Below are 72,089 nucleotides of genomic sequence, written 5' to 3'. Positions count from 1 at the left end.
AGTCCACAGAATATTGGGAACAAAATCCCTAATGTTCAAAATGAAAATTGTTACAAATAATCTATGTACATTCTGTAATTTGGAAGTTGAAAATATAATTCACTTGTTCTGGAACTGTCCATATACCCAAGAAATTATTAAATTTGTTGTTGATATTGTTCGTAGAAGTAGACCAAGCATACATATTCCCATTACATGTCAGGATCTAGTACTTGGAATTATTAATCCAAAAATGAATGATTTAAATATAGTTTGCCTAGAGCTTAAACGGTATATCTTTCATTGTCAAAGAAAAAACAGAATCCCCTCAAAGTACGGACTTGTAAACAGAATGAAACAAACTTTTGAAATTTACAAAAGCACAATTAAATCAGATGAAGAATTAAAAATATGGTCCCTTGTGAAAATATTTACTGACATCACATATAATGACATAACTAACCATAACACATAATTCAACTAATACATATGAATTTGTTTTGTTGTTCTTGTAAACTCTGCATTATCAGCTTGCGTATATAATGCAATTCAGCACCCATACTAATTTTTTTTTTTTTTTTTTTTTTTTTTTTTTTTTCTAATGTGCAATTTTTTATGTTAAATGATATGTACATACTTATATTCAACACTAATTTAGTTTGTATTGAACAAACTAGTGTATGTTGTTGTTGTTACATACTTGTACTATAACTCAATTATAATTGTATATGAATGTATGTTTGAATTTAATTACCAAATTGCTATACATGAACTACTTTGTTATATGAAATTCATAATGTATGTAATATTCTACGGAGTGAATAAAATTTTGCAGGTAAAAAAAAAAAAAAAAAAAAAAAAAAAAAAAAAAAAAAAAAAAAAAAAAAAAAAAATAAATTGCATCTTATTGTATCAATGATGATTGACAATAATAGCTGGTATCATGCTTATCAGAAATCTCTATTTCGAATTTAGATCGGGTGTATAAGTGTTAGTACATCTTTCGATGGCAAATGAGTATCATGGTAAAGTTATCAAAGTTATGTCTTCCCTATGTTTAAATGATAAAATAATTGCAACATAATCAGCACCGTTTAAGTAATCACCTCATTAAACTTAGCACATGTAGTTTTATTACACAATACAAAACACAACGCCAAATTGTTATTTCTGAGTTCGGGTTTAGATAAAAATAAAATTCTTTATCTACTTTTTATAGTAGTGAGGGCTAATGAAACTTGTGTCTGATGTATGTATTATATGATTATAATAATGCAACATGATCAAAGCTTTGTACGGTCTTATGAATAACGAATGCTGTTCAATTCTTTCAACCAAAGTTGTATAATCAATTCTTATCGATGATATTAAATATATATATATATATATATATATATATATATGTAGTATTAGAATATTTATCAATCTTAAGCTGTAGCTGTAATTACAATGACAAGTGTTTCCCTTACGTATTCATGCAATACAGCGACATTTGTTTCCCATATGGGCTCGTGTTATTATAGGTGTATTTTGAACTGAAATATATTAAATCAATACTTTAAATCACTGCTTGTGCATGTGTATACAATAAAAATGGCACACAGCCAAAACTTCATTTAAGAAATATAATATTAGTTTTCAAGAATATATCTTCTGAAAACTTGTAGCGGATTTGCAAGTGCTCATTTATCTTTTGAATGTTTATGCTTTTTGGTGTAACAAATAGTGTAGTTAGTTCCATTAATTGTGTGTGTTTATTGTTTGTACCTGTTTGTTGCTTCTGTTACTTTTTAGGAGATCCTCCTTATTGCATTCGAATCGCACTTTCTCGTACATATTACTATAATTGATTGGGCGATGCACTTTCTCGTACATATTACTATAGTTGATTGGGCGATCTTTCTCGTACATATTACTATAATTGATTGGGCGATGCTTTTTGTGAATGTGTTCCCTTAAACTATTATAATTAAATTGAAGACGCATACAGTGTAAGAATTAAATGCTTCAAATATGTAAACATATAAAAGATCAAAATTGTGACATATTCTGTGTTCAAGATACAAGACTATTTTCAAGAAAATTGGCATGATTGATTATGAATTTCTTTCAACCTGTGACAATGTCAATTGAGCTTTAGAGCCAAATCTGCATTATGAAAAATATTAAACTGTGAATTATAATAATGCAAGAAAAACAGTTATAAAACTTATTGCAGAAATGACTCCTGCGGACTCGTCCAGAGTTAACCACCCTGTTCTAAAACGACATACATAAATACAAACAAGCCCCTTACAGAAATTTAGATTTAACTGTATCCCTTTATCACCGCTCGTACTACCAGCAGTCCTTTGATTTAAACATTTTACCTAGATTCCAACCTGATCACTCAATTGTAATCATGTCGTTACAATTTACTAATTTCAGCGATGGTAAATGTATATGGAAGCTTAATAAAAAGACCAAGACATACAATTCCAGATTGACTATCAACTTGTACTTGAAGATGTTAAAATAAGAGACATATCTATAGTTTCGAGTCCTTATAAACATTAATCACTAACAGTTGTGAAGAGCAACACAAAGTAGAAAACAAACTCAAATATGAAATGTCCAATACATTAATATTTTAAAACCTGAACTTAAAACATATATGATGGAAATTTAAATGGTCCGTTATAAGGTCTAAAGCTGATTTGTTTTTTGTTTTTAAACCTATTAATTCAAGCTCGATTGCATAACAAGCCTAAGCTTATATGAAATGCTCTCGAGTCCGTTTTCTTGGTGTCTATGGGGGAGATCTAAAGAACGCTCCAACAGCGGGGATCGAACCCGTGACCTCCCGATCGGTAGGCGGACACCATATCCACTACACCACGGCGATCAAAGATGAATGTTTAAACACCCTTTAAACGTTTTGTAACCTTGAACAAAATAAGTATACGATACAAACTATCAACAATTTAATTAATGAAAATAAAATAATAATATATAAGCAATCAGACATTTTAAAAGAAGCCTCATTATTTGTTTACAACAATACACCAGTCTTACGATTTTAACAATAACGATTAAACTTCAATTGCAATGTTAATGTCATAGACATACTTAAACGTTCAAGTTGACAGTATTGAATGGCCATTTCCACTAAAGAAGGCTTCTTTTATTTTGAAAACAAAAACGTCGAAAATAATACAAGACCATGTTCATTAAGTTTTACATTTACATTGTTCTGATATATTTGTCAGAAGTTGGAATCTGTGTTTTCAGAGCTAAGCATCTTGAATATATAAGCGAAACTGTAGCCATTTCTCAAACACAAGGCAAAATTACATACATTACAAAAGGTGATAATCCCAGATGACTTTTACAGAATTTGCGGAAAATAACGATACTGAATACTGTATATAATATCGGCTCTGGATATATTGAGAACATGTTTAAGCTATATATATTGTTGCACTAATAAGCAAGCACCAAACTCGAATTGTTCAGGGTAGGTTAATAGTGGAGAACAGAAAACTCATTAACGATAAACTTGATAACACAGATGCTATCGATATCCCCAATCTGCTTTTATTAAAATATTTTGAAAAGGCCTTTGAGTGAAAATCATATGATTTTTTTTTTATCGGACTTAACGTTTTTGTATTGCCTTCACATTACAAACGGTACGATGTATTGATAAAACAGAAATTCGGCGGCCACAGTAAACTAAACATGCAACGTGAGACCACTCAATGCGTCGTAAAAGGTCATGATCTGCAGCACGAGCTGAAGCGCTACCGCTTGGACATTTCGTACTAGCCGATATAAGGTTGCTAGGCTTAAGAGAAACATAAGCAGGGGAAGGGATTACGATACGGTTCAGCGGTGAGAATTATATGAATCGCAACTGGTTTTCGTTTCTTATTATGTCAGCGGTAATTAAGAGCGCCATCAGTTGCAACCCAGTCTCCAGCAGAATCATTTCCATTCGTCTCTCAGTGAGACCTCACATCATTACCAGCATACAAGTCTTCGCACCAACAGTTGCCTACGAAGACGAGGAACCGTTCGTTTAAGAATAAAAGCGCATTACAGTCAAGGTCCCAACACAGAGAGTCGCACTGTCCAAGGTACTTGATAGCAAAATTAGGACCAGATTCATACCAAGACTGGTCAGGGACAATTAGTAGAGTTATCTTAGGTGAGACCAACGGCCAAGGTTTGAGTTCGCAAGAAGCCACTTACTAAGCCTTGCCAACACGCTGCACACGCACCAACCGTCAAGAACAGCAATATGGCATGCCCCAATCGGGACAGTACGCAACTAGATCGATTTCGTACTGGCGCCGCAAGATTTCAAGTCCAGCATCAACAAGGTAAACACAAGAACGCTTTATGATATCGACGTCAAACAACAACATCAAAATGTTCTACTTCAATCGGTCAAACAAGTGCTTTAGGGAGATAAAAGGAAGAACAAACTCGGACCAAAGTCATGAAGTCATGTGACCATAGAAGAGGAACGAGGCGTGAGATGACAAAACACTAGACCAGCCGTTGCTTTAGGGCAATTATCAGAAAACAAACATGAAGGTGATGAGAAAGATGAAAGAGACCATGGTGGAATACATTGATGAGCAATGTAAAACATCGACAAAAAGATTATTACATGCAGCAGTAAGAAGGCATACAACACTCTCAAAACCCTCACGAAGACCAGTCAGACCAAGGTCAGTGTTGTAGCAGACGCTGAAGACAATATGACCGCAGTTGCCACTGCCCTAAACAGGTTGACTAACAACTGCAGAGACCCACTTAATTCAGATTCCTGTCTATTACAGAACGATCGCAGAAGCGGACGACGAAAGTCCGTCAATACGTAAGGCAGAGGTGGAGAAGGCAGTGTCTTGTCTTAGGGCAAGAACATTTTTGGGAGGTTGCAATGTCTCTGTTGTGCAAGAATTTACGCATCGTAAGCCTTATCAGTCATCCCATCAAAGTCATAATACACATCATCCTCATTCGATTGAAAAGTAAGGCCGAAAACTGCTGGTCGAAAATAAGGCTGGATTCAGAGCGTTGAGGAGCACAGTGGAGCAGATACTCAACTATCAAGACATAATTGCGAATCATTAGCAACACCAACGCAAACTTTTCCATAACTTAATCGACTTTAAAAAGACTATCGACCGCATGTGGCGTGATGGTCTAAGGCACGTTATTAAAGTATTCAACATGGACGAAAAACTGGTGCATGAAATCCAATAACACTTTGGAAACGCCAGCAGCGAAGTACTTCTAAATGGAAAGTTTAGGGGGGACGTCTTCGTGACATCAGTGGGCGTCAGTCAGGGGTGTCTTCTGTCTCTCTCTTTCGTCCTGTTTATTATTTTCATTGAGAAAATAAAGCGGGATACTCTTTATGTTATATACATCTCTATCTCCATAGGTGGAGGACCCATCTCGAACTTGAGATTCGCTGATGAAATGTACCTTATAGTGATACCAACAGTAAACTTCAAGATCTCACCAACTGACCCTATGTAAGAACATGAGCATAAGGGAATGGAAGTCAGTACGGAGAAGTCGAAAATATTGATGAGTGAACGACGCACACCATTGTAGATATCACCATGAACGGCGAGAAACTGAAATTAATGACCATCTTCGAGTACTTGGTGCAACCCTGTTAAGGGATGGTATCACTACCGATTAGATACCAATAATAATTACCATGGTGACCGCAGCGATGGCCAGACTTGACCTTTAAGCCGGACATAGAAATAGGATACATATATTAACAATAAATATCTGAATATTGCTACTCATCGTCAACACGGGGATCGCGCCCAACGAGTACGTTGGAAAATTGCTGGAACACTTTTTGGCCCACGAGAGCCGCTGATAGTGATCGTCAAACACCTTAAGCTGGCTTGATTCAGACACCTCACCAGACCAGACTCCCTGTGCACGTCTGGTATCCAGGGCACGCTAGAGGGAGGTCGACGTCACGGACGTTTGAAGAAAAGCTGGATAGCCATTGTGAAAGATTGGATCTCTTACGAAGGATGAATTACTCTCAGCAGCACAAAACAGATCAGACTGGAAGAGGAAGATCTGTATCGATGTCCCTTATATTCTATAAACGGCACTACCAGTTAAGGAAATGATGATGGTGATGAAAATCGGCGGTCATGAAATGTGGTTTTTATCAGAAGTGTTCAATACAAATTGGGTTGCAGACAAGGGGATACTTTCAGTTGCCTCATGTTCATGCTTTTCGCTGATTGATGATACCAATCAGACACTTCTATACTCTTGTATTGATATCCAGCATATTTCAATGAAATCTAAGATTTATTGTATAACTTCAAAAGTTCCTCTAGATTTAAAATTAATTTCGACAAAACGAAAGTGTTGATAGGTTAAGCAAAAAAAGCTCCGAAAGCATTAACATTTGATGGACATTTAATAAGAACCAACAAACATATGGCATGTTTGGCTTACCATTTCATATTGATCTTTCAAAAAGACCTGGAACTTAACTATGTTGACAAAGTTGTCAAAATTAAAGCCGTATTGTCATTGTCATTGTATTGTCATTGTGCACCATGTTATCTATTTAGTATGATGCGTTATGCGTATTTATCGGGAACAGAAGGGTTTCATAAATTGTTGGGAAGCACGAGATTTACATTTTTCTTCACATATGTAATTATTGATCTTGTAACCCTGGTATAATTCATAAAATATATGTTAAGATTGTACATCATATCATCAGCAGACATGCAGGTTTCATTTTTCCTATCAATATATATTGGATTATAAAAAAATAGAAAATTCAACAAATTGTTTGTGTTTAGTTTCTATTTTTTATAATAAAGTGATGCGCTTGTAAAACATGTACCACAATACCCAAAAAGGGTTTGAAGCATAATGATAAGTGCAATTATAGAGTGTGTAGGTCTCAAGCTACAGTTGTGTTATATGTATCGAATTTCCTCTAAAGGATTGAATTATTGTAACCAGGAAAGTTTCAGTACTGGAATAAATGCATTCATTTAAATTGATCATGTTTAATACCCTGCATCAATTTCTAAACTATATTTGACAACTTTCTTGATGATCATCATGATGACGAAGATGACAATGATGATAATTAGGGGAGGAGGAGAAGGAGGGGAAAGAGTAGAGGAGGGCAGGAGGAGGACGAGAAGGAGGAATTTACTAATAATAGTATTAACACAAATGATGACAACAATAATACAGTAATCATAATTATAACTAATCATAATAATTATATAGCACCACTGCTACTACTTCTTCTTCTACTACTACTACTACTTCTTATAATGGATAAGTGATAATAATAATAATAATAATAATAATAATAATAATAATAATAATAATAATAATAATAATAATAATAATAAATACAATAATAATAATAACAATAATAATACTACTTGTTATTATTATAGTAATACAACTTAAACTAACACGGTTAAGTATTCGTATTTCGCAAATTGTAAATTGTTGTTATATAAAACTGAATCACCCAGAGTTTGAAATAATTTGCTTTTTATTCGTAGAGATCAAACAATAGGTTATTTACAGCCCATGAAAAAAGCAATATAATGTACAGGCTTTGTCAAAAGCTAGAAATGTCACACAGTTTTCGATATTCACAAAACCAAAACAACATAATGATCCGCGGCTCTTTTACAACCCAATAGACAAGCACAGTTAAACAGCATTTATTGTATGAAATCATATAGTTACTTTATATTTTGAATCTGATTCAATGTGGTTGCATGAGAAATAGAAACGAATAACGGCATACTTATAAACATGCACGTTTAATATGAAGGCCCTAATTGCGGTCTTGTATGTGTACAAACTGAGTCTGGGCATTAGAACAAGCTACATCGCCTATGCTATCATTAAAACAATTTGTTTAAATAATAAATATGATGTTGTTTCAACACTATCAATCTTAATTTCCCCTGAAAAGATATCTGATTATTTCAGGATGGTTACTTTATCGCTGGATTATGTTGACTTTCCCTTATGATTATTTCATTAAAAGGTATCTAGATCTGTCTCTGAGTACCGAACAATCCAATCACACATTGATCAGTTGGTCAATGGTTTCCCGCACCCAAATAGCTTTGTAATAATGTTCTGATTTTTTGTTTATAAAATTCATATGTGTTTATGCTTTAGTGTCTGTAGCACCAGGGATATATTTGTATGTTAACGGAATATATTTTATTATACAAAATGATGCTAAAATATCTTATTCATCACAATTTACATAATTAAAAAGAAAAATTGGAGTTCATATGTTGATTTATTATATCGTAAACTCTTTCTTGCAAACGTTTTTTATGCAAAAACTTCCCTTACGTCTGAATTGACATAAATTATATATACGGAGTAGAATGATTAACAGTATGATAAGTAATTTATTCATAAACCAAGATATAATATATAAGTTTAGTAATTAGAGTAATTGCGGTAGCCTCTGTTTAACTTTTAACTGTCGAAGTTATAGACAGAAAAGGAACTTTCGCGTCCTTCATTAGTTTGTTTTATACAACTTCATCATAGTGGAATTTTTATTAATTCATTCGTTAAGGTAGGTGGCAATACATAGTTTCGATTTGTATATGGGGCAGTAAATCTGTGAAACTAGGAATTTCACGACATTCTGAAATGAAATATGATTTTCTTTAGTGCTCTTGAAGGCCTATATAACAACTGTGTAAAAGTGTGTCACCATGTTCAGTCATTTCGCGAAATTCTTGGAAAAAAAGGCATTGCATGAAGTCCATAAGTGAAATAGTCATTTCAAGAAAACCCTAATTGTTTCACATATTTCAGATATTTCCATTGTCTCAAAACTTAAATGTGTCGTAAATTTACACACTGTTATTCAATGATGTATTTACTTAAGAAAAGCACCAAAAGCACAAATAAATAAACATTTTTGTTGTATAGGTGCTGTGCCTCGGCTAGACATTTACGATCTTACTATTTCGGCTTAATAATAAAAAAATCGAACTGCTCTTAATGGTATTGTCGAACATTTTAAACGTGCGTTTCATACTGTTGCTATAATGACACACAGATATATATATATATATATATATATATATATATATATATATATATATATATATATATATATATATATATATATATATATATATATATATATATATATAATTTTAGGCATTGCGAAAGTGTTACCATGTTTACATCAAATAACGTCACAACGCGTGAGTTAAAATACACCACCTCAGTGTAATTCCAAACACGTGTTTTCGTTAAAATTAGCTGACCATGGCATATGCATATGTTAAATAATTACGCGTTCTGTTCATTGCTATTTAAGATATCCTTCAAATTGGATTGTATTAAAATTTGGACTGGATTCACGATTATGCGTTAAAATGTTGACACTTTTCGAGTTATTCTCCAGTATGAAATACATACTGGTAATGTACCAAATTCTAGCCTGTACGATCAATGTCGTTTATGTTCCAGGGCTTTAGATAACTTTTGGGGTATATTGGGTAAATTACCCCCTGTTTCTGACAATAGGGCTTTTGTAAATTCAATAGAGTTTTAGCAAAAATTTTCATCCCCTACTTTTGAGCTAAATTTAGTTTTTTAACTCAATTTGGTTAGTTAGGGAATGAAATATATAATATAATAAAAATCTACTAAGGTTACTATATTATTTATACAAATGGATTTCAAAAAAGTAGTGTACATAACAAGAAACAATTACGAGTGGCCATTTTGATTATTTCAGAAAATGAATGTAGAAATCGGACCGGTCTACGAATAATTACAATAATACCCCAAAGATTGATAACCGCTGAAAAGACTGCTTTCTTTTCTTCATAGGACGGCATATAAACTATGTATCTATAAACTAACAGTCTAAAAAAATGCGCCCGGTGTTCGTAAGAATTGCGTTTCGTGACGCAATGTTTTTACGGGAATTAAGTTATTAAATTTGTATTTGCGCTTGTGTACGCTTTATTTTGAATTTAATTACGTTTTTGGTTATTTTAATTGCGTTATAACGCAAATACGCTTGTTATCTATAGCCTAGTGTAAGTTTCATTACCGCCAGTTTGGCTTAAAATGACACAACAATGTGATTTTGTACCAATATTTATTGTTGTAAAGTTTTATTGTGAACAGTGCTTAACTTTGTAAGATCTTGAAAAGTAAAACATCGAAAAGTGACCAGAATCACCCACACCACCAGTATGTAACTTATCATATAACTAGTTAATTAATGTTGGGAACAACACAAAATAGCAAAGGTTAAAAAAAATACTTACATTTTCGCATGTCTGCAATGGTTTTTAGTTTTTGATAATTGCAAATACAAACGTGAAATGATCGTTAATAATTTTTTTCATCCTTAATGTGTACGCTGATGGTGTTATTTGTTTGCAATAACTGATAATTGGAAACATTTGCACGTTTTCTTCTGTACAGTAGGAATTAAATAACAAGTAGGTGCAATTTGTGATAATTATTTTCTAAAATAAAAGAAGTCCCCGTAAAGTGCGAAGAGTAAGATAGCAATGAAAGTACAAAACTCTTTATCAATATCAAGCAACGTACCCACCCGAACTTCAATGCTAATCAGTTTTTGTTATTATTTTTTAATTGATGAATTTACGCAGGATGAGAGCTTTTGCTGATTGAAGTTGCAGAAGACCATATGTTTTATGTTATCACAGATCTGATAGGATAGTCAACAATATGTGGTATGTTATCACAGATCTGATTGGATAGTCAGCAATATGTTAACTAATCAAAGGCGTTAACAATGTATTGGCAAATCTGATTTAACCAGGTCAGTTACAGCTGGCGCAGTCTACCGACTCGCCAGCGTCATTGACAGGTATCTTGCACTTGAATACCCTCGTGTATTGATTTGCTTAGTCGCTCCCTACTGTGAACATGCGCGTGTTATCTACAGTTTGCAAATGGATTTACTCTGAAATTAGTGCGAAGTTTTTTCTCTCCTTCTGTATTAAAAAAAGCGAAGTTTGCTCCCCGTGGATGAACTTTTTTTGCCTCAGTCGCCCGACACCTGCCAAGCAGCGAATTGTTTTCCAAATTTGGGAAAAGTACCAGTCCCAGCCCAATTGGTTAAAATGTGTGCAAAAAAACTGAAATTTGGAAATTTTTCATCGTGAAGGCTTCAGATTGGGAATTTGGTGTTTTTGATTTTTTTGCTCACAAATACTTTTAAATTGATAAGTGTTGTCAAGTTGACAATATTATATTAACTTAGGTTCAAGCCATAGGGCTGCATAGGTAAAATAACTAAATGTTGCATTAAAAAAAATAATTTAAACCTGCAATTCTGATTTTTTGGACAGCAGTTCGGAAATTTGCATTTTTTTCACAATTGGGAAAGAACCGTTTTCCGAAACTCTATACAGAAGGAAACAAATCGCTGCAAAGTTTAATGAAGGTTGGAAATAAATGAGGCCACTAGACTGTATACAAGTTTTACTCACAGTATATAGTTACCCAGTTTTTGAGACTTTGTGACCAAGTTTAACACTCAAGCAATATATAACTAGTATACTAATCTGACCAAGTTTCATGAAGATAGGGAAAAAACATGTGACCTCTAGAGTTTCAACAAGCTTTTCCTTTAATTTGACCTTGGGAACTACATTTTAATCTCAGGCGAAACAGTCTGTAGATAGTCTCAACAAATGACCTTCAGAGTGTTCACAAGTTTTACTAAAATGTATTATAAGAAATACTGCCATTTTCAATGGACCATACATATTTGTACTCAGTTGAGATATCATAAGACCAAATGTTGTAATTATAATCAAGTTTCATAATAGTTGGCAAAACAATTATTGAGTGTTAAGAAGGTTTCACTATAGGCATACCAAGAAAACTGTCAAGCCCCCTGGTGGTCAAGTATTTCAATGGACTGGAACCATACATAAACGTGGGCAGAGAAAACATTGAGGCAAACATTTTGAAAAACGTTTCATTTAGATGGGGCATTGTATGTAACACCACAATGTTTCAATATAACCATTTATTATATACCTGTTTAATGTTTTTAACAAAATACAGGTTGTATCAATCGTTGAAATAAAAAATCCCGTATTACGCTACTCGCTGTTTCCAATTCCGTATTACCATACTAGCCGGACTACTTCGACCCATTTAATGACGTCACATTACACGCACCGAAAATTGAAATATTTTATATTACAAAATATATTACGTAGAACATCGTGTGACGTCATTTCTGTGACAAAACACAATAGTTGTATCTAAACTCTGTAAGGACATGTCGGACGTGGTGTTTTTTAGCAGTAAACTATGTGTTTAAAACGTATTTTGGAGTGTGTGCTTATCATGCATAAATGTATATTTCGATAGGAATACAATAAAATAGTGTGGTTTAAACAAAGTTTCGATAACGACATGGGAGATAGAAGTTGAAATGCATATCGTTTAAACGTTTTTGTTATAAACATCGGATTAAAGTTGCCAACTTAATTGTTATAAAAATTGGATTTACGATGGCATTAAGGTAAGCGTTCGTAAACCCGTGTTTCCCGGTTCGAATGTTTACACGTTAATTTACATAAACTGTATTCATACGCGTCTTAAATAAACTATGGAGTACCGTTTTAGTCATTGTTTTGTCAGTTTTGTTAAAGTAAAAAAAACATTTGTTAACTGTTTTCGTTAGTTGTTGTATATAATAAAAGGAATATAACGCTAGTCAATTGTTCCAAGAAGTTGTATCACTCTCATGGCTTGTGCTATTTCGCATCCCACTCGAGGCTCCGCCTCTCGTGTGATACGTCATCACACAAGCCACTCGAGTGATACAAACTCTTGGAACAATTGACTAGCGTAATATTCCGTATATATTAGAAACTGCTCAACTCCCTTGGGGCTATGCTTATAAACAGCCCGTTACCGCTTTCGAACTCAACCGAGATTTCATTGGGAAACATTTTTCGACAACTTTTCATGAAGATTATGAATAAATGTGCCCTTTACTGAGTTAAAATGGCAAATTGTAGACAAAAAGCGCACAACAGACAAAAGGGGATCATAAAAGCTCACCCATAGCTTTGTTATGCGCAGGTAAGCTAAACATGTATATTATGCGTAATAACTCAACATATTTATCTTAGAAATTACAGAATGGTATTCAGTGGAAAGGACGCTGTCATTTTAAGAAGAACAAATCACCCCAACAGACGTAAGGCTAGACACAAGTGTAAAAATGAAGTGCAAATAAAGTAGTTATTACCGTACCTTTATACTTATATATAAATATAAATATATATATATATATATATATATATATATATATATATATATATATATATATATATATATATATATATATATATATATATATATATATATATATATATATAAATTTGTAAATTGTATTAATGTATAGAAAAGCACAGTATTTAAACCGTGGTTTAAACGTTCCATGGGTTCTTATTATCAAATTGACAGCATGTAACCTTTATATCAGGACTTCTTGCTTGAGAATCTGTAAGCTTTAAGAGAACACTTACCTTTTGAACCTGAATAATAACAATTTATTCCTATAACTAATCTTTTTCAAGGAAGAACACTAAGTACTATGACCCTGGTACATAGATTTATGGGGGGAAAATAAGATTAAAAACATCATATACAATTGCATTTCACTACAAGAATTTAGCCCAAAAACATTTTCAATGGTACTTCTTTGAACAACTCAGGTAATCAGATTTAAGCAGAGATTTTTCTTTTCAAAAGGCAAGTATTTGCAAAACATAATACCAACAGTGAAAACTATACTCTGTGGCGTTACACGTATCCTTACACAGGGTGTTTAGAATTGTGGAAGAAATACTTTTTGTCATATTTTGTCTCAGTATAAAAGTAGCATTTCAGAGGTCATTAGAACCCAGAAAATGGCTTGTTTATACATGTGTATGGAAATTGCTTGACCCCTTGAATGTCTATGTCGGATAATTCTCAGTCTTTGGGAACATAAGAGCCTGTCGGTACAAGCGGTGAACTCCTTGTCAGCAATCATCAGTCTGCATTATATACTCTATTGCCTGTGATCTGAACAATTGTAAACAATTAAAGGTTTTCTATTCACATCTTAAATCAGTTCTAGGTCATTGAAAGTGTTATCAAACATTTTTTTTCCTAGATTAGTGATCAAGTGCTCAAATTGAGCTGGAAATCGTTAGTAAGTATTGTTAAAATATCATGAAACATTTTATCATAACATGTACTGGCCCTTTATTGGCCATGTAATATTACTGGTGACATACCCACCACATTTAAATCAGAGTATGCAAAATCACAGACTTTTCATATGTAACCAAGCTGATAAAGTCAATCACATATTGTAGCTACCGGTATCTTAGTTTGAAGTAAATGTTCAAAGTCAACTATCTGGCCTAAGATGTTTCGACAATAAATGATGTTGATAACCCAAAATGTCCTATGGACGTTCTAACATTTAACCTGTTTTTTCATGTCAGGTGATTTTATGACATGATATCATTCTTATAGGTGAAGTGGATGTAAGATAATTGAACTATTATCTGACTTTATCTTTAAAAAAATGCATTTATAGAAGATCTGATGTTTAAACTATTTGTACTTTGCCCTAACATGTGATATACAGATAAAGATTGCAAAATATTTGTCTGAAAAGAAGTTAATATTAGTGTGTAGGCAATCTTTCGTTTGATTTTCATATCACAGTGGACACACTGATACCACGAATAAAATAGAACAAGCTAATTTTTTCTTACAAATTCAATAAATGACATGTGACTGAAAAATGGCAACAATAGTTTTGGTTTCATGTTCATTTTAAAACATAACTATTATTACACTATACAGTATTTTGTGATTGCGCAAAAGTTGAAAAAAATAATATTTTCGATAGATTTTATAGATTTTCTTATGATCTAGAAACTTTCTTTATAGAAGCAGTTCATGTTATGAACTTTTTATGTTATCACTTTCTGCAAGCCGACTAAATGGTACAAATTTTGCTTATTAAAAGTTTGGAATTAATAAGTACAGTTTTCCATTTTATCGCTTTATATTTTCACTTTATTTTAGACCTCCATAAACAGAGTGTTGTAACACGATTTTGAAATAGCTGTTGTTTCTTGTTATTCATACTGCTTTTTAGAGCAGATAATTGGTCACAAATTCTGTATAGGTACGTTGTGGCGACTTTAGATAATGTCCAAATATATCTTTGTGCGTTACTTAATTTGACGATAGTCTACAAGTTCATGTTGTTGACATACATGTATGACTGTTATGCGATAGCATTCGCATGCTTTTATTAAAAGTTCATTTTGAATTATATAATGTAGAACGGTAACTTTTTCTTCCGTCGACTTTTTTAACCAATCACGCACTCGAATGACTATTGCCGCTTATTTTAACATGAGTGGTCCATAAATATACAACACCATGATAGGTATCACAGTTCCTTAGTGAATAGTATGGACATGTGACTTGGAGAAACAAGAAGTACGTTGTTAAATTAGGAGTTTCCATGATGTGTTACGTTAAATGTCACATTGTAACAGAGTACTGAGCAAAAGATGGACATGTTTTAAATCTTTTATCTCATAGTCGAAAAATCTTTTTTTTATAAATATTGTTTTCACTTCTAAAAATAAATAACATTAACATGTTTTCTTTTATTTCTTTGACGATTTAATTTATCACACACAAAATGTTTGTTTGTGCAGTAACGATTTCCCAGTCAGTGTGATGAGGATGTTGGCATCAAATAATGTCAAATAACGGTAAAGAATGTGATTGTTTGTATTTTTATACATCTACGATTCAATCTGACAGATATCAACATACAGGTATATGGTATATGGAAATACGCATTCAAGTAGCAAGGATAATTACATATCTCGAGGGAAAACTTCATATATACCCCCTTAAAAAATGTCGTATCTGGAGTATCTTAATGTTTCGTATGAATTGTGTTAATTGTTTTTGAGAAACTATCTTATCTCGATATATTTAAAGACAAAGCAAATTACAGCAGTTTCCAACATAAAAATACGTAAAGTAATGCTGATGATGACCATTTGACAAAAATTTCCTAATTTCAGCAGCTTTTAAAAAAAGTACTGAATTTTTTTCCTTCTCCTGAAATGTGAAGACGCACGGAGCCGACGATATGTTGGTTAATATGTTTGTAAAGATGTTTCATTGAATGGTCCGTACAACATGAAACACAGCTAAAGATCTCAATTAAATCTAATATACTTATTTTATTTAAAACAAATGTTAGTAGATGTGATATAGGAAAAAACAGACATTTACAATGTTTAGTGGATAAGGAAATAAAACAATATGCCTAGACAAGTCTATGCAACATCAAAAGTGGTGGGTCATATCTAGAGTGGCGGTTCATTTCAAAGTTTGAATATGTTTTATGTAAAAACAATTTATGATAGAGTTCAATTCTTTTAACAAGACTAAACTATGAATTCATAAGGCGCAACCGACGTATTTGGGATATCGAGATGAGTGTTCCCGTATTTGTACACCATTATATCCATCAAATCTGACCTTGATTTACTCGATTCGATTCTAACGCATACGCCGTCAGGGGAGGCAAAATAGGTAGCGTGTTATGGTTACTTTGGCAGATACGAGATGGTTTGGATTTTTTACCCTGGTTAGAATAAGTATAACACAAAGTTGAGTATCGAGCAATTGCTTACTATTCCATTAGAAATGAAATACCTTAGTAACTGAATTTCTTGATGCCGTTATTCTCGATAAAAACCTTGTTCTGTTTTACCGAATGAAAAAATAACACATATATAGTATGGTGACCAATGTTTTGTAGTGCATTTGTTCAATAATGCATTAACTGGTTCTTGGTTAACCATTCAAACAAAAGGGTACTATTGGTCAACTCAATTCTATAGTATGTTCTGGTTAATTCTATAGGCCAATTCATGCGAAACTCAAACAAACTTTACTACAACATCATCCACATCAACGATGTATTATGCAAAATACCAACGGAAAATGAACCACTTACATGTCATATAATAAAGAAAACATCTTACTTTATATCATATTAAAATAGTTCATGCATTTTAAGATGAACATTCTTTTACAATAAGCGGTCAGTTTGTTTAGCCTATTTAGTAGACGTCATGTGTGATAGTTATATTAATTATGCGTCTGATACGTACTAACTACCTGACATACTAAGGGTATTATTGTTGTGTCTGTGTTTCTGTCAAATGTCTCATTGTAATTATGTTAAGCTTAAGCTTAATGAAAAGTCTCGAGTTAAGTGAATTTATTTAAAGAATATTTGCATTTGATTATAGCTATGCCTCGCAATAGTCCCCTTTTAAGTGCCTGGTGAAATTAATATATCTGCATTTCCAATTTGATAACATTTCAAAGACTTTTTTTTTATATCTTATTTACAGCTTAATTAACTTTATATTCTGTTCGAAAAATAGTGTGTTTAAAAGTATCTGCATTCGTTTGTTAAACGAGTGGATTGATTTTGAGTGCGTTTCCTGTTTTTCGACCGTAGTCAATATGAAGGAATGTTTGCTGCATTTGCGAATAGGAACTGAACGCCATGTATCGGGAAAAATGATTTTTGTATTGCAATATTGACCCGCATACGCTGTTTGTTTCATTTGTCATCTCTATCTTCGAAAACATAGCGTCCCCTCTCCGCAGCGTCAAAGAACTACTACCCGAGACCATTTTGCCGGATATCGCAGCTTTCGTTTTCGCTGAGTCCATGTTTAAAATCTTCAACTTCGTTACTTTAGTATGTTTTTTCTGGCCTTAAAATGACACGCAATGGTTTTAAACTTATTGTGAGCATTTCCGAGCAAAGATTGCAAAGCGATTCATTGTCACAATGATGACGACTGACAAACCAACACTTCAGTTATTAAGCTAAAACCTCATTACACAACATTATCATTAATTTGTTTCATGAATCTTTCTAGATGTTCAAAATATAACGGGTCTAAACATTTGTAAATGAGCGTTCAAACGTATTAAAACGATATGTTTAATGTATAGACTGCCATCATTTAATACACTGATTATGCCAATTAGGAAATGCAAATTATTTAAAGTCTTAAAAAATTATAAAGTGTTTGTATTTAGTTGAATTCACCGAACAAGCATTTGTTCTAACCTCGAATGTTTCGCATTTATTTTATGTGATCTCTTTGGCATCGATATGAGCATGTTTTCGCATTTCCGATCTTTGAATAAGGAACAAGGGCGAAGACGCAAAAGTTTAAAGCGAAGACACGGGATACACATCTATATAAATATCTTACATCGATATAAATATCTTTATATATATATATAAATATAATAATATATATTTACATATATATTTATATATATAATATATGTATATATATTTTTATTTGAATTTGGCGGGGAGGGAAGAAAAGGGTGAACGAACAACCCAATAGGAACCTTTCTCTCAATCTTTCTTTCATTCAAACATAAAACATAAATAACAATTGGATACGGTAAACAGTGCTCACACGAAAGCACGTGCAGCAGTTGGATAACTTCGGCCGACTTCGTAGATATACATTGTTAAATGTATAAATCCGAAGTATTCCGATTCACCCAACAACAGCAGACGACACAATGACAAATCACCTTGACAAAGACAAACGAGGACAAACGGAAAAGTCGGCGCATGCGCGATGACAATTATACGTTCGCGTGCACTTTAACAATGGAACGGCGCATGCAAATTCAATATAGGTAAAAACTGACATATAGAAAATGTCGAACTGTGACAAAATAATATATAATATTTGTATTCATGTATTGGTTAAATGACAGTAAAAAATAACATTTGCATATATGACATGTTTAGAAGCAAAAGACGCCAATTTAACGTAATTGATTTATTCAAACTAAAATATTCAAATGCATTAAAAAATAACTTACTTAAAAGCCAGACTCTTCTACCTGCTCGACCATCATGAACAACCACCCAGCTATTTATGGAGTAATGTTTGTATTTGATTTCCTTCTTATCAAAGACCTATAGATTACACAGATTGGACACAAGATCTCGTCTTCGCGATAGCGATATGCGATAATATCTAACGGCGGACGCGGGTTACGTGACATCGATTTTGGAGATGCCGGTGTACCTGTAGATTTTCCCCTGTTCCAGCTACTGTCGGCCATTTTGTTTTAAGCAATCAATTATTGGCAAAGTCGGTCGCCGCAAACAGACATATTGAATATTTTTTTGTGTAGATAAAAATAAGTTTTTATTTTCTTTGTTGATAATGCTTCAGGTTTTGGTAGTTATTATTCTTATGTATTATTAATTTTTCGGAATTTGAAAGAGAACAATGGATTTGTTCATTTTCGATAATTTTTGAAAAATTGAAAGGCCCGAACGATTTTTGTCAAAAACTTCTTCATTTCTCATCACAGATTGATTAAGTAAGATGGTTATGCTAGGTGAGCTGTTAATTTAGGTATGATTTATAAAAAGTAGACGAAAATAAGGCATTTTAAAGGATTTTGCCTTTGTACAATTTTAAACTGTTATTTTATTCAATCATTTTCACACCTGTCGCCAGAGTGGTTTGTTTCTTTTTTTTAAACTTTTCTATTTCTCATCCCAAATCGTTGAAGTATGATTTTAATGCTAGGAGAGATGTTAATCTAAGTATCAATTACAAAAACGTAGAAGAAAATGTTCAATTTAAAGGATTTGGCCTTATACAATGTTGGTACCATTTTAAGCTCTTTTCCTCTGTTGTACACGATTGCTGTCAAACGTGTTTTTGTTCTTTTTGATAAACTTTTTTCATTTTTCATCCCAAATAGATACAGTCAGATTTTTATGCTTGGTGATATGTTTATCTAGGTTTGAATTAAACAAACTGGAGGAAAATGTTCATTGTAAAGGATTTTGGCCTTGTACAAAGTTGGTACAATTTTTAGCTCTTATACCCTATTGTACACACCTGTCGTCAAACGTGCTTTGGTTCATTGTGAAAACCTTTGTCATTTTTCATACAAACATAACATCTCCTTCAGTTCGCTAATTGATCCGACAATTAACACGCGCGTGAAATGTTTGTTTTGTTTTCTTTTCGCGAAATCCTAGTCCACGACACTTAGAGCTTTTATTAATTACCAATAGAAAAAAAAATTGGTTACAAACAAAACTTTAATAACTTATAACTCATGAATAAAATCTAAATAAAAAAAAACAGAATTAAAAAATTGAAATAATCCACAGAATCAATATTGAAATAAGACTCACTGAAACCGTTTTTGGGTCGAACAATCATAGCATTTATTATACTGTAATGTTGTTTTTATCCGAAACCTAGATCTATGTTTCCACATTTATCTATCCGTTTTGAAATAATATTATTTTATAAGGTTTTAAATGTTTGAATTAAAAATGTATACAAGAAAATTTTATCAGCAAAAGCCTTTCAAATAAATTATTCAACGGCATTCTCGCCGCGATTTGGAAATTCTTATAGCGCTATTACTTCAACGATCGCGGCATTATAAATTTTTATTTTAGGTTAATAGAATCGAGATTTTGTAAAAGCATAATTACTCATGTTTCAATGAAACTTTATTTTATAAAAATCGGATCATTATTGACCAAGTTACAGCCGCCTTTTTATAGCGCCGTAACATTTTCGCATAACTTTGCTCGATAATCGTAACCGTTGCTACTGGACACGTCGCTATCTTATCGCAATCGTGATACATCGGCTATCTTCGGACTCCTCCGATTGATTTATGGAATAAATCGTCTGCTGATCCAAAGTGGTCTTATCAGTTTCTCGACCACGTGACCCCGCCGCGAGATAGCCCGATAAGGCGCGAAGTTTCCAATCTGTGTATTCTATAGGTCTTTGTTCTTATCGACCAAAAGATATGCGTAGTCTGGTATCCTAATTTCGCTTACGTCGTTTAAATCTGCGTCAAAACAATACTTATAATCATAAGCTTTAAACCCCAGTTCAAACCGTGTTTAAGGTTTAAAAGATGTTCAAAACTGTGACTCGCGGAATCGTTGAGAATGTTTTGCACAGTAGGAACCTTTTGTACCATTATGTTCATCACAAATGCTCACATATTTCATATAATATTGTTCGTGGTAAAGATACAATATATTTAACTTCTTTGATCAATGTGTTGCATTGAATTTGTTGTGTTTCAATTTGTTTAACCATACACATGGTCCATGTAAACTAATTTGAAAGTGTTGTTTAGTTAATATATTCATGCACAAACGACAGTTTGTAGAATATACATATGCGGCTAGAATAGAAACGATAGATAATCTACTAATATACTCTTTGCTACTAAAAACAATTAATTTTGCACGTGGTTTTACATGTTTTGTTCACTAAGTCAAAGGCTGATAGCCTGAAAGAACCAGACAAGCACACACAGACACATACTTTAAAAAAAATGCAATTATTAAACATAGAAAATAAGAGTTACAATAAAAATATATCGGAATAACATTGTTTGTTTTCGTTGGCCCCAATTGTTTACGTTTGGTTGCGTTTATTTTGCGAGAATCGGGCGATACTTTGCACACTAAGGTTTCTTTTGGTGAGCGAAAAAATATCAATATCTTCTTAGACCCTGGCGTTTCAAATATAACACGAGTCCATTTTTTAATCAATAAATGGATATGCTACTTTTTTAATTAGCTACATCATACAGTCAATTTGCTATATTTTAATCAGTTTACACACGAATGTTAAGGGTATTTGTACATACGAACGCATGCAAAACTATATTTATTACATGATAAACATATGTAGGCTCAAATCTTATAGCAACACATACTTTTGTGATGATTTTGGCCGGTATTTTATCCTTTAGGTTCATTATTCTTTGAGTATATTCATATTGTTTACATCAAAACGAAAGTACGTTTCCCGTTGGCAAATCGTTAACTTTTCGGTAAGATCCACGCACATAGTATGTGCATTTAAGATTGATCATTGTATTTTCATGTACATAATTTAATTATTTAATAATACAAGTCGGTTACAAACATGCACAATATGTTTTTGCAGGATATAGTAGTAGTATAATACAGTTACTGTTTGAAACGGTAGGGTTGTGTTTTCATGAAATAGTAGGGTTGTGTCTTTAACATGGTGGCCACGTGAACCATAAGAATATAAAGCGCTGCTATACTGGGAGCAGGCAGTCTGCGTTCGATTGCCGATCAGAGCACATCGGTAAATACGTTGCATTAATTAGAGACCTTATACAATTGGAATTATCTGGGACTTTGGATGCCTTTTGAGTAGAAGTGACCCAAGCAACTTTGCGCATTACACCATAACTTGCTGGGTAGCTTCAATAGAGACTCATACCTTTGTCCGGGTTACAGGGTTTTATTGGTGATTTAAGACGGTGCACCAGTCTGGTCTCGTAGGTCAGCCTGAGTCTATCAAGCTACTGATTGTCGCTTGTATAACACTGACCGATTGTCTTCCTTGCATAACGCAGAGGGGGGACATTGATTGTCTTCCTTGCGTAACGCAGAGGGGAGACACTGCAGACTCTTTGGTATAAGTGCAAGTCGACCCAAGTCGATTCAAGCCAACCCAAGAAGACCCAAGTCAACCCAAGTTGACTCAAGTCATCCCACGTTGACCCAAGTCAACCCAAGACGACCCAAGTCGACTCAAGTCAACCCAAGACACCGCAAGTCGAACCAAGTCGACCCAAGTCAACACGAGTCGACCCAAGTCAACCCAAGTCGACCCAAGTCGACCCCAGTCAACCCAAGTCGACCCAAGTCGACTCAAGTCATCCCAAGACACTCCAAGTCAAACCAAGTCGACCCAAGTCAACCTGAGTCGACCCAAGTCAACCTAAGTCGACCAAAGTCGACCCAAATCAACCCAAGTCGCCCAAGTCGATCCAAGTCAACCCAAGACACCCCAAGTCGAACCAAGTCGACCCAAGTCAACCCAAGTCGACCCAAGTCAACCCAAGTCGACCCAAGTCAACCCAAGTCGACCCAAGTCGACCCTGGTCAACCCAAGACACCCTAGGTGACCCAAGTGATAAAAACAATCAAATTCGCACAGGGCATACGGAACCGGCTTGTATAGAGGCAAATTATATTATTTGTTTATCAAATCAGACGGCTAATGAAAGCCCGAGGAAAAGCCATTATATATATATCCCGAAGGAACGGAAGACACGTTACAAAATTGGTGGCAGCGGTGGGATATATTGGGACGACCTTTAAAGCATCCCGACCCAGCGTCACAATGGCTTCACATAAAAAACAAAGCAACTTGGATAGGATAAGAGCCAAACTTGAGCATGTCAAGCAAGAAAATGCTAGACTAAAGCTTGAATCCGAGATCACTGGTATTGAAAGGGAATTGGAACTTGCTGCAAATACATCGACATCGACGTCCACACCCAAACCGTTGTTTGCCAAAGCTCCTTGGTCAGTAACTTTAAAGTGTACTAAAACCCCGACTCATGGTGACAATTACCAGCCTGACGAAGCGATGTCGCCGGAAAGGTTTATAACCACCCGAAGAAAGGGTATACCAAGGGCTCTTGATGAGACTCAGGGAAAGTCCAAGCCATCAGTCATGATGAAGCCTGCCACGTACGATGGTACGAGGTCTTGGCAAGATTATAAAGCCCACTTTGATGCATGTGCTAAGATAAACAAATGGACCGAGTCAGAAATTAGGTTGTATCTGGCAGTATCTTTGAGGGGACAGGCACAGGGTGTGTTTGGTAATCTTCCTGCAAAGGCACACGACTATAGTGCCTTGGTACAAGCCCTACAGGAAAGATTTCTTCCGCCGAACCAAACGGAATTGTACAGGGTGCAATTAAGAGAACGCCGACAGCGGGCCTCTGAACAGCTATCTGAGTTAGCCCAGGATATTCGCAGGCTTACTAACCTGGCATATCTCAATGCCCCTGCTGATGTACGCGAGACACTAGCAAAGGAACAGTTCATAGATTCCTTTCATAGCACTGAGTTACGAATACGAACCAAGCAAGCACGTCCGATCAGTCTCAATGATGCTGTTCGACACGCCGTAGAGATGGACGCATCCTACAGGGCTGAGAAGAAAACCGTCAGTAGTAGTTCGGTAAGGATACTTCAATGAATCCAACCATGGGTGATGACATCAAAACACTTTCAAAAACCTTACATGATTTGCAAAAAGAATTCCGGCAATTGAAAAACGAGCAGAGAAATCCCAAACCACCCACGTTTGGTGGTAAACGAAAATATTGGAATAACCGATATTCGAAACAGGGTGGACAGTTTCACTCCAAGTCAGATACAAACCAACGTTTACCTCGCCAGGACAGCACCACCAAACCAAACCACTCGTCTGTGAAAACTTCATCATATAATGGGTCCGGGTTGTACTCCCTGCGAAGATAAATGGATGCGACATAGATTGTTTGGTAGATACAGGCGAAACACTCTCATTAGTCTCAGACAGACTTTGGATGCTGATATATGGTCAAACAAAATACCTCAAATTCTTCCAGAGGGATATTGTGTCTGCAGCTGGTACACCCCTGTCTATAAAGGTACAAGGCAGCATAAGTATTGACGTACATGGGTCGACCTACAACATGGATGTTGTTGTTGCCGATATTGATACCGATGTTATCCTTGGGCTAGATTTCTTAAAGATTCACAAATGTAAGATTGACATGGACACTGAATCTATTGAAACCCTGGGCAAAAGGTGTCCATTAGTTTCAAGTGGCACTTTAGGTTGCTACAGGGTGATCGTCAGTGAAGTTGTCAAAATACCAGCAATGTCAGAGATGATGATACCTGCAGAGGTAACGTCTGAGGATATTCTAAAGGAAGGTATGTGCTTGATAGAGCAAGCTCAAAGATCGTATGACATGGGCAGAGGTATTGTCGCAAAGTGCTTAGTACGAGGTCAACAAAAATTCCCTGTACGTATACTTAATCCTACCCAGGAAGAGCAAATACTTTTCCCGCGGACTGTGATTGCTACAGCCAGCCCCGTTCTATCTATACACACAGTTAAAGTAGATGAGTTCACAAAGCCTCATGAGGTACCGAATTATACAGTCGTGCTGTGAGTGGATTAAATAAGGAACAGGCCAAACAGGTTGGAAAACTCCTTAGAAAGTTCGAGGACGTGTTTTCCACAGGCGATTATGATATTGGTAGGACAAGTATAAGCAAGCATAAGATACCCACAGGTGACACGCAACCAATCAAACAACCACCGCGTCGTGTCCCTGTGAACATGACGAACGAGGTGGACGCACAAATCAATGACATGCTCGATAGAGAAGTTATTCGACCATCCAAGAGTACGTAGTCAAGCAGTATCGTTCTTGTAAAAAAGAAGGATGTAAAGCAACGCTTCTGCATTGACTATCGGCGGTTTAACGATGTTACAATTAAGGATGCCTACCCTCTTCCTAGGGTGGATGAATCTCTAGACCACTTGTCCGATATTGGATGGTTTTCGTCCTTGGATATGAATGCAGGCTACTGGCAGGTGGAGGTTGAGGAAACTGACAAGCCTAAAACGGCTTTTTTCAGTCGAAGAGGTCTGTTTGAGTTCCAGGTCATGCCCTTTGGGTTATGCAACGCACCTGCGACATTTGAACGTTTGATGGAGATAGTGTTAGCAGGTTTACACTGGGAAATATGTTTGATTTATTAAGATGACGTGATTGTCACTGGGAATACATTTGACGATATGTTGACAAATTTGAGTACTGTGCTAGAAAGGTTTAGAGAGGTTGGGCTGAAACTTAAACCTAACAAGCGCCATCTGTTTGCGGAAGAAGTCGAATTCTTAGGCCACCTAATATCATCACAAGGGATACGTACTGACCCGAAGAAAACTGAAGCTATACGAACCTGGCCGATTCACGGATGCCTGCGTGATGTACCCTCATTCTTGGGACTCTGTAGTTACTACAGGCGTTTCATGAACCGGTTTGCGGAGCTAGCGAAACCGCTACACCGACTTACCGAAAAAGACGTGAAGTTTGACTGGACACCTGACTGCATGCTTTCATTCGAGTCATTAAAGCAGAAACTGACGGAAGCCCCAGTACTGAGTCACCCGGACTTTTGTGAACCTTTTATCCTAGACACTGACGCGAGTGAAATGGCCATAGCAGCCGACTGTCACAAAAGCAGAATGGGGAGGAGAAGGTCGTTGCCTTCGCTAGTCGAGCTCTGCAAGTCGGAACGCAAGTACTGTGTGACACGCAAAGAGTTGCTTGCAGTGGTTCACTTCGTCAAGTACTACCGGCATTATTTGTACGGAAGACAGTTCCTGTTACGAACAGACCATAGCTCACTCCGTTGGATCATGAACTTTAAAGATCCAGAGGGTCAGTTAGCTAGGTGGCTCGAGATATTATCTGTTTATGACATGAAAATTGAGCACAGGCCAGGTAGGTTACATGGAAATGCTGATGCTTTGAGCAGAAGGGTATGTAAGCAATGTGGTTGTGACTGTCCGGTGATGGACAAGGTTTAAACTTTGGGAGTGTGTACGCTTGGAGAAGTGTTGGAGTCTGAAGATCCCAATGACGTCCTTATTCATATTCAATCGTGCCAAAGCAATGATGCCGATATAGCCACCATAAGAGAATGGCTATCACGAATTAATCGCCCAAGCCATACTGAAATTGAGCCTCGAAGTAAATATCTGAAATCCCTGTGGAACCAATGGGAGCGCTTACATGTAAAGGATGATATTGTGGTGAGAAGATGGGACGTTATTGATACTAAGACTATACAATGGCAGGCAGTGTTGCCTTTGAGTAGGAGAAGAGAGGTATTGAGATATGCACATGCCATTAAGGCCTCAGGACATCTTGGAATAAAGAAGACGTTGGCAAAGATTAGGCAACGCTTCTATTGGCCAGGTCTACAACACGATGATAAAATCTACGTCAATGGGTGTGAAACTTGTGCTAAGCGAAAAGGTCCCAACAAAACTAATCGGGCACCAATGCAGGTGACAAGAAGTGGCTATACACTAGAGCGTATAGCAGTAGACATTTTGGGAGAATTGCCAATGACCGAGAATGGAAATAAGTACATCCTAGTGGTGTCCGACTATTTTACCAAGTGGACAGAAGCCTATGCAATCCAAAATATGGAGGCAGCAACTGTTGCTCGGGCCATTGTGGAACAATTCGTGTCGCGATTTAGTGTACCAAGGAAAGTGCATTCCGATCAAGGATCACAATTCACCAGTAAGCTGTTTACAGAAATGTGTCGACTCTTACAAATAGAGAAAACGAGAACAACACCGTACCATCCGGAATCGGACGGGATGGTTGAGCGGTTCAATCGGACTTTGTGTGCAATGCTCAGTGCATTTGTCAATGAAAACCATCGAGACTGGGATGATCCTTACCATTCGATATGATGGCTTACAGGTCATCGGAGCACGAAACTACTGGTGTCACCCCAAATCTTTTGATGCTTGGACGTGAAAGGACTATTCCCTTGGACTAAGCATACGAAATGCCAGCAAATGCTAAATCTACACCACTAAACGAATGGGTTTGGCTGTTACAAGAACAGCTTGAACACGCTCACGCCTTTGTTCGTACATATTCTGGGGAGGCAATTGAGAGACAGAAACAGTATCATGACAAATCACTGGCCTAGGAGAATTTCAAAGTAGGTGATTCAGTATATGTGTTCTTTCCGGTTTAACGCTCAGAGTGGTCTCCGAAGTTTACTTCTTTTTGGCGTGAACCATTTCAGATTCTTGAAAAAGTGGCAACCGTCTTGTATAAGGTGAATTGTGGTAGGTCCGGATCTGAGTAGGTCATACATACAAATAGATTGAGGAAAGTGAGACCTTAAGTGCTGTTGGGTGAGTCGGACACACATATCCCCGATTCTATGACAACTCAGGACAATACTGAGGCATCAGACATCGGATTATGCGAGTCAGGTGTACACGATGTTATTAACCACGATGACATTAGTTCATTAGGTAAAAAAAGGCATAAACCACTTTGGCATAACGATTATGTTTTTTTGCTTTCAGTGTCAAGATGCCTAACACCAAAATCAAGCCCAGAACAAGAGCCCTATGTCCTCTGTGCAAGGATGAGGTTCTACCTGGAGAACGGTTCGAGCTGCACGTTACACAGTGCGCAATGAATCCAAAAAGACACACGTGCTATGAGTGGAAAAGACTACAAGGAACTGGTGTACCTAAAACGTCACGTGAAGCTAACGGGACATACTCAAGCGCCATCCATGAAAAGTGCAAAAACACCCAAAACACCCGGGGACGACACGGTGGGTAGCGACAGCAGTTGGGATAGCGACCCCGAAGTTGGTGTAGAGGAAGAACCTTGCATAGATTTTAACGTAGGAAGAATAATCAATAAACGGACGGCGCCAGAACCAGTCATGGCTCCTAAGAAGCCGCATCTGGCCGTGGAGCAGGCATGCAGCTCCTGGATGGGAAACGAGGTCAGCTGTGATCGCCCACTTGAAACTGCCGCTCCAGACAATCCTTCGATGAGAAGACAGGTCCCCACGGTGGTTGGCGGTAACGTACAGACCCAGACAGACGAACCTGGGGTAAAAAAATGCGATGTGTGCGATATCACCTTCAGTAACCAGGCCATGATGTTCGTACACAAGGGTTGCCACTGTGTCGACAATCCTATGAGATGTAATGTCTGCGGTGAAAGATGCCATGACGCGATTGGTTTCTATATCCACATAACCATGGGGCATACTGCCAAATGACTGAGACACATTTAGAATTGTTAAAGTTAGCTGTATAGTTTATTGTTACTGTTTCTTGTTCATTGTTTCATCAGGTCACATTCATGTTGTTTTGATCTCGTTTTACTCAACAGGATACTAGTCATTTTTTAACTTTAAATCTCATGTTTTTGTTGTATACGATTGTTTTTGTATGACTACTGGAAGTAGTACGTGGTTCGTCAATTAAAGATGTTATTGACACATTTGTTTTACTTTTAGATATGAAATATTGTAAGCGGGACGCTTGAAATAGGAGGCGTGGGTAGTGTGACGATTTTGGCCGGTATTTTATCCTTTAGGTTCATTATTCTTTGAGTACATTCATATTGTTTACATCAAAACGAAAGTACGTTTCCCGTTGGCAAAAATCGTTAACTTTTTGGTAAGTTCCACGCACATAGTATGTGCATTAAAGATTGATCATTGTATTTTCATGTACATAATTTAATTATTTAATAATACAAGTCGGTTACAAACATGCACAATATGTTTTTGCAGGATATAGTAGTAGTATAATACAGTTACTGCTTGAAACGGTAGGGTTGTGTTTTCATGAAATAGTAGGGTTGTGTCTTTAACAAGGTGGTCACGTGAACCATAAGTAAATAAAGCGCTGCTATACTGGGAGCAGGCAGTCTGCGTTCGATTGCCGATCAGAGCACATCGTTAAATACTTTGCATTAATTAGAGACCTTATACCATTGGAATTATCTGGGACTTTGGATGCCTTTTGAGTAGAAGTGACCCAAGCAACTTTGCGCATTACACCATAACTCGCTGGGTAGCTTCAATAGAGACTCATGCCTTTGTCCGGGTCACAGGTTTTTATTGGTGATATAAGACGATGCACGAGTCTGGTCTCGTAGGTCAGCCTGAGTCTGTCAAGCTACTGATTGTCGCATGTACAACACTGACCGATTGTCTTCCTTGCATAACGCAGAGGGGGGACATTGATTGTCTTCCTTGCGTAACGCAGAGGGGAGACACTACAGACTCTTTGGTATAAGTGCAAGTCGACCCAAGTCGACTCAAGCCAACCCAAGACGACCCAAGTCAACCCAAGTTGACTCAAGTCATCCCACGTTGACCCAAGTCAACCCAAGACGACCCAAGTCGACCCAAGTCGACTCAAGTCAACCCAAGACACCCCAAGTCGAACCAAGTCGACCCAAGTCAACCCGAGTCGACCCAAGTCAACCCAAGTCGACCCAAGTCAATCCGAGTCGACCCAAGTCGACTCAAGTCATCCCAAGACACCCCAAGTCAACCCAAGACGACCCAAGTCGACCCAAGTCGACTCAAGTCAACCCAAGACACCCCAAGTCGAACCAAGTCGACCCAAGTCAACCCGAGTCGACCCAAGTCAACCCAAGTCTACCCAAGTCGACCCAAGTCGACCCAAATCGACCCAAGTCAACCCAAGTCGACCCAAGTCGACCCAAGTCGACCCAAGTCGACCTAAGTCAACCCAAGACACCCCAAGTCGAACCAAGTCGACCCAAGTCAACCCAAGTCGACCCAAATCAACCAAGTCGACCCAAGTCAACCCAAGTCGACCCAAGTCAACCCAAGACCCTCTAGGTGACCCAAGTGATCAAAGCAATTCAAGTCGCACAGGGCACACGGGACCGGCTTGTATAGAGGCAAATTATATTCTTTTTTTATCAAATCACACGGCTAAGGAAAGCCCGAGGAAAAGCCATTATATATATATATATATATATATATATATATATATATATATATATATATATATATATATATATATATATATATATATATATATACCGAAGAAACGGTAGACACGTTACACTTTCACTGTTATAGTATTGAACTATCATTGTTAGATATTAAATAATAATTAATGTATTGTAGTGTGTTGATCTATTTTTGATTTTTTACTTAATTGTCGAACCCAGATTTTGATCTTTCACAACATGTTATTAAACCGGTAAGCCCTTATGAAATATCCGAATAGAAAACTGGATGATTCCCTTAAAGCATGCTTATCTTTTTCGAGACATATGGGGAATCAGTGGTAAATTTAATCTATTTAGTTCATTCACGATCTTAACTAATACAACATTATTGGCGTCGCACTGAAGTGCGGCGACTAGTATGTAATACTTATTTTCGCTCGCGGGAGGAGAAGTTATTTTACGGATCAATGTATATATTTTTATTGTCAGAATATCTTGCATAGTGGTGATTTTTTGTGTAAATTAGTGTAAATAATTACTGCATTTGTGCCTATTACATTTACTACAACATTTATTGCCAATAATACAAAGCTAATTCTTTTAATTAATAACTGATCGCAAGGACTGGGCAATAATAAAAGATCACAGGGACTGGGCAAATACGCGAACCGGTGAAACTTTCTGGTTTTGTAAAAAAAAAAAAACTAATCAAAATATATTTATTTTGTGGTTTTTCTAATAATAGCGCAGACTTTTGCTGTTCAAGTTTTGGTTAACGCGTATTTTCTTCAATTTTACAAGACGACAGCGATTACACGGTTTATTGCTTTATTGATAACCGTTAAACTGCAGTCACTTATTAATATCTTGTTATGTATTAAAATTCAAGACCAATGTTTCTTTTGAGGATAAGCAAACAAAGGGCTGATCATATATATGGTCGCTTTTAATTTGTATGCTCCCAAAAAAAAAATTGGGGGGAGCATATAGTCGCCGCTTCGTTAGTACGTCCGTCCGTCCTTCCGTGTGTCCGTGTGTCCAACCGTGCACAATTTTTGTCCGGGCTATTTCTCAGCAACTAATGACCGGATTTCAATTAAACTTTATGGGAAGCTTCACTACCAAGAGGAGATGTGCATATTATCAGCGGGTTCTGGTCGGGTGATTTTTCACAGAGTTATGGCCCTTTGAAATTGTCCATCAACTGTACATATGGTGCAATTCTTGTCCGGGCTATTTCTCAGCAACTAATGACCGGAATTCAATGAAACTTTATGGGAAGCTTCACTACCAAGAGGAGATGTGCATATTATCATCGGGTTCTGGTCAGATAATTTTTCACAGAGTTATGGCCCTTTGAAATTGTCCATTAACTGTACATATAGTGCAATTCTTGTCCGGGCTATTTATCAGAACTAATGACCGGAATTCAATTAAACTTTATAGGAAACAAAAACAACAGCACGTAATCACTGCGTAAAAAGGCATAGATTTTTTTAGTACTTATTCCAACGGAATTATTTCTGCTTTACAACAGTGTGTGTATCTAGATGCGCAATTTAACATAAACAAATTCCCCGTAAATCATCGCTTTACGTATTTTTTCGATTTTGTTTTACGCGTGTGACAGTCTTAACGGCAACTGGTTACATTCGAATGTTCAAATTTGTAGTATTATTGCAGTTGTATCTTACAGTTAAAACATGTTCCATATCACGAAAACGAGATTAGATTTAAAAAGAAAGTCTGTGTATTCCTTTTAAATCGAACTTCTTTTCAAGACGTGTTGGATCCATTAAAATGTCATTCGTTGTAAGTTTTCCCTTTTTTTATTGCTAATGGCATAAAACAACATCCGAACAATTTACGGAGTGTCCTGCATATTCAACTTCGTCAACGTATTGCTTGCACAGTAAACGGATACACTTAACGTCTACGATTAGTTGGTCTCCCGTATTTCCAGGCTTCATGTTTCCTTGGTTTCAGGTCTTCTTGTTTGGTTTGTTGTGTATCTTTAGGTTTTTTGACTTTTGGTCGCATTAATCCGAGTACCTCATTTAATTGTTCTTTTAACTCTGAAGCCAAACCATCCAGTTTGCCTTCCAGTTTACTGACCTTTTCATGCGTTTCACCTACTATCGCCGCTAGTTGTACATCCTTAGCATGTAGTTTCTCATAAAGTTCTTTCTCTTTTGCTTTAAGCGTTTTTAGTTCTTTCAAGGTTAGTCGCAACTCTTTTTGTTGTAATTCTTATCAGCACTTGGTATTCTCTTTTTTCTTTTTACGTTTGCCAATTCTATCTCGAGTTCCTCAAGTTTTTTTCCAAGGTTTGGATTCTATTGTGATTTTCCTCTAGTGCAATATCTTTTGCAACAAGTTCGCCACTGTACGCATTAAGCTTTTCTTTCATTTTTTCATTGTCTTTCTTTTTCTGGCCAAGAGCTTTTCTGAGTGCTGTGGTTTCATTTTCTTTCTCTGTCAATTGTTGGCGGGATTTCTTTTTAAGTTTATCTTCTTCATTTCGGAAGAATTCTACCTCACTTGTTACCTTTTTTAATTCATTATTTAATTTTTCAATCCGTTTGTGGAGCGTCCATAAGTCATCATTCTCACAGACGTTACTTCCATTAACTTGTAAATTCGACGAACTGTCAGTCTGAAATTACAAACCTAGTCACTAGTAATGTGATTATGTTTTCCGAAAACCGTTGCCATGTATGAGTATGGATAATGTTGTCTAGCATGTCCAGTCAGATTTGAATTTTACTATCATATTACATCATAAAATTTGACTTCTGGGACTTAGTACGTTTTTACCCCAGGGGGATTATTTTCTTTGGGAACTCCGAATATTAAAGCCAGTTTTGTGGCTTTACACAAGAAGGTGTTTTTTTTAAGTTCACTATATATAGGTCATTTTTAAATCGTGGACCCCATGGCGGGACCACTGTTGACCACAGGGGCATTATTTGAACATACTGTGTATAGGACTTGTAGAAAATGCTTAATACTTTATAAAAAAATTAATGGGCTTTGCTTTCAGTCAAGCAGATTTTGAAAATTGTCTGTGTGAAAGCCAATTTAAAACTGGTGATCCCGCTCACTTTTGACTAGAAGTGCATAATTTAAGCAAACGTTATTGCGGACGTCTGGATAAATGTTAAAACCAAGTACAACCGCTATTGACTTTGAAGTTTAGGACAAGAAAATTCGTGTTTGAGGTTTCGGGTTTTCTCAATCGCTGTTGCAGAGATTAATTATTTTGACAGGTAGTTCAGTTATAAGTGTATGTAAAACTGGTTTGACCCAGCTTTTTGCCCTATGAGGAAAGATACTTTATTAAAGGTTTTCCCTATATAAGTGTATGCATTGGTAACCTCCCGACCCTGTTACAAACTAAGCATGTAAGCCATTTGATTTGTTGTTGGAGACAATATTTTTTTTAACTTTGCCATATATATGTCATAAATATGGTGACTCCAGGACAAAGGCAGTTTTGATCCCGGTATTAAAATTTGAACTAACAATCTAAAGGATCACACGGAAATGCTACTTACCGAATAATACAGCCTTGGGTTTTGCGGTTTCACAGTATAATATTTGTATACTTATGGGGCTTGCGATTTCAGAGGAGAAGATTGATGACGTGTTTATTTGTAAAATCCTTTTGGGGTCCCCGAAACATCAACGGAGCGGACTGATTAAAATAATTTCATAGAGGACCGGCTCACCGCCAAAGGACCATTCCCTTTGAGTTTTGTTTAAAACATTTCCGCCCTCCCCGGACCCTACTCACTCACCGAACCCACCGCATCACCACAATTTGATGGTAGGCTTTTCGTTGAAATTACTTTTGATTATTTTTTTCAGATTTGATAAGAAAATACGATTAAAAAAAAACAACTTAAAAATAAACCTGAATCATTGATTGGATAATAGAGCATTAACCTTCAAAGTTATGCACAAATTATAACTTGTCTATATCTCCTATTGTTTTTTATGAATGACTGTTGTTAATATGGAAATTTAACAATTCTCTTTTATATCAATATAAAGTTCATAAGCTATTTTAAGATTAGGCAAACATAACCTAGTCGCATCCTTCTTCATAATGAATCGGCGATTATTTTTTTTTTTTCAATCCCATTAAAGAACAAAGAATTTAACATGTATTACTAATGGTTATCAACAAATGCTGTTGACTGGTTACAAAAGAATACATCGGTTGACCAACACACCATTATTTTGCAAACAAAACTTAGTTTAAACCCAATGCCAAATGAATGTGCGCATTGTTTTAATTAACTCGATCAATGCAGTGGTATAGACATTTCAGATGACAAAAGACCCGTTTAATTTATCGGTCTAAGCGAATTGCGCTATTTTGACATCATTTCGCCCCAGAAAACAAAGCCTCGTGTTGATACCTATTTGCATCATATCTAATTTGTTGATTGGTGATGTAGATTAAAAAAAGATGTGACAAGTGCATGTTTTTATTTATGTTGTTCAAACGACTTAGTATCCCTTGTCACGACTTAATAAGTCATGGAAACTTCATGAAATTTGTGCAATACAAAAGATATGTCATGTACGAACCAAGAAAGAACTTTACAAAAGTCTAAAACGACTGTTTTTGCAACCTTTTTCCGGCCGTTTTATAGTGGAATGTAACCTTTTTCAGAGCCATGTTTTGCCATTCTATACATAGATGGTGACGTCACTTCGTTATTGTCAGTAAGACCGGTGTGCACAATGACGTTTTGCTATAGTCTCTAAGTTTATCATATTTCAGGGATTTAGTATTGAACACCTACTCATGCCCTACCACAATCTCCAAAAGATAAAACGAGAACAATAGTTTACAAAAGAAGAAAAGTTCTAAAATACCGTGTGTGTTTTACAATCATTAGTTTATATTGATTAAAATATTACGACTGGTATATTACATTACTTGAAAAGTTTTGTTAAGTTTTCATATTTACAGATCTATCTATCTATCTATCTATCTATCTATCTGTCTGTCTGTCTGTCTGTCTGTCTGTCTGTCTGTCTGTCTGTCTGTCTGTCTGTCTGTCTGTCTGTCTGTCTGTCTGTCTGTCTGTCTGTCTGTCTGTCTGTCTGTCTGTCTGTCTGTCTGTCTGTCTGTCTGTCTGTCTGTCTGTCTGTCTGTCTGTCTGTCTGTCTGTCTATCTATCTATCTATCTATCTATCATCTATCTATCTATCTATCTATCTATCTATCTATCTATCTATCTATCTATCTATCTATCTATCTATCTATCTATCTATCTATCTATCTATCTATCTATCTATCTATCTATCTATCTATCTATCTATCTATCTATCTATCTATCTATCTATCTATACTGTCTAACTCCCCTTGCGGGTGTTATTGACAGGTGCGCAGTCAGTGCAAGATAAAAGTGTTAAAAGTGAATAAGTGAGAAAGATAAAAGTATGTTCGATTAATCATGCATGGTGAAGTGATTTAAAGTTAAAGCTGATAAAAACATGTCTCTCGGAGTTCAAGGGGCAGAAGGGGAAAGCAGGGACCGCTTAAATCCTTCAAGATCAGGATGTAATACTGTAGTGGCAGGGAGGTTGTTCCACATCACAATAGCACTTGGGAAAAATGAAAACTTATAATAATTTGCAGTGGTGTGGATCTGTCTGAAAGAGAGGGGTTGCATGTGACGAGTGAATCTGGTGGGTCGCTCGATATATGATGGTTGCGGCACGGCTTCTAAACCTTGAACAATTTTGAAAAAGATTATTAATTTAGTTTCATTTCGTCTGTCTTGTAGGGTCTGCCAACCAAGTTCCTGTTGCATGGAGGTGACACTGTTATATGGAGAATAATTATGCTTGACCCAGCGGACTGCTCGACGCTGTACATTTTCATTTTTTTGTATATTTTGTAAAGTGTGAGGACTCCATACGGAAGAAGCATATTCAACCTGTGGTCTAACTATTGTCTTGTTTGCCAGCTGGCAAATGTTGGAATTTCTTGTCTGTATGTTTCTGCGTAGAAAACCAAGAGATTTATTAGCGTTATTTGTAATTCTATTTATATGGGTGTTCCAGGAAAGGTCTTTCGAGATGTCCACACCTAAGTATTTTGCATTGTCAACGGTTTCTAGCCTTTGTCCATGGAGTCTGTAATTAAAAGAGAATTTTGATTTATTTCTGGTTATGTTTAAAACTTGGCATTTACTTGGGTTGAACTCCATGTCCCAAAGATGTTCCCATTTCATTAGTTTTTCTAGATCTTCATGTAGAGTATGGCAGTCATGCATATTGTTGATTGTTAAATAAACGGCAGTGTCATCTGCAAATAAGCGAATTTGAGAAGTAATAGATTTAGGTAAGTCATTTATATAAAGAAGAAAAAGTAACGGACCAAGCACAGACCCTTGTGGTACCCCATATGTCACTGGTACCTCGGATGATAATTCTCCATCTAGAGCAACACGTTGAGTACGACCTATAAGGAATGATTTGATCCATGAGAGAGTATTTTTATCCACACCATGTTCCTGTAATTTGGAAAGCAGTTTAAGATGGTTCACTTTGTCGAACGCTTTACTTAAATCAAGCAATATTAGATTAGTTTGTTGTCCAGATGCCATATTTCGTGCCAGATCATCAATGAGTTGTAGAAGTTGTGTTTCGCAGGAACGCTTTTCTCTGAAGCCATGCTGTAAGTCATAAAGTATGTTGTATTTATTGAAGTGAGCTGAAAGATTTGAGGAAACTATGTGTTCTAAGGATTTACATAAAATACAGGTAAGAAAGATAGGTCTGTAATTTGCTGGGTCTTCTTTGTTTCCTTTCTTGTACAGTGGTATTACATTTGCAGATGTACTTTTGGTAGAATTCCTGAGTCCAATGATTTCTGAAAAAGAAATGTTATTATGGGAGAAATTAGTGTACTTAATTCTTTAAGAACAAGAGGTTTGATGTTGTCTGGACCTGATGCCTTGTCTGGTTTAAGATTGGATAGCAACTTCTGCACCCCATTGACACTGACTGTGATCTTTGGCATTGTTGGAAATTTTCTGAAAGATGAAGATGAAATTTCATTAAGATTTCTGAAAAAAGAGAGACATTATTGAGATAGGGTAAGGGGGGACATAGGTGTTAAAACGGATTGGAACTGTTGGTTCAAAACATTGGCCTTTTCTTGATTCACAGATGTTGATTTTCCTGAAACATTGTCGAACAGAGTAGATATACCTTGAGCGTCTTGTTTGGAGTTTTTTAAGAGAGTATACAGTTTCTTCGTATTAAAGTTGGATCTGTCTTCTTGAGCGTCAGGGTCTTCAATGCCTCAAATGGACTCGATATATTTATTATAAGCAGTTTTAGTATTTCGTTTGATAAGGTTTTTAATATTGAGAAACATTTTCCTGGTCTTATGTGTTCTATTGTTTTTAAGTCTGAAATAAAGGTTATCTCTTTTTCTCATTAGTCGTTTTATCGGTTGTGTAATCCATGGTAGTGATCTTCTTGTACCTATAGTTTTTGAGGGAATAAGTTGTTTAATACCAGTTGATATCTCATCTGAAAAAATTGACCAAAGTTCTTCTACCGAGGTACTTTCACCTTTTTCAAGAACCCTGTCACTCACTCCTTGCATGTTGGTTTTAAAAGAATCCCAGTCTGCCTTTCTATACAGCGGTACAACCCTGAGTTTCTGTTTTGCTATTTTAACTTTTAGATCTGAAATAAAAGATACAATATCGTGGTCTGAAATACATGGAAGAGTTTTTACAGAGTTAACAAGAGTATGATAGAGGTCAGGAAAAGGTCCAAGATGTTGTTTCCTCTTGTGTTTTCAGTCACCATTTGAGTAAGGTTGAAATCTGCAAGCAAGTCAATAAAGTCATCATAAAGTTTTACATTACTACATCCAGGTTTTATTGTGGGTCTGTGTTCTGTATCCCAGGAGTGCTTGGTGTAATTAAAATCTCCGAGTATCCAAAAATTTACTTTCAGGTTGGCGGTTAGCTCTAGAGATTTCCTAAATTCTTCCGAACTTTGCAAGTCAGCTTCTTTTGGTCGATAGTATGCTGCAATATATAATGTCTTACATGAGGTCAAATGAATTTTAATCCAGATTATTTCACAGTAAGTTTTTAGCTGTTTCTGTTCAGTTGCCAAAATTGTATCTTTCACCAAAATAAAAACTCCACCTTTGCTGCATCGGTCTTCTCTGAAGGGGGTGTAGCCTAAAAACTTTACAATTTACAGTCTTCATGATCTTCAGTAAGCCATGATTCTGTACCTACAACAATATCTGGTTTATGATGATCTGATAAGGCATAGAATTCAGATTTTTTATTTGCAATGGAATGAAATTTTACACATAAAACTTTAAATTTTGGATACTGTTTAAATGGTGTTTTCTGTGTCCCAGGCTTGGTGGCCGTCTGCCTTGTATTCCACATGGTCTGTGTAACATCATTGAGTGGTTCAAAACTGTTATGGGATGAGAGAGACGACAACGAGTGCAATGAGCCACTTGAAAAATTAAGGCAATCACATATCGAGCATATCCACGAAAAAGACACATGCTAATGCTAATGCTACAAGGTCATTGTATGTGTTGGAATCAACATTCTGACAATTTATATGGATCATTGAGAACATGTGACATAACGATAAACACACTATCAATAAAGCAAGTAGATTGGTCGTTTTATTTATAAAATATATACAATTAACTACGCATTCGCAATTTGCATTCCTGGGTTTACCGCGTGACGATGATGATCAATCTACTTGCGTTATTTATAGTTAACAGGTTGTTACCTGATACACAACCCAGTAAAATTGTATTACCGAATATACTGAAAATATGAAAACTCAACCATTTTTTTTCAAGTCATTTTATATACCAGTCGTGATATTTTAATCAATATAAACTAATAATTGTAAAACATACGGTATTTTATAACTTTTCTTTTTTTCGTAAGTTTGGTTGACGCGGCCCCTTTAATAAAAAAAGTCTTCCATATAGACACTAATTGTAGTATTTACATGATTTTCAATTAAAATATTATCATCAAATACGTGTTTCCCCATTTTCGCGAAAATATATTTGTCTTCTTTACAAATAGGCATAATTATAAATGGATCGATCTACGCGACTGTTTCGAATAACATACGTGGCGTAATATTTTATTAAAACGCTCAATATTTTACTATAGTAAGTTTTAATGCAACATTTATCAAATCAGTTTTTAAATGTAATATATAAACAAATCTCTTCTTTTTACATCGAAAAATATAATTACGATAGACATATCCGAACCAGTAGCCATGTTTGATTAACAAATGCAATCGATCAAGATTTAGATCGATTAACAAGATTTAGATCGATTAAACAAAAAATGACATCATTTTCTAAAAATTTGATTTCCAAATATATTTATAAAGCTTCAGAGAGCTAACTTTATGTACACATGGTAAAGTCTTAGAACTATTAATACAGGTATTCAAATGTGACCTTAAAGTGATAAAACTTAGATCTCTTTTGTTATCGATACATCCAGTAAACGTCAATGCAAATCGATTCAAGTGATCAATCAGGCCCGTATCCAGCGGATGGGCCCAGGGCCCCCCCTTTGGCTGTCGAGTTATGATATTTTTTTAAATAATGGGCCTACTGCAACTATTTGTCTCATGAAAGGGCCCACAGTACACTTTCACTCAATAGAAAAGAGCAGACGTGTTTTATTGTCCTTGTTAAACAAAGGGATTAGCGCTAATTTACTCGACAGTGGAGATAAGCCCCTAGGCAATGTTTTCTTTTCGCCTTGTACACACATCACCGATCAGTCAATTACCCCTTGTGATCCTGAATGCTTCATCTATCGATGATTGATTTAACAGGTCTTTTGATTGGCCAAGGAAAGAAAAGCAGCGAATGGAAACAACTGATACAGGAGTTCGTAGGTCTGGAAATTGCTGACGTTAATAATTTGTGACAAACAAATAATAAATGTTGAAAGTTATAAGAGAGGTAATGTGGAAATCGTCTTTGTCTAAGTACAAGACCCATAACTTCGTCAAAAACAAAAGGACCGGAACGAAACTAATACTTCATCTCTAAGTCATGTAGGTAGAAACACACACCAAATATCGGATCAATATCTTAAAGCTATTTGAAAAAAGGCCGAAATGCCGGACGGACGGACAGTCCGGCTGCTATATGACATACCGGGAGCATAAAAATCAGCTCTATCTTTGAAAGAGTTGCGTAAAAAACCTCCTTAAAACAGTTATTGTAGTTCTATTGGTCATTGTCGGCTCGGGTACTCTTAGAATGTACTCCGGGTACACTTAAATCTATCCCGGGACCAATCGAGCGTTATTTTAGAGATTTTTGTTTAAGTCCAAGGCCCATAACTACGCCAAACACTATTGGACCGGAACGAATTTCACACTTCATCTGTAGGTTATGTAGGTTGACTCAAATACCAAAAATCTGCTCAATATCTGAAAGCGTTGCGTAAACAAACTCCGGGAAACGATTAATACAGAGAGAATTCCAATCAAATGTCGGAGTTGTAGAGATTGTGATAGTTTATCTGTGTTGATGATGGTGAGAGTGAACATGTGTAGTACATGATACACATTTTATTTGGAATTGATTTTGAAACTTCAGAGGAGCTTTGAATTCAAAGAGAAAATACTATTATGGTTATGTCAGTCATACTTTATTATACATTTCTTAATTAAGTTGTTTGTTTTTCAAAATTTGTTTCTTTCTTCATCAAACATCATACACTTCTGAAATCTAAAGCTTTAAAGTTTAAACATTGGTGTTTATTTCACAACAATCTTGAAAGCTTTAGACTTCAGATAGTTGATGGTTTACATTTTATATAATGCAATAAATTTATCAATTTATGTCACAAAATAAGTTTCGAGTTTTTTAAAGCATAAAAATTTACCTTTAAAACGTGCCACATTAAAAAATCGGAAGGGGAGACCCCTCCCGCACCCTCTCCACTTGCCCCCCCCCCCCCCCCAGTCAAAATATCCTGCGTACGGCCCTGTCAACAGCATTTACATAAAGTGTATTTCAATGAAGGCCATTTTATCTGCTTTATGACTGCAAGGCTTAATATATATATATATATATATATATCGTTCTAAAATTATTTAAAATCCATAATCACTTACAGAAAGGCCCTATTGTAATAAATAATTACTTCAGATTGAATGGTATTTACCGGCATACGCTTTCATATAATACCGGTATGACAATGTTAAAACAGACTGGAAAATACTTGAAAGGTCATTAAAATAAAAGTACTTATACATGAATTTGTATGCACACATAACAGGTTTTATGAATCGAACTTGGTTTAAAGTTATGTTATAACGCAAGGCGGATGGGAATTGTGCCAATAGGTTGCTTAATTTTGCATAACTGGTAAGCCAATCGGGCTCTGGGATCAGAGTCACGTGACAGCGTCACCCGCGCCTAGCGTCCTTTCGCAGACAAAGGAAAGCGCTCTTCTCGCAGCTTAAGAGAACGCTGTTCGCAGAAAGTTGATTGGAAAATATCATACCTCCATCCCGCCTCCGTTATATATTAATATATACACATATATTTTTTTTTTCATTCATGTTGCCTTCTATGTGTGCTTTTGACTTAGGCCTGTAACATTGTCATGCAGATTTATGCAGTCATAATTCTGTTTATTTTGACTATCATGTTTTCTTGCCTTCTCATGTATGATTTTATTTATGCCTTTTATTGTGTACCTTCATGTATGTTTTTTGCGTTTACATGTAATAAGGCGGTTTTTCTTGTTTTCCCAAAAGGGTAGAAGGAAAATTTGTTTTTGTTAAAGTTAACGACATTTTGAAATAAATGTCCAATTCACTCAGATTGGTTTTCTTCGTCCCTCCGTCCTAATCCCCTGAGGGGGAAAGTCACTATGTTAGTGAAAGGCGATTCATATATATTCTTACAGTAAGGAAAGTGATTATTGCTGATGTCATATGAAAATTTAATAGATCATCATTAGTCTTATTTTTTTTCTCATCGACATGTACATGCTACATCGCTGCAATCAACATTGACTATTACGCGACGGGTGGTGAGAGAATAAGATGAAGATTGCAAAATAGTGAAGTAAGAATTGTTTGATAATTAAAAGACAGAAGCAGAGTAAAGACGAGTCCACAGTTACGTTTCCTCCCTCGTCCTCGTGCGTCTCTGGTGGCCGCCAAGAGGTTTAAACCTCAACCGGCACAGCCATGCGGGGTCGTTAGGGGTTATACTTTGTAGCTGGCGCTTACAACCTTTTAAGAATCTTATTTTTGCAAGTCCCCTTTAGAACGATATGAAGTCATGGGGATTCTTTTTATTAAATCGATTGGCTATTGCTTTTAAATTAGCTCTATGTTGCATGCTTACACAGTATTTGCCTAAATTGAACACATTTTGATAGTCAGTGTAAGGAATTGAGTCAATATCTGCTATTCACGACTTGTTGAGTATGTACACTCAATAAACGTTAACCGTTTGTAAAATTGCCATTATTAGGCCGGTATTATTGATCACCAATTCGCAACATTTCTATTCTCTTTAAGTCATTTTCTTATCATTCGTTTTGGTGGTTTTGCTCTCAACAAAATATATTCAACAATATGTGTCACACAGTCAGAGCTCCAGATAAGAGGCGTATCTGCGTATTTACGCATTGGAAAAAATAAAAAAAAGCATTAAAAAAAATCGGCCCAGTACGTAATAAAACGCTTTACAAATCATTGTACGTATTTTAAATCGATTAAAGTGCGTAACCGGTTTAACCAATAATCCAGTTAAGTTTTAATGTCAGTTAACCGTTGAAGTAAGTCAATCAAAATAAGCTTGTAATAAAAATGGCGGCCCATCATGTTTGTGGATCAAAAGTTAAGCATTTTCTTACATAAAATCTACTAATTATCGATTACAACCAAGAGATAGTCCCTTCATGGTTGACCACTTATGTGTTAATGTATTCTTACGCATATTTATAAAACAGCTGATTCGCGCGTTTTGGTTACAGTCTTGTTTGTTGACACGATCGATCTTGTATTGATAAGAAATTTTTGCCCAACCCACCCAACCCCTTTGTTGTTGTGTGTTTGTATATGTCCGCTTTATATGGTTTTTATGTTGATTTGTAGTAGTATTTTGCTAAATGTTTTGTGGTTTCTGTACAAGCAGTATTTATATAGTTGTGCATGCATAATTTATGTGGATCGGCGGATTATAAATTATTTAAGCTATTGGGCTTAATTTTTATTTGATCAATTTGAATTCGATTTGAAAGTATGGTCAGTTCTTTTATATTTGATATTTCAAGTTATCTTGGCCTTTGATTATGTATTTGATCAAATTGAATTTATTTGAAAGTATGGTCAGTTGTTTGTATTATCTTGTATATTTGTGATTCCAAGTTTTATTGACCTTTGAATATAATGATCGTGTGACAACTTTAGAACCAATAAATATTTCATTTAATGTAGTTTATGTTCTTGTTTTATTTGAGTCTCGAGGATATGAGATAATTAGGGACGTTTTAAGCAACTTGCGGGAATATTTTAAAAGAAAGTCTGTTCATATCGTTATTTTAAGTATGTTCTGTTTTAATTTAATAATGTAAATAACAAATAATAATACTTTTTCTAGATTAAACACGCCTTTTACTTTTTCCGTTTTCTATGGAAATGGAAAAAAAACCTAAATGTTCCTAACCCTTTATGGCTGAATCAAAGGAGTAAAATACGCATTGACAACAATATCAGGGGGTGAAATACCCTTTAGACTAAATCCTTATCTGGAGCTCTGGTCACACAGCAGTTTTACGCGTAACATTATGTTCATATAATAAACTGACAAAGCATGCGTGTTAATCAATGTAAGTGCCTGATTTTGGTCAGGGATAATATATCAAACTGCTTTGAGTCTAATGTAATATATTCCGTCTATGCTTGAAGTTTTTTTCTAGTCTTGGTGTTTGTTTTAAATTAAAGTTTTAAAGATATTTTTTTTAAATAAATAAGAAATCTAAATGTCTCGCAAATTTTTTGCTATATATTGACAAATGCAAATGCATGTTGACATTTTTCTTGTGTGTGATCATTTGCTGAAAACAAAAAATTGTGTTTTTTTTACATAGCTATATTTATTAGAATCTTTATAAGTAGCTATTTGTAAATAATATTTCACATTGACAGGTCATTAGTTGACTTCATTTTACACATTGTACATCGGTGTAATAATATTTAATGTGTTAATTTGTGGTTTTACAATGTTATTAACTACCTATTTAAAGAAGCCTTTATCCATGTATGTAACCATGATGTTGCTCTGAAGTGTTGTTATATAGTAAAGTGCATTTTTTCTAAGGTACACATGTATATTTTCTAACCATTGTTGGCATTCTCCTTTTTTTCCCTGAAATTCGCAGTTGCCATTTTTCCCTGAAATTCGCAGTTGCCATTAAAATATCTCATTTTTAACAAATAACATTAAGTTAAGTGAACAATATTATTCATACTTGAGCATATATTTATAAGTGTTTTGTTTAAATTTAATATTATTAGGGAAACGGCTGTTGCCTCCAACACACTGTCTAAAATGTTGAGCATGTGTTGCAAATTATTTTAAAACGTAGGAATAATTAATTTACAGTCCAGAAAAGCTTCTATTATGCTGAGAGTTGATAAACTATATAACTGTGACCTTGACCTTTGACGTAAGGATGCAGTCCTTACTTACTGGTGGCTTATAATCACCATAAATGGTATTGCTATTTAACACTTGAAATTTCCCTAAAAGAGGTTCTTAAAATTTTGTTTAAAGCGTGGAATGTGTGCAGTTCCATATCAGATTAAAAGGTAAATTATCATAAGAAAAACAAATGCAGACAAAAGCATATATAATTATTATTCTATTATAACAAATAAACAAATCTACAAGAAAAATTAAGTTCATCAAATAATACAAACAAACTGAAGAGAGCAGATTTTAATACAACACAGATTTCTAATAATATATTTCTAATATAAAATCGTGAAAAATATATATGAAATGGATTATGAAAGGTCAGGTGAATCAATAATATATTTATAATTATATAACGAGTTCAAACGCAAAACGTAACAGGTCAATTACAAGTTCTGAAGGTAAAAGCATTAAAGCTCATATGACATCTACCCGGTAAAAGAAAATCCCTTAGCTACCGGTAAAAACATCTGGTTAAAACAAAATATACACAAAATATCACAGGTATGCAACATAAAATATCATAGCTATTTATATAAAAAAATGTTTGCGTATACTTCTTTGAAAGATGTTTAAAAATAAAATGTGACTTTCAACTGAAAATATAAATTCTTACCTCTTATTACAACATTAGAGCTTAAAAAACACATAATAAACTAGCATAATGTTTCTACCAATTTTCACAGTTTCCTTACATACTTCCATGACCTGCAATTTGTTTTCTGCAAAAAAGAAATACATAAAAATTAGCGTGGCTTTATCAGCAAATATCTTTACCCGAAACCTTTTGTCTGGAATAGAGTTCAGGAATTACAAAGAAATTTTTCAAACAAGTGAAGGCTCTTAAACACGCTAACTAGAAAACTTTTGACATACAAATGATTTCTTACATAATGCAGTGCTCTTAAACAATAAACGTTGTATTATTGCAACATTTAAGTCTATAAAAATGTTCATGTTTGGTTAATTTGGCATTTATTTTGAATTTATAAGCGTAATAACTTCGCAGTGTTTGACAATAACTTTGATTGTTCAGTGTTTAGGAATGAGGCGAAAAAATTCTGAATTGTTTTGTTAAGTTGACGTCACTGAAACACACTTGCATGTTTTCTGCACGCAAAAATGTGGAGTATAGATTACAATAATTCTTATCTTAAACAGATGATTTATATAAATCTGTGGCAGAAATGTTACTGCTAAGTGTTGGTTATTGAGGTAATAACTAATTGTTTGCCATTCCCATGCTTGTTTTCAAACACTCAGGCTTTTACTCTTATGGTTTTATATTAACGAATTGGACCTTAAACAATTTGTTATTTCTGCAATAACCAACACTTAGCCAAAATATTTTACTTAAATGGCTGAAAAATCCCACTAAAATACTTGCCACAAACAAGACAGAATGATAAAATCTAGAATTTTACCCGGCCCACTCCAATTAAGTCTTCAGCAGTTCTTAACTTCAGTTAAAAGAAATTTACACTTAAAATGTGTGTTCCAAAGTGGGCTTTAGGCTATTTCCACAATAAATTTCTTATTTCAAAGTTTAACTATATTCAACTTATACATGCCCTAAAAATATATAAATACAACCTAATTCATATTCCCAATTTGTACAAATCTGCTGATGAACATGACAATAGGCCAATAAGTGTACCGATTGATAAAAATGCAACTATATTTTAACTTCTACAATTAAGAAATTTGCCTATAAAAGTTAAAAACAGTTTCACTACAGCCAAGCTGTAAGAAGTTACAACACTTTTCAGACAGACTTTGGTCGAATTATTCATATCATAGACACTCTGAATCTGTATAAACAATAACAACAAACAAAACATTGATGCGAGATCTATATACTACATAAAATATGTAAGTCAATGTTGATTTCACTGTCTGTATTAAAAGCGCAAAACATGACAATTAAAATGGTTGAATTCAGATTATTATATGCCAAATAGAACCATCATAAACTCTGACATTAACATATGGTACTGAACAGCACAAACTTGGTTACTTGCAACATATTCTTTCTCAGAAGTTAATAGAGCAATATAAAATGCCAGATATCTGAACTCTTTTTATGCATTACATATTATTTTCTTAACCAACATCTGATTGAAATAAAGTGAATTGCGTTGCTGCCATGATGATTTGTTCTCTTTGAATGCTCTGAACCTGATATATGCAACTGAGTAACATGTAAAACATCAAGTTTCGAGATGAACAGGATAAGGACATTAATGAAATAAATGCTGCATTTGTTAAATTTATTTACACCCAAATACAGAGTCATTGTACACATGAGACATTCACTGGCAAATTACATTGTTCAAATGTAACTATTTATTATCTAGGAAATGTTACCAATAAGTTTGCCATAAATCTACATACAATTTGCTCAAATAAAGCTCATATTTTGGACATTATCTAAAACAATACAAAGACCATACGGCATCCAAGGAGGTTGTGTTTCCAATGTAGATCAACATCATCAACTTGCCTAGTGAAACATCCTCTAACCAGACTGACGTAACATGTGAAGTCATCGTACATTTTGTAGCGGAATAAATATTGAACAACCATTAAAATATACAATATATGTAAATATCCTTTACCCTGAATGTTGTAAAATTAAAAATGTCTAAACTTAATACATGTAACCTACTGAAAATGAATTTGCACACTATTTCATATACACCTATTGTGAATTGCAACAGAAATATACAGCAGGACAAAAACAATTGAACAAGCAAATTCGTTGAATTGATGTTCCCGCCAATATGCTTCTGGACACAAAAGTGTTATATTTGACACTCAAAAAAGCATTTTTTTCAAGATACAAAGGACCATAACTCCATTATTAACAGATGGTGTACAATGACATTTGGCGTGCATCATCCTCTTATCCATATATCTACTCATACCAAGTTTCAATGAAATCCGCCAAAGTACTTCCAAGATATGGCTCCGAACGGACGAACGGAAAGACAGACGGACGGAAAGACGGACGGACGGAAAGACGGACGGAAACGCCAAAACAATATCCCTAGCCTATGGCGGGGGGATAATTAAGTTAAATTCAAACTTTCTTACCAAGTCAATTCTATAAACATACAAATAGTGCAATGGTTGCTCAAATAAATTGTATCCTATTATTGATTGGAAAACAATATATCGTTTAATTTCAAGTTGTAAACAATCACTATTTCTTTGATAACTATCTGGAAAATGGGGCTTAATACATGTGCTTTAAGGATTTGCCAGATTAGACTGTGCAGTCCACACCGGCTAATCAGAGAAGACACTTTCTAATTAAACTATATTTTTGCCAAACAGAGACTTCCGTTTGACGAAAAACTCCACAAAAGGGGAAAGTGTCGTCCCTGATTAGCCTGTGCAGACTGCTCAGGCTAATCTGGGGCGACATTGTACGCACATGCATTAAGCCCTGTTTTCCCAGAGTGAGGCTCATATATATGAAGGCCCAAATATCATTGAATATTGTTCCCTATTGTTATATATCTGTAGACCCAAACATGTCTGAGGATTGTTTCCTATTGTTCTAACTCTGAGGACCCAAATATAGCTGGGTAATGTTCCTTAGAGTGACCATTACTCTGCCACCTCGTCACGTATGCTGTCCAGGAAAGACGTGTATATCGTTCGTACCAACATGAATGTATGAATTCAGCACAAAAAGCAAACTCAAACTCTTTGATATCTTATCATCGCATAACCTAGACACAGAAAGGGGGCGATACAATAATATTGAAAAAGAAAACCGTAAGTGCAAATTATATAAAATGAATACTGTAGAAACTGAGTACCGTTTCTTACTAGTTTGCCCCATTTATACGCACCTAAAAAGAAAACTTTTAAAGCCACAGTACTGCAGATGGTCAACAATTTCAAAGTTTCAAAGTCTGATGTCCAGTGAACATTAAACTATACTTATTAGTCTAGCAAAGTTTATATACGAAGCTTCAAATTTACGACGCCTACTAGATACGTTATTAGTCTTTTAGAACGTTACAACCCTTTAACAATATTCCATCTTTTATTTGACGCGCAACATATCTTAACTCAAATTCAGTTTCTCATTCCTTATAATTTTAATAGCATTATAAACAATGCTGATTTGTTTCCACTCAACTTGTTGTTTCATTTTGTTGTTTTTTTAATGTCTAAGCTATTTATTATTTATGATATTATATCAACTTTCAGAAATTGTATTTTTTTATAAATAACTATAAACATCATTCTCGTATTGAAATAATTTGATGTTTGTTGCTGGATACTAACATAATTTTCAGTGAGTGAATACTGTACTTCTTAACATTACATTGTTGTCAATGTTGAATATATTTATTTCAAACAAATATATTATATATTTTTTGCACTTTTTGCACCATGTGTTCAATTTAACACTTAATCCACATCTGCCATGACTTGTATTACTTGTATATATAAAATGTATATGTGTATGCTAAGAGCTTGTATAAGCTTTATTGGTGAAATAAATGTTGTTGTTGTTGTTGAAAATAACTTTCCATTGTTATCAAACTTCACTGTTTGCGAATTTAACGAGTGGAGTGATCATGCTTCGTTACATTTTTCATTATGTTATAGTAATTGTTTACCTAGTTAATATACATTCATTGATTTTTAATATAAATCGGACATTGGGCGTAGAGGTGAATTTCGTTCAAGACTTATTTCAAAACTTCCCAGGTTTAATAATATTGTTAGAAGTATTAGTATAAATACATAAACAGGTCCAATTTGCTTTCTATCCACTGTATGCAACTCATATTTATTCATAATTATTCTGTATTTTGTTAAACACAAACAACCAAAGTAAAAAAAATACAATTTAACTTTGTTTATCAAAAAGAGACCAAAAGGTCAAAACAGTATATATTAGCATATCTTGTATAACATGTTTGAACATTATTGCTGCTACGTGGTATCACTTTGTTTTATGATCATATACATGTATACATTGTATTTCTTATATTGAATAAAAAAAAGAAATATTGGTAATTCGAGCCTTTTGTCAATTAACTCCTCTTTAGATAAATTCGCCGCCTACATGCGCAGTGAAGCGGATGAGATAACCTCTAAATCGTATACGTATATTAATAAACCTTCATTCAATATTGACAGTAGTTTAAAGCATGCAGATTGGTTTGACAACGAGGGTATTACTGCAAGAAATCACTACCATACGTTATTAAGCTCAACTTGTACAATTGAAATTATTGTGTATATGTATGACGGAAGCTGCTCTAGCCGTAAGATATTCTATCACAAATTAAATGGATCTTTTCACGTTTTGGTAAATTGTCAAAATTGAAAAAAAGTTGTTTCAGATTCGCAAATTTTCGTTTAAGTTATGATATTTGTGAGGAAACAGTAATACTGAACATTTACCATGGTCTAATATAGCCATTATATGCATCTTTTGATGATTTAAAAACATGAAAATTATTAAGCGTTGCAACGCGAAACGATTGAATTATTTCGAGAGTTCTGTTGTTGTCGTTTAATTTTGTGAAACGAGGAAGATTGCTTCTATAAAGAATAAAATACGACTCTGATATTTTACTGGAGCTTTTTAGATCCAATGTTTACATTTATCAATATAAAGCATTTCATGACAAACTTCAAAACATGCCAAAATCTGTGAAAAGGCCCCTTTAATAGTGTCAACGAATAGTAACGTAGTTAACTGCCAGTAAAATGATTGATGTTTTAAGCTGTAATGTAAAGACGTACTAATTTCTTAAATATACTTTCAATTACTTTGTCTTAAAATGTTAGATTACATTTTGTTATGACCCATACGTTGAAAAAATAGACACATCACAATATTTTATGTTATATTTTGTGTATTTAGACGATGTATATTTGTATAAGTCTTAATAAACTGTATGTTCGTTTCATAATTCGCTATTCAAATGTCACAAACATATATTTTATAGTCGTCAGATGGCCATATACCCAAACGAAACACTTACACACAACTTGAAAACATACATGAAACTAGAAAACTGCAGATACAAAATACAAATAAAAAGTTATATACATAAAAAGAATGTGTTATTGTTATTTTGAAAAATCTACATAGAAGTATAAATTTAAAAAGCCTGTCAACAATCTTATTATTGTCTTCGTTTAGATGTAACTAAAATGTTAGTAAGAGCGTGAATGCGTTAATAAGCATTTCATGAAACAACAACAAACACAACAGCAAATAATCGCTGCCAAAAACGCATAGAAAAAAAGTAATACTTATTCCAAAGGAATTAATATCTGCATTACAACAGTGTGTTTATCTAGATGCGCAATTTAACATAAACAAATTCCCCGTAAATCATAGCTTCAAGTATTTTTTTCGATTTTTGTTTTACGCGTGTTGCAGTCTTAACGGCAACTGGTTACATTCGAATGTTAAAATTTGTGGTATCATTGCAGTTGTATCTTTCAGTTAAAACATGTTCCATATCACGAAAAGGAGACTTAAAAAAGAAAGTCTGTGTATTCCTTTCAAGTCGAACTTCCTCTCAAGACGTGTTGGATCCATTAACATGTCATTCGTTTTAAGAGACCGTTTTCCTTTTTTTATTGCTTATGGTATAAAACAACATCCGAACAATTTACGGAGTGTCCTGCATATTCAACTTCGTCAACGTATTGCTTGCACAGTAAACGGATACACTTAACGTCTACGATTTTTTGGTTTCCCGTATTTCCAGGGTTCTTGCTTTGATTCCGGGTCTTCTTGTTTGGTTTGTTGTTTGGTTTGTTGTTGTTCTTTAGAATCGACTTTTGTTCGCATTAACACGAGTACCTCATCCATTTGTTTTTTTAACTCTGAAGCCACACCATCCAGTTTGCCTTCCAGTTTACTGACCTTTTCATGCGTTTCACCTACTATCGCCGCTATTTTTTCATCCTTAGCATGTAGTTTCTGATGAAGTTCGTTCTCTTTTGCTTTAAGCGTTTCTAATTCTTTCCTTGTTTGTAGCAACTCTTTGTGTTGTTCTTGGTAATTCTTATCAGAACTTGGTATTCTCTTTTTTATTTTTAAGTTTTCCAATTCTGTCTCGAGTTCCACAAGGGTTTTCTCCAATGTTTCGATTCTATTACGATTTTCCTCTAGTGCAATATCCTTTTTAATAAGTTCGCCATTGATCGCATTAAGCTCTTTTTGCATTTTTTCATTGTCTATCTTTTTCTGGCGGTTTTGTTTTTTAAGTTTATCTCCTTCTTCACGGAACTGACGACATTTAACTTCTAACTCTTGTTTTACTTTTTTAAGTTCAAAATTTAATCGTTCAATCCGTTTGTGAAGCTTCCGTAATTCATCGTTGTCACGGACATTACAACCTTTTACTTGTAAATACGACGAACTGTCAGTCTGAAATTTAAAATTAAGTCACTATTAAAGTACATGTAATTATGCTTTCGGAAAACTTTTATCAGGCATGATTATGGTTATTTCTGTGTTTTACTATAGCATGTCAAATAACATTTAAATTTTTCTATCAAATCATATTATTAAAGTTGATTGCTTGGACGTGAAAAGTTTTCACCCCAGGGGGGGATGGGATGGGGTGATTTTAATAATATTTGAGGACCTCCGAATAAGAAAGTAATTGGTTTTGCGGTTTCACACAAAAACGATATTTATTTTTTGTTGCATTTTCAATAAATAGATCATTTTAAAACTGGTGAAGCCGATGACGGGACCATTGCTGACCACACGGGCATGATTTGAACAAATTGTGTAGAAGACTTCTACGTAATGCTTTATACTTCCAACAAAAGAACATGGGCTTTGCGATTTCAGGCAAGTAGATTTTGAAACAAATCCGACTGCAAGCCAATGTTAAACTTGTGACCCATTGTGCATAATTTAATCAAATTTTGTAGAGGACATGAAGCTTATACCAAAGACCAAAATCGCTCATTTAACGTACACTTCTGCAATATTGAAGATAGCAACTTGATATTTAGCATGCATGTGTATCTCATGGAGCTGCACATTTTGAGTGGTGAAAGGCCAAGGTCATCCTTCAATGCCAAAGGTAAAATATATGGGGACGTAGTGTTTTACAAACACATCTTGTTTCAGACAAGAAAATGTCCAAAGGTATAGAGATATTCGTAAAAAGAAGATTTGTAAACGTTTTCTCTATATATATTTAATTCATGATCATTCGTGTTAAAGGGATCTTTTCACGGTTTGGTAAATTGACAAAATTGAAAAATATTGTTTCAGATTCGCAAATTTTCGTTTTAGTCATGATATTTGTGAGGAAACCGTATTACTGAACATTAACCATAGTCCAAAATAGCCATTATATGTATCTTTTGACGATTTGAAAACCTAAAAATTATAAAGCGTTGCAACGCGAAACGATTGAATAATTTGGAGAGTTCTGTTTTTGTCGTTTAAATTTACGAAACTACGAAGATTGCTTATATAAGGTATAAAATACCAATGCTGTGTATGCTCGGCGGAATAGCCGAGGGGGCTAATGCGTTTTTACTTCAGACTAACTCCAGGACTCCGGGGGTCACTGGTTCGAGCCCTGGTACCGGCTACTTTTTTTTCCTTGTTTTAATTTATTCTTGATTTTTTTCTGGAGCTTTTAAGATCCACTGTTTACATTTATCAATATAAAGCATTTAATGACAAACTTCAAAATATGCCAAAATCTGTGAAAAGGCCCCTTTAATTGTCGCAAAATATCTTACAAAAAGTCTCCCACATAGATATAAATTGTTATATTACATGATTATCGAGTGGTTCATCCATTAAAATATTAAAAATATATGTTTACATTATTTTTGAATAAATGAAAATCAAAATTAATCATATTGATTTTATCCAAACATCTTAATTTAAAACAACCGAAAGAAGTGCGGTATTCCGAGTATGTCTTCTCGTATTGTGGAATATTTCTACTTTTGGTGAATTTTCGTAAAGAGCATATTCTCATCAAATACTCGTTCACCCATTTTCGCGTCAAGATATTTGTCAATTATATAAATGGCCATAATTATAAATGGATCGATCTACGTGATCCTATTGAATTGCATTGATTGTACCCTATAAAATCATATGTGGCGTAACATTTTGTGTAAAAAGCTTAATATTTTAACACATAAAGTGTGTATGTATCAATATTTATTAAATCAGTACTTAAATAAAATATATAGATATTATATGTATCAGAAAAAAAACTTACCTCGAACTCATCCGAACCAGTCGCCATGTTTGATGTAACAAATAATTACAACAAATAATAATTAACAAACCATTTTCTATATAAAAATTAAATCCGCAACATATGTATATGGCTTTAGAGAACTCATTCCGTGTACATACGTGGTAATGTCTTAAACAGATTGTTATATGTATTTAAATATGAACTTAAAGTGATCAAACTGGATGGTTTGTATTATATTCAAAGATATATCAATAGGTAATTACTAGATCTTTTATATTATCGAAACAAGCATGAAATGTCGATTCAGATCGTTTTATAAAAATGATCAATAGGGTTTTTAATGGAGTTAATTTTAATGAAGGCCATTTTACCTTCTTTATGACGGCAAGACATAATTTAAAAGTAGATCTATAAGTAGTTCAAGTCTGTAATCAGTTACTGATATTGTCGTTATAATTTATTCAGATTATACGATATTTACAGGCACACGTTTTCATAAAAAACAGAAGAATTGAAAGGTCATTTAAATTACAGTACTTAAAGTATTCTTACAGTAAGGGACGGGAATATTGATAGTTTAATAATAAGTTTGAAAAATCGTGTGTGATATTTCATTTTTAATGGTCTTATATTTCTTCTGCATCTGAATGTAATAGGTACATTGCTGCAGGCAAAATTGACCATTACGCGACGGGTGGTGAGAATAAAATAAAGAGTGAAAAATATTTAAAATATTAAAGTGAGAAGAGTTTGATAGTGAAAAGACTGAAGGAGAGTAAAGAAGGGTCCACGGCTACGTTTCAGCCCTCTTACTCATGCCTCTCCAGCTACGGTGGCCGCAAAGAGGTTTGAACCTCAAGTGGCACAGTCGTGAGAGGTCGTCAGGAGTAAGTTTGTAGCTTCCGCTGACGACTTGTTTAGAATCCTCCTGTTACTAGTCACTTTTTGAAGGATACCAAGACAGGGTATTCTTATAATATTATTAAATCGTTGTGTTATTGCTCTTTAATTTACGCTCTTCGGCATGCTTACATATTTTGCGCATTCTTAAAACAACTACATTTTGTAGTATGCGGGATTGGGTTGAAATCTGCAATTCACGACTTAATAAGGACACTTAATAAACGTAACCATTTGTAAAATTGCCATAATTTGGTCGTTATTATTAATCACGAATTCGCAATTATTCAATTCTCTTTAAAAAAAAACATATTATCATTCGTTTTGCTAGTTTTGCTCTTAAACAATATTCACCAATATGTGTCACACATAACTTCTACGCTTAACATGTTCATATAATAAACTGACAAAGCATGTGTGTTACTAAATGTTGCCCGATTTAAATCAGGATAATATATCAAACTGTTTTGAGTCTAATGTTATATATTCCGTCTATGCTTGTAGTTTTTTCCATGTGTGTTTTTGTTCTAAATTTTAGTTTTTAAGATAAAATAAAATAAGAAATTCAAATGTCTCGCAAACTTTTTGCAATATATTGACACATAAAAAAGCATGTTGACATTTTTCTTGTGGGTGATCATTTGCTGAATAAAAGTAAGTGCTTTTTTACGTAGCTATCTTTATTAGAATCTCAATAAGTAGTTTATGGTAAATAATATTGTACATTGACAGGTCATTAGTTGACTTCATTTTACACATTGAACATCGGTGTAATATTTAATTTGTTAATTTGTGGTTTTACAGTGTTATTAACTACCTATTTAAAGAAGCCTTGATCCGTGTATGTAACCATGATGTTGCTCTGAAGTGTCCCTGAAATTCGCAGTTGCCGTTACAATATCTCATTTTTAACAAATTAAATTGAATTAAGTGAACAATATTATTCATACATGAGCTTATATTTATTTTTATTTTTTTTTTAATTTAATATTATTAGGGAAACGGCCGTTGCCTCCAACACACTGTCTAAAATGTTGAGCATATGTGGCAAAACATAGGAATAATTTATTTACAGCCCAGAAAAGCTTCTATTATGCTGAGAGTTGATATATAAACTATAACTATGACCTTGACCTTGGACATAAGGATGTGGTTCCACTTGTGGCTTATAATCACCACAATTGGTATGGCTATTTCACACTTGAAAATTTCCTAAGAGAGGTTCTTAAAATTTGGTTCAAAGCGTGGAATGTAGGCACTACCATATCAGATTAAAAAATAAATTATTATAGGAAGGACAAACGCAGACAAAAGCATATACAATTATAAGTCTATTATAACAAATAAACAAATCTACAAGAAATAATAAGTTCATCCAATAATACAAACAAAATGAATAGAGCAGATTTTAATAAAACACAGATTTCTAAAAACATATTTCTAAAAAAATGGTTAAAAAATATATATAATGGATTATAAAAGGTCAGGTGAAACAATAATATATTTATAATTATATAACAACAAATTCAATAGCAGAATGTAACAAGTCAACTACAAGATCTGAAGGTAAAAGCATTAAAACTCATAAGACATCTAAACGAAAATCAATGAGCTACCGGTAATAACATCTGGGTATACAACAAAAAGAGATCAATAAAAAAAACATTTGCGTATACTTCTTTGAAAGATGTTTACAAAATAAAATGTGACTTTCAAATGAAAATATAAATTCATACCTCTTATAACAAAATTAAAGCTTAAAAAAACACAATAAACTAGCATTATGTTTCTACCAATTTTCACAGTTTAAGATTCTAACACAACCTGCATATTATTTTCTGAATAAATCTTTACCCGAAACCTTATGTATTGAATGGAGTTCAGGAAATGATAAAAAATGTTCAAAAACATTAAGGCTCCTAAATGCGCTAACTAGACAACTTTTGGACATACCAATGATTTCTGAAATAATGCAGTGCTCTTAAACAATATATGTTGTGTTATTGTTACATTTAAGTCTACAAAACTGTTTATGTTTGGTTAATTTGGCATTTATTTGAATTTATAAGCATAATAACTTAGCTGTGTTTTACAATAACTATGACATAACTTTGAGCGTTTACTGTTTAGGAATGAAGCAAACATAATTCTGAATTGTTTTGGTTAGTTAACGTCATTGAAACACACTTGCACGTTTTCTCCATGCCAAAATGCGTAGTATAGATTACAATTATTCTTATCGTAAAGAGATGAATTATATAAATTTGTGGTAGAATAAGGGTAGAATCAGAAAAATTAGGCCTATGTGTTGGTTAATTGGGTAAAAACCATGTGTATGCCTCATTTGTTTTCAATCCACACTGGCTATTTCCCTCATTATTTTATACTTGCACATGGAACATTTAACCGTGTGTTATTTCCGCAACAACCAACACTTAGTCAAAATGTGTTTCTTAAGTGTCTGGAAAATCCAACAATTATACTCCCCACAAGCAAAACAGAATGATACAATCTAGACTTGACCTCGGACAATTCTGATTTACAGCCTTCAACAGTTATCAACTTTCATTAACAGTAACTTACACTTAAAATGTGTGTACCACATTGTGCTTTAGACTATTTCAAAATTTAACTATGTTCATCTTATACATGGCCAAAAAATAAATACATCCTAATTCATAATTCGTATTTGTACAAATCTGCCAATGAACATGACAATAGGCCAATAAGTGCACAGATTGATAAAAATGCAACTACATTTTAACTTCTACAATGAAGAAATTTGCCTATAAAATTTAAGACAGTTGCACTAAACAGTTTCTTTACAGCCAAGCTATAAGGACAGAAAACAATTTTCAAACAGACTTTGGTCGAATACTTCATATTTCAGACACTCTGAATCTGTGCAAACAATAACAACAAACAAAACATTGAGGCTAGATCTATATACTACATAAAACATGTAAGTCAATGTAGATTTCACTTTTTGTATTAAAAGCGCACAAACATGACAATTAAAATAGTTGAATTCAGATCATTGTATGCCAAATAGAAACTTTGACATACATATGTTACTGAACAGAACAATCTTGGTTAGTTGTAGCACATTCTTTGTCAGAAGTTAATATAGCGATATAGAGTTTGATATTTAAACATTTTTTTGCCTTAATAAAATACCAGTAAATGCAGGACATTTATCAGGACTGTTTTCATTTATTACATATAATTTCATTACCTACATCTGAATAAAATACGAAGTCATTATGAATTGTGTTGCTGCCATGATGATTTGTTCTCTTTGAATGCTCTGTACCTGATGTTAACAACTGGGTAACATGTAAAACATCAAGTTTGGAGATAAACAGGATTTGGACATGTATTATAAATTCAGTTTTGCGACCAAAGCATTACTGAAATAAATGCTGCATCTGTTCAATTAATTTACACCCAAATACAGAGTCATTGTACATATGAGACATTCAATGGCAAATTAACACATTGTTCAAATGGAACTATTTGTTATCAATCAAATGTAACCAATAAGTTTTCAATAAATCTGCATACAACTTGCTCAAATGAACCTTGTTCTGAGAAAACTGAGCTTAAGGCATGTGTGTAAAGTGTTATCTCAGATTAGCCTGTGCAATCTGCACAGGCTAATCAAGGATGACACTTTCCGCCTAAACTTGATTTTCAGTAAGGTGGGACTTCCTTGAACCTACAAATACCATTAAAGCGGAAAGTGTTGCCTCTGATTAGCCTGTGCAGACTGCACAGGCTAATCTGGGACGACACTTTACGCGCATGCATTTAGCCCAGTTTTCTCAGAACGCAATTCATATTTTGGACATTTTCTAAAACAATACAAAGACCATACGGCATCCAGGTAGGTTGTGTTTCAAATGTAGATCAACATCATCAACTTGCCTTGTGAAACATCCTCTAACCAGACTGACGTAACATGTGAAGTCATCATACATTTTGTAGCAGAATTAAAAAAAGATGCCAATAGACATGCTTCACTTACTACGGTAAAAACCAGTATACAGCTCTAAGACACACATCACCAATATTGAACAACAATTAAAACAAGGGCTGTTTGTAAAACATGCATACTTTCAGTTGTAGTGGCAGCCATTGTGTGAATACGTTTTTTGTCACTGTGACATTGACCTTTGACCAAGTGACCTGAAAATCAATAGGGGTCATCTGCTAGTCATGATCAATGTACCTATGAAGTTTGATGGCCCTAGGCCTATGAGTATTCTTGAGACATCATCTGGAAACAATGTTACTGTGTCGAGTCACCGTGACCTTGAACTTTGACCTTGTGACCTGAAAATCAATAGGGGTCATCTGCGAGTCATGATCAATGTACCTATGAAGTTTCATGATCCTAGGCGTAAGCATTCTTGAGTTATTATCTGGAAACCATTTTACAGTGTCCGAGTCACCGTGACCTTGACCTTTGACCTAGTGACCTGAAAGTCAATAGGGGTCATCTGCGAGTCATGATCAATGTACCTATGAAGTTTCATGATCCTAGGCGTAAGCGTTCTTGAGTTATCATCCGGAAACCATTTTTCTAAGTTGAGTCACCATAACCTTGACCTAGTGACCTGAAATTCATTAGGGGTCATCTGCAAGTCATGATCAATGTACCTATGAAGTTTTATGATTTAAGGCATAAGCGTTCTTGAGTTATCATCCGTAAACCATTTTACTGTTTCGGGTCACCACGACCTTGACCTTTGACCTAGTGACCTGAAATTCAATAGGGGTCATCTGCAAGTCATGATCAATGTACCTATGAAGTTTCGTGATCCTAGGCGTAAGCAATCTTGAGTTATCATCCGGAAACCATTTTACTGTTTTGGGTCACCGTGACCTTGACCTTTGACCTAGTGACCTGACAATCAATAGAGGTCATCTGAGAGTCATGATCAATGTACTTATGAAGTTTTATTATCCTAGGCATAAGTGTTCTTGAGTTATCATCCGGAAACCATTTTACTATTTCGGGTCACCGTGACCTTTAACTTTTGATATAGTGACCTGAAATCAAAATCATCTGCGAGTCATGATCAATGTACCTGTGAAGTTTCATGATCCTAGGCCTAAGCGTTCTTGAGTTATCATCCAAAAACCATCTGGTGTACGGACATACTGACGGACGTACATACGGACGGACGGACCGACATGAGCAAAACAATATACCCCCTCTTCTTTGAAGGGGAGCATAAATATACAATATATGTAAATATCCTTCACCCTGGATGTTTTAAAATTAAAAATGTCTAAACTTAATAAATGTAACCTACTTAAAATGAAAGTGCACACTATTTCATATCCTCCTGATGTGAATTGCAATAGAAATATACAGCACGACCAAAACAATTGAACTTAGGCTAAATTCAAACTTTCCTACCAAGTCAATGCTATTAACATACAAATAGTGCAATGCTTGCTCAAATAAATTGTATCCTATTATTGATTGACCAAAGCTGGGAAAATCAGTCTTGTGTTCAAAAAATCACATTTTGACTTTTTGGCAATTTTGGATTCTCTGAACATTGTAGTTCACAAAAATGATATAGATTTTTTATTTATCACATTCAAAACTTATTTTATGACCTTCCAAAGTGACCCACCCTACATTTTACCGTCACTAAAAGTTATCATATAATACAAAAAAACAACGAAAACATTCAAACAACAAGCACATTGTTTTTTGAAAACAATAATCTTTCCTTTAGTCAAATACATAATTATAGTGCAATAAACTGACAACAGCATTATGGACATTTAAAATGTACAATTTGTGTTGCTATGGTAACCGATCTACATGTTAATAATCACCAGAGCGCACAATCACGCCTTTTATAAATCTATGAATTGTATTTTCAATCAAGTGTTTGTTTAAAGGCAAACACATCATTAATTTCACTGTTTTGTAACTAGTTAAACAATAACAATCAATAATTTGTGTGTTCCATGAACAATTTCCTTGTTTTATTCAGTTACATGTGTATTTAAGTATAATGTAACCTCAAACTCAACAGCATTGAAAAGTGTTGGTTGAAAGTACACTTGGATACTAAATGTTTCAGTAAATGAAATAATCATTATTTATCATTATTTCTGATAGAGAAAAATAGACAAAATAAAAAATAACTTAACCATAAAAATTGTTTGTTTTTGTTACTATGGAAACAATGTAGCAAACGAACAAAAATATAGGATTTTCATTGTAAAACATAAATAAATACAATATTCACACTGAATTTTTTCCAGTTTTTCGGAAAGGCAGTCTGTGTCCATAAGGTGAAAACAATTGCATGGTTACATGGAAAAAATGATTTTTGTTTTGTAAATATGAGATATAAAAAACTTGAAAACAAGCTTGTGCAATTCGAACAACAAACGTTTGCATTTAACATTTCAAAACCTGTATCAACTGACACATTTAGCAATCGTATACAGGTTTTAGCTTTCCTAGGAATAGAGGATTTTTTGCATTATTTGGGGGAAAATATATCACCCAATACCTTGGCCAAAATAAACACTGATACATGATGTATGTAATTGTTGTGGCACTATCAGAGATGATCAGATGCGCATCTTAATGCATCTTCTTTTTGGGGGGGCATAGTCTGTTTTTTGTTGCTCACCAGAAGCGCGTTTCGGACATGTCAAGTTTTTGGTTCATCTATGCGACAGAATTCACGAATGTTTTCAAATAAATACCACTGATGGTCCAGATCAAGCCCTATCACAAACATTTCTTATGGCAGGTTGTCACAGCTCACATTAACATTCACTTTCGAGACCTTCCTGAGAGTGATTCTGACTACTGGTGAGTCACTAATTTCCCTGCATTCCACAACACCGGGATGCTCCGCTGACACATGGAAATTGATGAAATTTGGGGACATTCTTTATGTGGTGAAACAATGTCGTAAGGTAATCCTTCCTGTCTTAGATAACAACAGGATTGGAAGAGTCCCCCACAAGCTGACGGATGTTGTGGCTCGTACTTGACGATAACCCCACAGACGCAGCGACATCAGACAACATTTCTGCATTGAAGTTTCTGTATCAAGATTACCATTTAATTAAGAAACAATTGCAAAATATAGTTTTCCTGTTATCAAATTATTATTTTTTTGTTGTTGTTGTAATAGAAAACTACAAAGTTTGAAGGATGATTTTGCATGGGATTTTGTTTGCCATATCAAGAATTTCATACCAATAAAACAGCTGAAACTATTAAAATGAATATTTATTTTCCTGTTACAAGACATAAAGTACCTACACACTATTTTTAATTGATTTATGTTTTATTATTTTTCTATTTTATTACATAGCAGAACTATGCAACTGGATAGACCTATGGAAATGCAAACAAGGTTTATCAAGAAGGATCATGCAGGTCACATAGACCATACTGTGATAAGGAATTTACCTCCACTTTAACTTCAAGATGCCAAAGTGCCAATCTGGTGTAAACTTTGTATGTCTTATCAACATAAAGCTTAGTGTGATGATTCTGTGTAAACCTGAAATGTTAAAAAATAATTATTAAAAAAGGTCAGGCTACAATTTAGAATATGTATTTTGTAGTAATTGACTGACTTAAAAATGTTGACTCATTTGAATATATTATTTTAAGAGAATTTTCCTTTTGGGATTGATACCAGAGTAATTTTTGTTAAACATATTTACTACATATCAACATGCTTTACCATTTTGCAATTGCATTACTGCAAACAAATATTTTTAACAACAGGTTTAGCTTAATTAATTTCTCAACATTAAAAAAAGCTATCAGAAACACAATAACTAAGGGCTTGTTATTACCTACAAGAACTCTCCACAGAAGGTACCAGATGACTATGTTGTTTTTATTTTGGCCGCAAAAGTTGTCACGCTGAAAGTGAGCATGCTGTTCGCCAAGACCGTATGTGTTGAGGTAGTGGTGAACCTGGCTGACCACAGCATTTGCACCTTTACCATGTGACTGGCCTTCGTCTGCGAGGTAAAACAGCTGCTTTCCTGTGAAACAGAAGACTAATAAATAAACCGTAATAACTTACTAGAGATACCCAAATAATTTGTGTTTTTTTCCAATTAATTAATACCGGGTAGGTGGTTTGAAACATTTAGATAATGCATGGTTATTGTCTTATCATAAAAGATTGATATTAGACGAGAATGATATCCTCCAGACCACACACGCACACACAACAATAAAAAGTAAATAATCAATTGGTCTAGTTGATTACATTTAGACTGATTCAGTTTGTGGATAGCAATGATATTAAATTAATTCAAATACCAGATCCTTCACAGCTGATTCCATACACCTCACACTTCCTCAGGGTCTTGAAAAATAACTTCCCAACCTGTAGAATATCAAATTATTGGTTATTTATCTACATAACACTTTTTATAATAATAATAATTAATTAAATTTGTGCTTAAACATTTTAAAAAGTCAACCTTACATTTGTTTTGTTTATCAGCTTCTGCCACATGAAGTTCAGACTTTTCAATACACGCAGAATCTGATGTTTATTTGACAGCTTCTACATCAATATCAATATCAGACTCATCATGGTTTGACTCAAGGTCACTTTCATAATCATCTACCACATCAGACAAATCTTGAGAAGCGGGTTGAGAAGTTTCAAAATAAAGTTCATTTACATTCGATAAATCATTTAAATTTAAAAACGCAGTGTCCTGGTCTTGTGAAATTGCACATGGAATAGTGTTGGTGTTAATAAATTGAGACATGATATTTTAAAGTCAAATTTAAATCTTCCACCATTTCATGTAACAATTCAGTTGCTATCGTACAGTTTACTTCCGGGTCAAACTTGCGAGTCGCGAAAATTAAACACAAAGCCAAAATACACATATATCTTTCACTTACCTATTTTAAGCATGTGGAAATATCATTTCCGAACCTTCTTCGATTGAAGACATCCATTAGTACACGATGTCATTTTGATTTACAGCGTTTAATAGCCATTGAAAGTGAACACTACGAGACAGGTTGCGCTACCTGTGAACTGCTCAAACGAAACAGTGTCTTTCAAGGGGAATAATTTTAATCAAATAAGCGGATTACAAACCACCAATTGTGCCAGTGTTTAAAGGACATATTCATGCTATATTGTGGAAATTTTCAAAGCATGTTATAAATTATGAGCCGATAAATTGTATGAAAAAGACGAAATATCCAGCGCATTTTCGTACAAGATTTTTATCTCGCGATTTCCCGACATAAACGTCAGCGTACACAAGACTGATTTTCGCTGACGACGTCACAATATTATTGTTTAATTTCAAGTTGTATACAATCACTATTTATTTGGTAAGTATCTGGAAAATGGGGTTTAATTCATGTGCCTAAATAGTTTGCCAAATTAGACTGTGCAATCCACACAGGCTAATCAGAGAAGAGACTTCTGCTTAAACTATATTTTTGCCAAACAGAGACTTCCTTTTAACGAAGAACCCCACAAAAGGGGAAAGTGTCTGGCTAATCTGGGGCGACATTGTCCGCACGTGCATTAAGCCCTGTTTTCCCAGAGCGAGGCTCATATATATGAAGGCCGAAATATCATTGAATATCGTTCCCTATTGTTATATATCTGTAGACCCAAACATGTTTGAGGATTGTTTCCTATTGTTCTAACTCTGTGGGCCCAAATATAGCTGGGTAATGTTCCTTAAAGTGACCATTACTCTGCCACCTCGTCACGTATGCTGTCCAGGAAAGACGTTTGTGTACGCTCCATTCGATGCTGCTGTTCCTCGTACAGTCTACGTTTCTCCTGCAATCACAACATCAATCAGAAATGACCAAATATGACTTCACAACAACCAATCAGAAATCACCAAGTATTACTTCACAATTTTAATCGGTTGATTGTATGTCAGTATTTGGAACAATATAAAAAAGTCCATATTTGCTAAAAACTACACATCCATTTTATACTGTATTAAATAAAAGAAGTAAATCATTAAACCTGTTTTCAGTCATACTAGTTATGTGTAACCCTACATTTAAACCCAAATTGTTAAGTCAGTAAAGTAACCTTTGTATATTTATCTATAACTCAACTCAACTCAACTCAGTTTATTAAGTAAATAAAGGCCGTTGGCCCAAAATACACAGTATTTGATATAAAATATAACACATGTTTGTAGTTGCGAACACATCATCTTAATACTAAAATATGTCAACATATTACATAGTGTTAATGTTACATTAAGAATATATCAGCTTATTCAATTTTGTTCAAAAGATTATACACATCATCTTAATACTAAAATATGTCAACATATTACATTGTGTTTATGTTACTTTAAAAATATATCAGCTATCCAATTTTGTTCAAAAGATGATACACATACAAACACAATTTCAATAGTGTGTCATTATCTTTTTTGCTCATCAGATTATAAAAGTCATGTACAGAATTTCCACCCATATACCAGTTATATAGAAATTCTCTACGGACAACGTCAAGCTGACGGATGTTGTGGCTCGTACTTGACGATAACCCCACAGACGCAGCGACATCAGACAACATTTCTGCATTGAAGTTTCTGTATCAAGATTACCATTTAATTAAGAAACAATTGCAAAATATAGTTTTCCTGTTATCAAATTATTATTTTTTTGTTGTTGTTGTAATAGAAAACTACAAAGTTTGAAGGATGATTTTGCATGGGATTTTGTTTGCCATATCAAGAATTTCATACCAATAAAACAGCTGAAACTATTAAAATGAATATTTATTTTCCTGTTACAAGACATAAAGTACCTACACACTATTTTTAATTGATTTATGTTTTATTATTTTTCTATTTTATTACATAGCAGAACTATGCAACTGGATAGACCTATGGAAATGCAAACAAGGTTTATCAAGAAGGATCATGCAGGTCACATAGACCATACTGTGATAAGGAATTTACCTCCACTTTAACTTCAAGATGCCAAAGTGCCAATCTGGTGTAAACTTTGTATGTCTTATCAACATAAAGCTTAGTGTGATGATTCTGTGTAAACCTGAAATGTTAAAAAATAATTATTAAAAAAGGTCAGGCTACAATTTAGAATATGTATTTTGTAGTAATTGACTGACTTAAAAATGTTGACTCATTTGAATATATTATTTTAAGAGAATTTTCCTTTTGGGATTGATACCAGAGTAATTTTTGTTAAACATATTTACTACATATCAACATGCTTTACCATTTTGCAATTGCATTACTGCAAACAAATATTTTTAACAACAGGTTTAGCTTAATTAATTTCTCAACATTAAAAAAAGCTATCAGAAACACAATAACTAAGGGCTTGTTATTACCTACAAGAACTCTCCACAGAAGGTACCAGATGACTATGTTGTTTTTATTTTGGCCGCAAAAGTTGTCACGCTGAAAGTGAGCATGCTGTTCGCCAAGACCGTATGTGTTGAGGTAGTGGTGAACCTGGCTGACCACAGCATTTGCACCTTTACCATGTGACTGGCCTTCGTCTGCGAGGTAAAACAGCTGCTTTCCTGTGAAACAGAAGACTAATAAATAAACCGTAATAACTTACTAGAGATACCCAAATAATTTGTGTTTTTTTCCAATTAATTAATACCGGGTAGGTGGTTTGAAACATTTAGATAATGCATGGTTATTGTCTTATCATAAAAGATTGATATTAGACGAGAATGATATCCTCCAGACCACACACGCACACACAACAATAAAAAGTAAATAATCAATTGGTCTAGTTGATTACATTTAGACTGATTCAGTTTGTGGATAGCAATGATATTAAATTAATTCAAATACCAGATCCTTCACAGCTGATTCCATACACCTCACACTTCCTCAGGGTCTTGAAAAATAACTTCCCAACCTGTAGAATATCAAATTATTGGTTATTTATCTACATAACACTTTTTATAATAATAATAATTAATTAAATTTGTGCTTAAACATTTTAAAAAGTCAACCTTACATTTGTTTTGTTTATCAGCTTCTGCCACATGAAGTTCAGACTTTTCAATACACGCAGAATCTGATGTTTATTTGACAGCTTCTACATCAATATCAATATCAGACTCATCATGGTTTGACTCAAGGTCACTTTCATAATCATCTACCACATCAGACAAATCTTGAGAAGCGGGTTGAGAAGTTTCAAAATAAAGTTCATTTACATTCGATAAATCATTTAAATTTAAAAACGCAGTGTCCTGGTCTTGTGAAATTGCACATGGAATAGTGTTGGTGTTAATAAATTGAGACATGATATTTTAAAGTCAAATTTAAATCTTCCACCATTTCATGTAAACAATTCAGTTGCTATCGTACAGTTTACTTCCGGGTCAAACTTGCGAGTCGCGAAAATTAAACACAAAGCCAAAATACACATATATCTTTCACTTACCTATTTTAAGCATGTGGAAATATCATTTCCGAACCTTCTTCGATTGAAGACATCCATTAGTACACGATGTCATTTTGATTTACAGCGTTTAATAGCCATTGAAAGTGAACACTACGAGACAGGTTGCGCTACCTGTGAACTGCTCAAACGAAACAGTGTCTTTCAAGGGGAATAATTTTAATCAAATAAGCGGATTACAAACCACCAATTGTGCCAGTGTTTAAAGGACATATTCATGCTATATTGTGGAAATTTTCAAAGCATGTTATAAATTATGAGCCGATAAATTGTATGAAAAAGACGAAATATCCAGCGCATTTTCGTACAAGATTTTTATCTCGCGATTTCCCGACATAAACGTCAGCGTACACAAGACTGATTTTCGCTGACGACGTCACAATATTATTGTTTAATTTCAAGTTGTATACAATCACTATTTATTTGGTAAGTATCTGGAAAATGGGGTTTAATTCATGTGCCTAAATAGTTTGCCAAATTAGACTGTGCAATCCACACAGGCTAATCAGAGAAGAGACTTCTGCTTAAACTATATTTTTGCCAAACAGAGACTTCCTTTTAACGAAGAACCCCACAAAAGGGGAAAGTGTCTGGCTAATCTGGGGCGACATTGTCCGCACGTGCATTAAGCCCTGTTTTCCCAGAGCGAGGCTCATATATATGAAGGCCGAAATATCATTGAATATCGTTCCCTATTGTTATATATCTGTAGACCCAAACATGTTTGAGGATTGTTTCCTATTGTTCTAACTCTGTGGGCCCAAATATAGCTGGGTAATGTTCCTTAAAGTGACCATTACTCTGCCACCTCGTCACGTATGCTGTCCAGGAAAGACGTTTGTGTACGCTCCATTCGATGCTGCTGTTCCTCGTACAGTCTACGTTTCTCCTGCAATCACAACATCAATCAGAAATGACCAAATATGACTTCACAACAACCAATCAGAAATCACCAAGTATTACTTCACAATTTTAATCGGTTGATTGTATGTCAGTATTTGGAACAATATAAAAAAGTCCATATTTGCTAAAAACTACACATCCATTTTATACTGTATTAAATAAAAGAAGTAAATCATTAAACCTGTTTTCAGTCATACTAGTTATGTGTAACCCTACATTTAAACCCAAATTGTTAAGTCAGTAAAGTAACCTTTGTATATTTATCTATAACTCAACTCAACTCAACTCAGTTTATTAAGTAAATAAAGGCCGTTGGCCCAAAATACACAGTATTTGATATAAAATATAACACATGTTTGTAGTTGCGAACACATCATCTTAATACTAAAATATGTCAACATATTACATAGTGTTAATGTTACATTAAGAATATATCAGCTTATTCAATTTTGTTCAAAAGATTATACACATCATCTTAATACTAAAATATGTCAACATATTACATTGTGTTTATGTTACTTTAAAAATATATCAGCTATCCAATTTTGTTCAAAAGATGATACACATACAAACACAATTTCAATAGTGTGTCATTATCTTTTTTGCTCATCAGATTATAAAAGTCATGTACAGAATTTCCACCCATATACCAGTTATATAGAAATTCTCTACGGACAACGTCATATTTACTACATTGAAAAAACGCATGGTATTCACAATCAATAATAGATAAATGTTTCTCGATAAAACAAAAATTACAAATCCTCAAATTATATTCAAGATGCAACTGCCTACCAATTTCAATAGTTAATTTGTGATTGGAGCATCTAAACTTGGCAAAGGCTATCTGATATTTTAGCGGAATTTCCAACTGCAAATATCTTTCGGTGTTAAGTAGAGATTTATAGTTCTTATAATGGTTACCTCTAGATGCATTATTTATGTCACTGTGCCAATGTTGTGTGACGCAATCAATTATACGCTGACGAAAAGTACGCACTAATAAGTCTACGTTGCCAATATCCTGAGAGATCCAGACGAATCCGAAACCATATCTAAATATTAAAGATTTTACATGTGTTGCCCAGCAAGTACGCCCGGCGTTATCTATTGATATTAACATATTATAGCATTGTTTAGGAAATCTGTTATTAGGCATCATTAACAGTTTACACCAATATTTAATGCAATTAACAAAATATGTAACATATAAGGGTAGTCGGCCACATTCGCCAAGGGCGATACATGTATTAGTATTTTTCCTTACATGCAAAATGCGTTTACCAAATTTATTTTGGACAGTTTCAATGGCATTTACATATTCATATCCCCATATCTGTGAGCCATAACACAATATTGGCTTAACCATGCTATCAAAAAGTAAAAAGAGTTCTTTAATAGGGAAGTTTCCAAAAGCCCCCTTATAACTATAAATTGAGAATATTGCTTTTTGAGCTTGTGAACTTAGTTTTTCTTGCGCCGCGTTCCACGATAATTTGGGTGTAAACAATAATCCCATGTATTTATAAGCGGAAGTGGTATTTAATTTCGTACCCCGATATGTCCAGCGCTCGTAATTTCTTAAAGGTCCGCCATTTCTAAAAACAATAACTTCAGTTTTATCTAAATTAATCTCCATTCCCGTATTAATGCAAAATTGATCAACAACGTTTAACTGTTGTTGAAGTTTAAAGGCCGTTTCCGCACAGCTAGCAATATCGTCTGCAAACATGAGACATAAAATGTCAGGTATTTCATTTGAAATAAAAATTCCTGACCCACATGTTTCACGTAGCATTACTGATAATTCATCTATAAATAGAGCAAATATGGTAGAACTGGTCTTGTCAGCCTGACGGGTTCCAATATTACATTGAAAAAACTCTGATATAGTAATTTGACAATTGGTTCTATACTTCGCCGCAGAATTAGTGTCGGTTGTATTATGTACTTTAACGTAGGAAAAGAGAGAGCTATACATATTTTTTAATACGTCAATGAATTTACCTTTAATTCCCTTTTTGGTAAGTGCTTGAAACATTACATTGTGGTTTATTTTATCGAATGCCTTTCTAAAGTCTATATATAAGCAATAGAATCTACCCCCCTTTTTTGACAAATATTTTTGAGCCATCGCTTGAAGGCAAAAAACATTATCTATAGCTGAATAGCCGGCCCGAAAACCTGCTTGAGATTCATCAAATTTATTGTTTCCTTCCGCCCATTCATATAATCGTTTATTTAATATACCGGCAAATATTTTGTACATTATATTAGTTAAAGAGATTCCACGGTAATTTCCAAGAATATGAGTAGGTCCAGATTTGTGTATTGGACATATTATACTTTGACCCCAAGTTTTAGGAAAATAACCAGAATAAAAAATTCGATTAAAAAGAAATGCTAAGAAGGGTGTTATATTGTTTAATGAATTTTTATAAAACTCAGCTGGTATTCCATCGATGCCACTGCTTTTATTATTTTTTAAATTACGGATTTGAAATTCGATTTCTGCGAGTGTAAAGGGCTCATTTAACTAAATCACATCATCGTTTATGGCATCTGCGTTATTGTTTATAACAATGCACGGCGCTTGATCGCTGTATAATAAACTACGAAAATAGTCGTGCCAATCATTGGCCTCGATACTAGTAGTAATGTTTTGTTGCGGTTTAGCTTGCCTAATTTTTTTCCACAAGAAATTCGGATTTTTTCGATTCTGGAGTAGTTCCGCTCTATTTTTTCTCTGTAACTCAAACATTTTAGCATTGCAATAATTTTTAAATATATTTCTGCGATCCTTATACTCATTTAGATCAGATGGTAAATTTGAAGCTCGAAATTTTCGTAAATATGTGTATTTTTGTTTCTTAAGATTATCACATTGTTCATCCCACCAAAGTGGCTGTAATGATCGTTTGAAGTTAGGTAATAAAAGCATATTTTTGCCTGCCTCATAGTATACAGCGTTAATTTTGTCAATCGCCGCTTCAATATTTGTAGTAATGAGATTCATTATTATATTACAATTTTCATTTAAGAGCGTATTTATATTAACGCGAAAGACATCAGCAAATCTTTCTTGCCATTTGTATTTATTTACGCGCGAAACTTCTTTATTATTACC

At 34.5% G+C, this 72,089-nt stretch overlaps 2 protein-coding genes across 13 annotated transcripts in view; both read right to left on the bottom strand.

Annotated features, from left to right (window-relative positions):
* Positions 1 to 19,149, bottom strand: part of LOC127868932 (beta-1,3-galactosyltransferase 1-like) — a 25,101-nt gene extending 5,952 nt beyond the window's left edge. The window contains exon 1 of the mRNA XM_052411122.1: positions 19,042 to 19,149. The gene's annotated coding sequence lies outside the window, so the exon portion shown is untranslated. The remainder of the gene's footprint in view (positions 1 to 19,041) is intronic.
* A 37,802-nt stretch (positions 19,150 to 56,951) lies between these two features.
* LOC127868930 (uncharacterized) lies at positions 56,952 to 69,048 on the bottom strand. Of its 12 annotated transcripts, none has more exons than XR_008044311.1 (10): positions 68,042 to 69,048; positions 67,441 to 67,507; positions 66,963 to 67,157; positions 66,568 to 66,661; positions 66,082 to 66,195; positions 64,511 to 65,417; positions 63,911 to 63,977; positions 63,433 to 63,627; positions 63,038 to 63,131; positions 56,952 to 62,665 (listed from the first exon to the last, which is right to left on the bottom strand). XR_008044311.1 is itself a non-coding variant. In XM_052411121.1 (4 exons), the coding sequence occupies exons 1-4, from the start codon at positions 68,052 to 68,054 to the stop codon at positions 65,967 to 65,969; spliced, it is 531 nt and encodes a 176-aa protein (XP_052267081.1). In that variant the 5' UTR covers positions 68,055 to 69,048; the 3' UTR covers positions 65,708 to 65,966. The 12 variants fall into 12 exon arrangements, 1 of the variants encoding a protein (XP_052267081.1); XR_008044314.1 differs by having other exon boundaries at positions 63,437 to 63,627; XR_008044312.1 differs by having other exon boundaries at positions 66,967 to 67,157.
* Between the last annotated feature and the right edge of the window lie 3,041 nt (positions 69,049 to 72,089).

Source organism: Dreissena polymorpha, chromosome 2, assembly GCF_020536995.1.
Source record: "Dreissena polymorpha isolate Duluth1 chromosome 2, UMN_Dpol_1.0, whole genome shotgun sequence".
Taxonomy (NCBI): Eukaryota; Metazoa; Mollusca; class Bivalvia; order Myida; family Dreissenidae; genus Dreissena; species Dreissena polymorpha.
Note: the sequence above shows the minus strand (reverse complement) of the source record. Positions and strands in the feature narration are given on the sequence as shown.

Excerpts from the sequence above, each read along its gene's own strand:
- LOC127868930 (XM_052411121.1), bottom strand. Across the intron at positions 66,662-66,962 it reads TCTGTGGAGAGTTCTTGTAG|GTTTACACAGAATCATCACA; the intron begins GTAATAACAAGC and ends TTAACATTTCAG. Across the intron at positions 66,196-66,567 it reads ATCTTGAAGTTAAAGTGGAG|AAACTTCAATGCAGAAATGT; the intron begins GTAAATTCCTTA and ends ATCTTGATACAG.